The sequence below is a fragment of the Mytilus trossulus genome, chromosome 7 (assembly GCF_036588685.1).
Source record: "Mytilus trossulus isolate FHL-02 chromosome 7, PNRI_Mtr1.1.1.hap1, whole genome shotgun sequence".
Taxonomy (NCBI): domain Eukaryota; kingdom Metazoa; phylum Mollusca; class Bivalvia; order Mytilida; family Mytilidae; genus Mytilus; species Mytilus trossulus.
Window position 1 is genome coordinate 23,062,224 of NC_086379.1, and position 72,089 is coordinate 23,134,312.

A 72,089-nucleotide genomic window follows, 5' to 3' on the forward strand; every position below is an offset into this window, starting at 1 on the left:
CAGGATTACAACGAAAACGTGTTGTTGGAAGACTGGAGGCAACATCCTTAGCTCCAAGTAAGAATCATAAAAAAAGTAAATACAATTAGATTTAATGTTTTAATGTCTGCATCTTCAAACTCCGAAATAAAAAACAAAAACACATTTGGAAATAGAAAGTAAATAGAAAAGTGGCGCAACAGATAACAATTCTAACTATTCTTCACAAATAAGTGCAATATAATGTAGCAAATGTCTGGATGAAAAATCTGTTGTTAGTCCAATTTGTGTTGTTATGTAAACTATATTGTCCAATTGAATCTTTCGTTTTTATTTGTCCACGGAAAGTAAAATATAAAGATGAAAACGTTATAACAGTCCATTATCACATCATTACGACGTCAACTGCAAACTTACAACAACTTAGGATTCAAATATCAAGATTAAATTATTTGATTAAAATAATAAGAATGAAATTCTGCGATTAAAATTTAGTTTATGATATTTCAATTTCTAATTCGATTTTCGTTTTGCCTACATGTGTTAAACTAATTTCATCAAAATGGCCCATTATTTTGTCACATAGAGATGACTTTCATCAAGAAAATTTAACGTAAAAACAAATTAGCTTTCTCATATTTTATTCGAGTTTTGTATTTGCATATTTTTGTATTTTGGATCCTCAATGCTCTTCAATTTTGTACTTGTTTGGCTTTATAAATATTTTTATATGAGCGTCACTGGTGAGTCTTATGTAGACGAAACGCGCGTCTGGTGTACTAAATTATAATCCTGGTACCTTTGGTAACTATTGCAATTCAGCCATCATTATCGTTAGTTCGTAATAATAAAATTGAGAAAGGAAATGGGGAATGTGTCAAAGCGACAACAACCCGACCATAGAGCAGACAACAAGCCGAAGGCCACCAATGAGTCTTCAATGTAGCGAGAAACTCCCGCACCCGGAGGCGTCCTTCAGCTGGTCCCTTAAAAATATGTATACTAGTTCAGTGATAATGGACGTCATACTAAACTCCGAATTATACACAAGAAACTAAAATTAAAAATCACAAGACTAACAAAGGCCGGAGGCTCCTGACTTGGGACAGGCGCTAAATTACGGCGGGGTTAAACATGTTTATTAGATCTCAACCCTCCCCCTATACCTCTAGCCAATGCAGAAAAGTAAACGCATAACAATACGCAATAGTTCGTAATAAGAATCTTAAAAACTGTACCACAGTAAAATTCAATGTGTTAACGTGTCTGCATCCATACCCTCCAAAATAAAAATAAAAATAAAGTACATTGCAAACAATACTATATATAGGAAAGTGTTGTAAAAGATTATAAATCTTATGTAGACGAAATAGGCATCTGTCGTTATAAATCATAATCTTTGATGCTATTGTACCCACGATGATTGTAAATTTAGCAGTTAGAATTCTGAAACAGGTATAGCTTTCTTAAAACGGGCGAAAAAGTGTAAACAGAAAAGGAAAATACTAGAACTTTTTTTGGAGGAGGGTCGGGTAAAGTCGAATATTTTGGCTACATATGTAATTTTGGAAACACATGTACTAATTTGTTTTTACTTTAAAGAATAATTAAATGAAAAGGATGAATGTGATGCTAAGTAATATTGTGATGGATTTTTGTTTCAGCCATTCAGCCAGGACAAGAACAAATGACTTTTGCTGAAAGACTGGAGGCATTATCTTTAGCTGGAAGTAAGAATCGTGAAAATCGACTATAGTGAAATTTGAGGGTTCTGCATACCATTTAAAAATGAAAATAACAAACGACATTTAAAAAAATATACTAGTTTATAAAAAGTGGTGCAAAAGATTTTGGAATTTATCACAGTTAATTCACTGAAATTGTAACACAAAAAACTTAATTTTCTCTGTGTTATTATATAATATATGTTCATTTGTTCGAATTATTAAGTCCTTGATGCTCCAACATAAACAAATTCAATCAAAAGCATCAACAGAAATTTGTAGCCAGTTTGTTATTTATAAATTCAAAGTAAAGCAGAAGTTGATCACCACATACTTCGAGCTGATTTGTTAAACTGCATTCGCTACAGTTGTAAATTTACCAATTGAAAAAAAGAGGCTTACTTAAAGGTCATTAGTAAGCAAAATCTAAAAAAAGGAGTAAGAAAAGTCATGAGTTGAATAGAAACACCAGGAGAAAAAATGACGAAAAGACAAACAACAGAGAAAAAAACCCACATAACTAAACAAATCAATATGAGAGAGAAACATAGCAACAGATATCACAGACACATAACAACTTGTTGTATATATGGTTGAAATAATCTGTTGGTCCATGGTCCTAAATTTCCTTTGTGTTATAACATAGAGAAAAGATTACAATATATTTACCAAATCATTTACACGAAAAGGTCTTTTTGTTTTGAAACCGGAAATAAAATGTAAAACCAATACAAATCATATATGTTTCCAACAGAGTGAAAACTAAAAATATTTTAGTTTCAAATTATTGATGGTTTCGCTGATTAAAAAAACACAACGCTTACACAAGGCTTAATAGAGAATATACTAGAGAAACATACTTTTATAAGACTAAATGATTAAAAATAATTGTACTTACAGTCTCACAGCCGGTACCTGGACCAAAAAAAGAAAGCAAAAAGTTAGAATCAGTATCGGTAGCTCCAAGTAAGAATCAACTAAAAATTGTTTGCGTGAATTAACATGTTTCAAGTGGCTGACATATCAAAATCAGATATACAAAAGAAGTCAATGTACAAACAAATCTAGCACGAGGCTTAGAAATAAAGACGAGCAAAGTTTACAGTGCGCCATTTTACAGTTTCCTGTCGAATAAAAAAATCTTGATATTTTTCTGAATATGACCTAATATTTTTATACTGCAGCTAAAAAGGGCTAATACCACAAAAAAAAACCTTGACATCGCACGAACTATAATTTTGTTAAACAAAGCCAACCGGAAGTTTTTGAGCTGCGGTACAAATTAAAGGAGTATAGATGTCGATAAATAAATGTTGTAGCGCACAACACCATGACAACTGATTCAGCATTAAACAAATCGTGTGTTCAGATGTTTAAATAGTTATTAAAGGTACCAGGCTTAACGTCATATCGAAGGACCGGTATTTTACGAGAAAGGTCACGCTGAGGTAACTGCATACTGAAAACATGTCGGCTAATTAATGGCTGGAAGCTAACAATTTAAAAAAAAAGTTAATTTCTTCTAAATTTGGACAATTTAAAGAATGTTCTCCAGAAAAACGTTTATGTATATAAGTTTTGAAAATAAAAACTAGTCATTTAGTAATAAAAACATTTGCATCATGTTGTTTAAATTTGAAGTTTCATATTACTTTAATCAAATTGTGGGAGTTGTTCTTTTCTAAAATAAAATTCTTAAAATCCGGATTATTACCTTTAAGTTATATTATAAGAAACCTTTTTGATATGTTTTGGATTCTCAAACATTACTGAAGAGCTATAAATAATCGAAATGCGCTTAGGGTGCAGCGAAATTGGTACTAATACTATGTATACATTCTAGAAGTATACGTATCTAAGGTTGTCTATGAGGGATATACACTCTGATCTATTTTGAATATAAAGTATAATCTTATATAATCTCTTCGGAAGTAAATCTCTCCGATATAGTATAAGTATTTTGTTTAATTTCACTTGCTTACTGGCAACAGGTTAAAACAATAACCATAATATATATAATACATATATGTCGTGTACAAGTTGTAATGTTGTACAAATTATAATTTGTACAGATTTTTTGTACAAGTTATCAGTGTTTTAGAAACTGCTTAACACTAATGGATGATACACACACAGTCTTTTATTTCGCAGATTTCTGTCACATTTTCACAACTTCATCATACCTTCTTATACTGAGCATAAATACGGAAAAATATAAGACCTCAACAAAACTTTCTATGGGTACGAATATGGTATCAGGAGAAAAATAAAATTAGAATTTAAACCATTCAGGTATCCTCATTTCCAGTTTCAGGACAAAGAGACTAGCACCAAATGTTAGGTTGAAGTATATAAATTTGAATTCAAAACATTAAACTAGTACATTCTAGAAGATAAACCTGCATCAATTGGTGCAAGAAGGTATGTGTCAAAAAACTTATAACTAGTACAAAAACCCTGTACAAATTATAATTTATACAAAATTACATCTTCTTCACAACATATATTTGATATAAAATAATCATAATAAGAGAGAAAAATAAGCAGAGGAGTGGATATCACAAATGTGTGTTTTATTTCCATTTCCCTAGCATGTTTTTTTTAATGTTCAAATTGTCATTCCTTTGGTAGATGCGCTCTATATGCTTTTCATTGTGTATTTTGATTTTATGTTAGATAGAAAATGGAAGATTTTTTTTGCTTGTAATTTAATTGATTACAACATCATTAAATATTGTACCTGTATCAAACAAGGTTATCTATGAGAACTATTGAGTATTTGTTATTGTTTGTCTATGTTTATGTGCTAGTTTTTTCTTTTGAGAGAATCAGGTATTAAGGATTGCCATAGTCTGTTTAACCTTAATCCTTTTTGTGATATAAAGTTTATCAAATCACTAACACCAGAAGGTAAAGCGGTTATTTTTCTTAGAAACAGGAAAGGATATCAGAAAATACTACAAAATTTATGTGATTTTTAACCGAGTAAAGAAGAATTCTTTTAGTTTCGAGTTGCTACTGACTTCGATGTTTCTAAATTATTTCTTGCATGCAAAGATTAAAAAAGTTTAATACATATATATCATTTTTGTTGTTGTATTTATAGTCTCACAGCTGGTACAGGTGCCAAGAGAAGTTAGCATCACCAAACTGAAATCAGTAACATTAGCTCCAAGTAAGAATCATTAAAACATTGTTTGAGTCAATGCGAACTAACATGTTTTGTTGGCTAACAAATATAAATTCAATTTAACAAAAAATTATCAGATATTGGTCTATGTTTTTTAAACTGTTGCTTATTAAAATGACTATATTTCCATTTATCCAAATGTAAATACGAAAAGAAAACGTATTTTGTGTCTCTAAACGAGGAATAGAGTATAGTTATAGTGACCTGCTATGAAATATTACTTTGTTTAGCAAATGCAGTCATCAGGACATTTTCTAGATTGAGTATAAACAAATCACCATAGATACCAGGTTTATAATTTTGTATACCAGACGTGCGAATCGTCTAAATCTACAATTCTGAGTTTGAAACATAAATCTTTGCTGTTTCAAAGCAATTTCTATTTTTAATTTGGTGTTTTTTATCGAATATTTTGAAAATAGGGAAAAAAGGGTGAGAAGTTCGATTGGTTAAAATTCCAGTGATGGTTATAACCTTATATCAATTGTTTTTGTGAAATTTTGTCTGTAATAGTGGACCGGATAAAACTTTACTCATGACAAGTATTTGTCTATTATTTGAATCAAAGATAAATCTGCACAACATAAAAAAGACTTATAGGGGAAACAATGGTGATATAACACCTGCAACAAAGTTCTTAAATATATGTACGTGCACGTAAGAGTAACCTCACCGAAATGAGGAATTCTGGTATTTTTTTGGACGAAGAAGAATCCTTACCTACCTGTTAGTGATAATTTATATAAGCATTCTAATATTACTAATAGATGTAAATAAGGCTGTGCTGTATATTATCAGTTTGAAGTATGACAACACTGATGTATCTTGAATATAGTAACAGTTTTTGTCTAATATACTTCTAAAGTAAATGCCACTGCTATAGTATTAACACTTTGAGCTATAGCTTGCTAGTATGTTTCTTCTTATTATTGCATACCATAGCTAGTTAAGTTACCTGTTCACTGATGGTAGGCGGATGGTCGTAACGTAAAGTTACAGGATAGCCGAAAATGGGAGACAACTGTAGAGATGAGTTTTTCTTTTCTAACTTTTCTTGCAGTAAAAGGTTCATTTGAGCCAAACCGCTTCTCTCCTACACACTTGTCGTGAGTGCATTGATATTGCAATACAATTTGATGCATAAAATCTTTCGAATAGACATTTAAAAATTCAAATTTGATGGTCGTAACGTCAACTGTAGTATTTTGGATGATGGGCATAAAAGGCACAAGATGTGGTAACCTTTGGTAACTTGAGTATTTAGACTTAGTTTCAATACCTCGATATCTCTGCTGGTGGACTATCAGTCCTCGAGGGTATCACCAGCTCAGTAGTCAGTACTTTGGTACTGACATGATTTAACAAACTTTACTAAAATTGTCCGTTTATAAATTTTGAAATTATAAAGAAACTAAGGTTTCAACACCCTCAGGCAAAGTTGGCTTTAGACGAATTTGTCTATTTATTTTAGGTATTTTGACATTAAGATATTCAACGGTTTTGTTACTTATACATCTTCGGCTTTCAAATGTTTGGCTTTGAGCGTTCCTGATGAAGGTAAATTCAGAAAAGCGTTTCGGATGCAAGAAACGTGTTGTTTTAAATTTTTTTCAAGGTATTCTAAAAATACTTTGCAGATAACCATGTTAATAAACTCAGATGTCATATATGGTTTACTGCAAACAATATTATTTGTTACTCTGATTATGGTATGCAGAAATTAGTTGAAAGAATTATAAAACATATGCAGTTCTTATAAATCATTGGTCTTCAAATACTCGGCTTTTGGTCGTTCCTGATGAAGGTAAATCTTGAAATGTGATTCGGAGTCATGCAATTTTTAACGTAGGGTCGTGGGTATGATCTAGTCTCGATAACGACCTCAATTATCTATCACAATTTTAAGCTTTTATTCCTAAAAAATGCTCTTCCTACTTATAGTATCAATTTTAAATTGTAGATTTTCTTTTAAATTTCACTTAGAACATCCTCAAATAGTTTTAAAAAGGGTGCGTCTTTATTCAATAGTTACAAAATCAAAACATAATCAGGATACTGTTATTCATGTGATGACCAATTTGGCTTTATAAATATTTTGATATGAGCGTCACTGATGAGTCTTATGTAGACGAAACGCCGGTCTGGCGTACTAAATTATAAATCCTGGTACCTTTGATAACTAGTGTTTACAGACAAAAACGCTTTTTTAAAAATCATTTATTTTGTACTAAAAAAGAATGATCATAACCAGAGTTTCTTGTTTTAAAATGAATTCTCCACTTTTGAGAAATATTTATTTGTTATGAATTTAACAGCTTACAACTAATTGCCTCTTGGTTTATTTTATTCATTATCTTTTAAGTAACAGTGACTGTTCATTTCAATTTGTTTTGTTTCGGTTGATTCGTTCCACTAATCTTCCATTTCGAACTGTACATTTACCCTTCTTTTTACCCCTTTTAGTTTTTGTTATTTGGTGAAATTTTTTAAATTTCAAAAATTTCAAAATTTTGGAGTTTTGATATTTCTAAAAAAATTTGATCAAAATTCCCCAAAAATAAGTTTTGAATTTTTTTTGAATTTTTTATTGATAAATGTTACACGGACCGAAATAATTTTATTATACGTTGTATGTAAGAAAAAACTTCACACAAATATATCATAAAATATAGTAATATAATAAAAGACACGTTAAAAACTCTTGACTTGTCTTATTCGGACCTATGTAATAAAGAGTTACGACCATCTTTAATATGTTTGTTATTTTAGTTAGTCATGCTCTTATTTTTTAATGACCATTTTACGAAAATTCGAATGATTTTATGTATCAAATTTTGTTCAATATCAATGCACTTACGTTTAGTATGTATGAAACAAGCGGTTTGGCTCAAATAAACCTTTTACTGCACGAAAATCGGAAACTGACCTCCGGAGTTGTCTACCATTTTCGGCTAACCGTACATTTACGTAACGACCATCCGTTTACCACCAGTGTTGTTACAGTTTAACAACCATTCGTATTTTGCACTAAATGAAAAATATGTTTATCACAAGGTAAAAAAGAGCACGACCCTGATTATTTACTAGTAGCAGCATTGGACTTTGGGACAGCTTATTCAGGTTATGCCTTTTCAATGCGAAGCAATTTCAAAACCAACCCTTTGAAGATCCATGCAAATCAAGCTTGGAATGCAGGCGGCAGACAGTTGCTTTCACTGAAAACACCTACAACATTGTTATTAAATGCTGATAAGCAATATAAAGCGTTTGGTTACGAAGCAGAAAATACATACTCAGACCTTGCAATTGAAGATGAGCACACTGACCATTTTCTTTTCCGAAGATTTAAAATGAATTTACATGACAAGAAGGTATTTATTATTCTTGCTTGATCATTTTAGATACTTTGACGTTCAAATTAACATACGTCATCAATGTACATCTTTTCATCTGCAAAATGATTACAAAATTGATGTAATTAAAAAAAATGATATCAGTAAAAAGCCACTTCTGATATCTGACAACAGACGAGTAATGTGAATGTCTAATGCATCATGAGTCTACACAAGTTTTCAACCCTATAAACAAAGTACTATACATGTCTGTGATCAATAAAATATAGCTGCAAGAACAAACAAAAAACTACCTCCTGTTTTCCGATACATTGAAATACGAGTAGAAGTATGCTCAACAAAATAGATATATTTTAAAAACACGTTGCTGTATCTATAGCACGATAGTGGTATGCATAGCATCGCAATTTTACGTAATATTCAATCACGCCTATAAATACATTTCTAAAGGAATAATTACATATTTCCCTTTTATAATATACCTCATCGCTTTGAAAGATATCGATCCAATACAGGCCGATAGTCTATGAAATAATTGATTATGATTTTTTTTTAAATACTTAGAAAATAGGAAACGATCTGATCATAGAAGACATAACAGGAAAACCAATGGCAGCTTTATATGTTTTTACGCTATCAATTGAAGCACTTGTCAAACATTTGATGGCTCTTCTAGTAAAGGAAGGCACTGGTGTACAAATGAAAGAAATACGCTGGGTTCTGACTGTACCTGCAATCTGGACTGATAGTGCTAAGCAGTTTATGAGAAAAGGTGCAGTTCAGGTAATTAAATGCAGCTTATTTTCAATTAGACAGATGATAATAGATAAGGAATCTTATAGGTAGGTAAATATTTGTTTGTTTCTGTTTTCGTTTTTTCGTTTGATGCGTAACTCGGCAATAAATGTCTCTTCATTGATGCTCGGGTCAAAGTATTCTAAAGTCCAAATCTAATACAAACGTTGAAGACTGATAAAACCAAAGTAAATATATGAAATTATATATGCTTCCACAGCATAACGATGTTATCAACATGGGATAGACACGGGACATTGTCCATATTACAAATTTAATTAAGTCATAAAGAAGAATGTGTCCATAATACAAGGCTGCCCAACTCGCAGTATCATTTTGTATGTTCACAGGACCGTGAAATTGGGGTTTTAAACTCTTATTTAGAAAGATCATATCATAGGGAACATGTATACTAAGTGTCAAGTTGAGTGGATTTCAACCTAATAAAAAAATACCTTGACCAAAAACTTTACCTGCAGCTGGACACTCAACTCGCACTATCATTTTCACTGTTCATTGGACCCTGAAATTGGGATCAAAACGAAAATACATACTAAATTATTTATCTCTTTTTATGGTTTGTTACAGGCTGGAATACCAGAAAATAAACTTTACATAGCTTTAGAACCGGAAGCAGCATCTATATTCTGTCAATACTTACCAACAGAACATCTTAATGGAGCTGATTTCAAGATGGCCGAACCTGGAACAAAATACATGGTCGTTGATCTTGGAGGTATGTTAACATTCGCATTTAAAAATGTGCAAGATCACACTGTAAATGCTTTCTTGGTTCAAATTTACAAACTTTCAAGTGGATTACTACTTTCATGTTCTTGTCCTCCCTAAAATATGCAGTTACAATAAAGTATAAATGTGTCCTCGATATATTTAAGGCGTAATTGTTGAATCTGGAGATTTGGATTACCAAATCAGAAAAACTGTATAGATTTGAACAGGATATTTATGTCTCATAGTTAAATTAAAGCTATGAAAGACACATTTTATTCACAGTAACTGTTCTTGGGCTTCAACTTTCGATATGTATCGCAATTAAACAGCCTTTAAAAAACAGATTGTCAGAGGTTTCTTTCATGTAAATGCATAGGCGGGTACAGTACTTTTAAATGTAAAAATGTGAAAGTCAGAAGATATTGTGCTGCATTCCCGATGCCATGTCAAACAAAAGATACAGAATTCATTTAGTATTTGATAAATATGGTGAATTGTGTGGTCATTAATTAGAAATTCTGTTGTGTGTATCAATGCCTTTTTCACCAAAATATATACATTATAAAATACTGTACACGTTATAAGTGAATTTTCATAAAATTTTGTACAAATTGTTATTTTGTTATTCGTACAGGCACTTTTTGTACAATTTGTACAAAGTCTAAATACAAATTATAATTTGTACAAAATAATAACATGTACACAACATAAACAAATCTAATTTTTGAAATTTTTTTCAAAAAAAGGTAGTTTAAATAAAATACGTAGCTGGTTTCCAAAAACATCTATGCGATAAAATTGTTCAATATGAACAAATACATTTACTTTGATATGGACAAACTAGAAGTATTGAAACGTAGATCAATAATTTTTTTAATAAATAGAAATATATATATATAAATGCAAACTGAAGTAAAGTGTATAGCATCATTGTTTTACATACAGGTGGCACAGCTGATATAACTGTTCATGAAAAAGTTTCAAATGAACATCTAAAAGAGTTATCTAGTGCGACAGGAAACAATTGTGGAGGTACGTTTGTTGATGAAAAATTTTTGCAGATGTTTGTCGATATATTTGGACGTCCAGTGATGAACGCAATGAAAGAAGAAGATCCCTCTGCGTATTTGGATCTGTTTCACGAATTTGAAACAGTCAAACGAATAATAGGACCGGATATAGGTAAAAAAATTAACATAGGCATACCTTATGTATCAATAAATAAATGTTGTTTGACACTTCTTGGTAAAGACATTGATTCTGCCCTTAGTGCGTCCAAGTATGCCAACGAAATATATATTAAAGGTGCCAAAATGCGAATTGACTCTCAAATCATCAAAGATATTTTCAATCCAACAATTCAAAGTATTGTGACTCTCATGAAAGACATTTTTGACAGGGAGCAATCATCTAAGGTCAATCAGATTTTACTGGTTGGTGGCTTTTCTGAATGTTCTCTTGTTCAAGATGCAATTAAACGGGCGTTTCCAGATAAAAGAATTATAAACCCAGATGAAGCTGGTTTGGCTGTTCTAAAAGGAGCTTGTCTTTTCGGTCACAAACCGGATTATATAATATCTCGCGTGATGCAGTATACCTACGGCACAGGAATTAGTTTACCCTTTGATGCAAACATTCACGACAAGGAACATCTCGTCAAAGAGGACGATGGAGAATTCTGTGATGGACTGTTTGAAGTTATAGTCCATAAAAAGGACACAGTTGATATTGCTACCGCAATCGAACACAACTTCACCGTGGATTGCAATGAATCTGAGCCGTGGGAACTGTCCCTTTATGCATCGACAAATGAGAAACCGCTGTACGTGGACGAACAAGGTTGTACTCTCCTCGGTTCTATGAAAATTTCGTTCTCAAAAGCAAGTGATACAGAACGAGAATTGAGAGTAGCGTTTATGTTCGGTAATACTGAGTTGGGTGTTACAGCAACCGATATATCAACTGGAGAAACAGTTTCGTCTACATTTAACCTGAACTGATATATTTCAATTATTACTTTTTCCCATTATGAATTGAAAAATAAAAAAATAACTTGAATATATTTTATTAAATTGTTTGATGTCTTTTATTCACAAAAATACCGACCCCGGGGGAAAATTAAAACGGAAAGTCCCTAATCAAATGTCAGAATCAAAAGCTCAAACACATCAAACGAATGGATAACAACAGCCATGTTCCTGACTTGGAACATGCATTTTTATGTCGAAAATGGTGGATTGTTGAAGCTGGTTTTACAGCTAGCTAAACCTCCCATTTGTATAACAGTCGAATGAAATTATATTATATTGACAACGATGTCTGAACAACAACAAAAAAGACACATAACGTAAAAATATTAACAATTGGGGTGCAGCTGTTTGGATTTATAACTATTTTGAACTGAGCGTCACTGGTGAGTCTTATGTAGACGAAACGCGCGTCTGGCTTATTAAATTATAACCCTGGCACCTTTGATAACTACTGTTAACATTGTGTTATAATCTTAATTACTGAAAAAAAAACAATCAAATAAATAACAAAGAAACACAAAAAGGCATAGAGGCAAATCGCATTTAATTTAGCAAAAATGAAATACAAGACTACAATCATTTGCCATAACACAATGACGGGATGTATAACTACATAACCTGGTATTATAGATAACAAAGAAACACAAAAAGGCATAGAGACAAAGCACAGTAGCAAAAAATAAAGATAGTGTGCTGTAGATATTTACAAGTATGTAGTATGATGTCTATTGGTTTTCAATGATGGTAATTTTGATTTTAATGACTAATAAGCACAAAGTATTTCACAATTTGGTTTTAAAAAGAAACATCAAATTCAATGCTCACGTGGGTTTAATACCAGGTATGGTTAATACGAAGTATTGCTTATTGGTACTTGCTGCTTCACCGCTACATACGCAGCATTTATGAGTAAGGACAAAGGCTTAAATATATCCTTAATTAGATATTGAGTTTAGATTTGAAAATTGCATCTGGCGTTTACTAGGTCCAGTGCACTATTTTATACGGGTATGCATAATTTAGCATAAATACTCAATATGGGGGTCATTGACCAATCCAAATAATTAGTTGCAATACGTTATTGACTACTACGTGCTTACAATTAACCAGAAATACGTATTTTTACTGACATACAACGTATTTTTTCGTTTTATTTCTTTTACACATAGTGATTTTGTGTCGTGAAATAATAAACAATCCCTTTTTTTGCCCTTACTTTAGTTGAATACACGTGTACGAGTAAATGATGTGTTTTAACAGGTTTTAAACTACAGCTTAAGACAAAATGAGATGTGGCAATATTTCTTTTAGGCAGCAACCAAACAACATAAATAACCAAAAACACAACCATGGGTCAACATATTAAGGTCTTCACCAATAAACAGATGTTCCAGTCTATGTAACATATAGACTTTGGGTATAATTTATGTGCATGTCTTTGAAGCCAATGTGCATGTAGTGCTTGATAACAGGTAGGACTTCTGTGCCGTATTCTATATTATTTATGAAATTCTTTATGAAATAGCATTGTTTATAGACATAATTAAAAATATGCGATTCGAAAATATCAAGAGCATTCATATTATGTTACCCTTTCCTTTAAAAAAAAATAGTTTAAAATCTTCAAAAAGAATTCATCTAGACAGTGGACACTTTGATATTTATTCCAATTGAAATGAATGCACAAAACCTGTGCTTTGCTACTTGATAAGACGAAATACTAAATTGATGTTGCCGCTGAACAATAGTTTAAAAATCTGAACATCCAAATTAAAGATTAATATGTAAAATGTATTACATATATAGCATAAGATGAGCAAAAATCATTTACCAGGGATTCCGGGATACACTGTTAAAAGAAACTTTTCAGAAATTCCACATGTTCGTATGTGACAGTAAACTCGTAGTAGACCACACTGCATTATAGTACACTGTGTCGGTTGGTCAATGTCTCACGGACATGTTTACAAGTGTATTTGAGAACGTGCTATGCGAATGTTTTCTGACATAAGAATTCAAATGGTCACGACCAGTTTATGTTAATCGTCGAATCAAAACCAAACAGAGGTCAATTTGTAGAAAATGTTCGATATATCATGTTTGCCAAAGGTTTTTTCTATAGACTATGTAGTTTAAAAAAAAAACCGAGAAGTCTGGTTAAAACTTTGCTTTAGGTTTCAGAGACAAAATGATAAACTTCTAAAGTTAACGAATGACGAACCACAGACAATGGACTACAGACGACCGAAGTTAAATGATTTAAATATTTCAAATGACCTTTCTGAACTGAGTTCTGCCTAGTAAACAGTAAAACTTTAAATATACAAAAAAATTAAATGACCTACTTCACGCTTCTACTTAATATATACAGATATTTGAAAATACCTAGTTCTGGGAACTGTTTATTTAAATCGCATACATTTAATATGCTATGATCGTGTTTGTGATAGCGGGTATAGTTATTCAGAAGTAAAAAGATATATACACACACCTTAATGGTTATTTGGGTCAAAATAGTGTAACGAAATAAAATAGCGTGACCAACATTCATTGAAATTGTTTTATCAAGAGGGCAAAATCGGAAAGTTTAAAATGATTAAAACATTTAACTTAAATTCATAGTAGAGAAAACAACACAAGCGACATAAGTATCTACTTTATACGTTAAATGTTACTTAACAATGGTATTTGTACGTAGGAAGCGTAAACCTCATGTTATTTATTATACCTTCCAAGCGTCATTTCAAATACATTATACATATGTAAGTGAACATTATTAATTTGGATTGTCTTTCTTTTCCCCAAATAATTTTTAGACCGTTAAACAGGTGAAAACGTACATGTATCAATCACTGACTTTGCATACGTAAGATGGTAAGCCCGTGATTGTTTTTACAGATTCATATTTTTTTTGACAGTAAGCTAACAAATAGGATTTTTATAGATAAAATGAAATATATCAGTATCTTTTAATTTAAGTTGTCATATTTGATACCTTTTTTTCCAAATTGATTTATTAAAGTTTTCGGTGAAGACGACATTTGTATCTTTACAGTTGTTATGTTAATGCGCAATGTTATTTATCAACATATGCACACTTATTTAGATTAGTAGAAGATCTTTGTAGAGTCCTCAGTCATCAATTCCATTTTTTTTTAATGCGTTGCAGCGCATACTACAAAAATCGAACAAACTTTGGAGTTTATGCAAGGAAATAAATCAAGATTTTAAAATTATAAGGAGTCAAAACAGATAAAAGGAATTGTAGCTGATGGCTGCAAATTTATTTTTTTTGCTTTCTGAAAGTTTATTCTCTTTCATGTAGAAATAGCAAGAGCCATTACAACATATGTAAAGTAAATTTCAGGAAATTTTAGTCATACACTGGTACACACGATTTCATATTACATTCATTTTTTTATAGTCTGTGTAAAGCCTTTTTCAATTAATATTTTATAGTGCGTCTTTTCTGTTTGAAGTGTTAATATACTGCTGTATCAGGTTTAGGGGAAGGTTGGCGCCTGTTAAAACGTTCAAATCCGCTGCATATATTCCTAAGTCAGGAATTTAATTCAGGAACAGTGCTTGTCGTTTGTTTGATATGTTTGATAAATGTTTCTCGTTTCGGTTAATAGATTAGACCGTTGATTTTCCTGTTTGAATTGTGATACAATTGTCATTTTGGGGCCCTTTATAGCTAGCTCTTATGCTCATTGTATGTTGCTGTTGCTTGGGATAGTTATGATGTTGCTGTTAATTTGCTGCTTTTTAGAATCAAATAAAGGAAATCACATTCAAACTCATTGAATGATTTCTTTTATTTATTTATATGTTTATGAATTTAAAGAAAAATCCCCTCTGTTCGTTCTTCCCTCAAGCAACAGCAGCATAACCACTTAGGAAGTGAAATGAGAACGACAAAAGTTGCAGGAGCATTGAAAACAGTTTATTAAAAAAATCTTAATATGAGCATTTTAAGCAGCAGCAACAACAACAACACTCTTTCCTCAAGTAGCGGCAGCAACGACACTCACAAGAAGGAAGTGAGCACAAGAGCTGTAAAGGAAGTAAAAGCATTACATGGAAACACCTTGTATTTGAATCAACATGAAGCAACAGCAGCAGCGGCAATACTTTAAAGTGTGAAATGAGCACTACTACACTAGGCAGATATTTAATAACACAACTTGAAAACGTCACAGAAAGCACCCAAATTAGAATTTTAACCTATCAATATAAATAAAAAGATGTGGTGTGAGTGCCAATGAGCAATTTTACATCCTAGTCAAGTCCATATATGAATTTGAGAACGTGGACTTTATAGAATAGAAAGCACCCAACCCGTAAAGCCCTGTCTCGTATTCGCAATGTTATAACTCCCAACATTGATCGATTCTGTTCCGGAACTACTTTAATTTACTCCATCTTCTAGTGAAGAGTTGGCCTGAGCTGGAACTGACAGTGATATTGCATTGTAACCCAAGATAAAAAAAAGCAAAAAAACACCTAGAACTATTTCTAAACAAATCTACCCACCCGAGAAGTTCAGAACCAAAAAGGCAGAAAGATGTTGGGACTCCCAATTGGCACTCCGGGGACGATAAAGAAACTAACCTCGGCTGTATAACGTAATCCAACATTGAAGTTTAAATATATCTTCTCACAGATAAGATGAAGTATTTTTTTCTTACAGATTCAATTTAGTTTCGCGAAATGTTGCACAATTCTGAAGCGCAAATTCAATGCATGATTTCTCGAAAAACTTTTTGAAATTAAATGATGCGGTTAGTATTTCTAACATGGTAGACCAGTTGCCGCATCACAATGTAAGGGGCATATTCACATCACTAAATGTCATACATCTGATATTTCAGGAAGCTATCATTTGATTTTAGAGGGGTGGTTACTATAAAAAAAATTGTGTCATGCATTTTTTTTAAAGTTGTATTTCAGTCCTGCATTTTTATTTTATTTGGTCCTAGTTTTTTTTTGCCCAGTTGCTCATCCTGCCTTTTTTCAATCGAAACTCATGTCCTGTATTTTTTAAATCAAAATTTCTGTCCTGCCTTTTTTTTTTAATTTCATCTCACCGGAACTTGTACAACCTTATCTAAAAAAATCTAATGATGAAACAAATGCTTTAAGCTCTTTAATGAAACAAATGTTTTAATCTCATTGATCAAATCCGTTTACATTGTGTCAACAAAGGGGTATAAAAGCGTCAAAAGGGGGATATAAATAAAACAGAAAGTCATATAGAAAACTATTTCTTATAGGAAATTGTAGTTTAAAAACAAATTACATTCTTGCTACGTATCACTAGTTTCCAATAAATTCTTATCTGTCAAGTTCGTAATCCAGTCGTAGCTATATAAGTTAAGACGATAATTACATGAACCGTCAATGAATTGTAGTCTACGCCTTTTATCTGCAATATAGTATTATGCATTTTCTACACAAAATGTAAAGCTCTGGATCGACTCAGTTGTGAAGAGACCAATAATTGTGATTGACTCATTTTTTAAAGATTAACAATAAAATATTAAAATCCTAATTAATGTACAAAAAAATTAACGAACAACAAATATGCAACACGGCACCAAACGAAAACCACTGAATTACAGGCTCTAGACTTTGGTACTGTCTGTCTGTCTGTCTGTCTGTCTGTCTGTCTGATTGGTGGTCTAGTCTAGTTGTCTTGTCTGTCTGGTGGTCTTGTATGTCTGTATGTTTGGTGATCTTGTCTATCAGTTTATCTGGTGTTCTTGTCCGTCTGTCTGTTTATCTGGTCTGTCTGTCTGTCTGTCTGTCCATCTATCTGTCTGTTTGTCTGTCTGTCTGTCTGTCTGTCTGTTTGTCTGTCTGTTTAGTGGTCTTCTCTGTCTATCTGTTGGTATGATCTGGCTGGCTGGCAGAAACTTGTCTGGCTGTCTGTGTCTCTTTGGTGGTCTTGTTTGTGTGTCTGTCTGGTGGTGGTTTCTTTATGTCGGTCTGTCTTTCTGATGTTCTTGTCGGTCTGATGGTCTTATCTGTCTGTCTTTCTGGTGGTATTGTCTGGCTGGCAAATGTCCATGATTAAATCCAGATCAATTTCGAATATGTTTGGGTCTTATGAGTTTGACCGTGGTATTCTTTATATGCTGGATACAATCCACGCTAGCCTGTGTCCACACTTGTTTCATTCGATATTTCATAAACGTGTTTGCAAGAAGTTCTTCCCCCCAAAAAACTTCGTTATTTATGTGTTCAACCTTACTGTAGATACTTGTTTAAAGAGATGTTTGGTACACTATAACCAGGAGATTGCCACTCAGATCTTCCGTTAATTTTCTTTCTAATGTTGACATCATAGAAGGGACGCACAATCTTTTTATTTGTTCAAAAATTTGGTGCGGAGGGGCATTGTATTTAGTACAGACAATTTGATGAAGTATATATGAAGCAATAAGGAATAAAACTTTTAAAAAATCCTTTGTTTAACCACAAAAGATGAATGGTCGATATCTAACAGTATAAACAATCAGATAGCTAACTACGAGGGGGAGTAATGTTGTTTTTAAGCAAATATTGGTTACCGTATGACCTTCATTATTGAGCTTTAGTCCAGACCCAGGGCTCAATTTCAGATTGCCTTAATTATGTACTGACGACAATAAACAAACAAGAACTATCTTGATATAAGATATACGACACATGTATATGTTGGCGTGAAGTTTTGTATCAACCTTAAATATTCATCTTTAGATTTTTTTATGATTTCACACATGGTGATTCTGACTTCACTATAAGGTCTATCTGACCAAAATACTAGTTATGATATCTATACGCCAAACAAAACTTTACGTCAAACACAACTTTAAATTAAAGATACAACTTGTTCTGGTGTGAATATCGTGGATATCGTCAACAAAGTGAGATGATATTTGTATTTTGAGATTTTTTTATATCATTTATAATATTATAATAATAATATACTTTGACTTAATCATTAACCCTTGACATTTTAAACAAAGTATAACAGATGTATATCAGTGTCTCCAGTTATTGAATCCTAAACTGGATATCAGCTCTTTATACCTTCCTTTGCTTCCATTAATTACGATTATTTTTCTTGCGATTTAATGGTCAATAATTTGAAGTTACCAGAATCAATCTCTTTTTTGGAAAGGGAATTAAAACGAGAAAGCAAACATGTGCAAACCAAACACAAATATTATAAGCAGCAACTTAGTCAAGCACTGAGTAGTATATGACCGAGCATAAATTATGGCGATGGACAAACATGTTGACCGACTCAAAATTCTCTCCTAAGTTTACAAAGCGATGCAACAGCAGTCGGTAAAATCAGTTTGAAAAGACAGTTGCAACAATTCACAACAAATAACTCTTTAACGATCTGAGATATTAAAGCCCGGGATTTTTGATCGCTTTGTTTCTAACAAACACAAAAGACTTACACGTGCAGTATCAACCAACAAAAGATTGTTTAATTGTCCAATGTATTCATGATTCCCTAACTGAAAATAAACGTTGTCCACTAAAGTTGTCTCAATTCAAATATCCTAATTAGATTAAGGGAAAATATGGAGATAAAGGCGAAATTATGGCTGAATGCATTTCGGAAAAAGGGAGATAATTCAATCTCAAATATAGTCTTTATTTTGATTTCTTACGTATACTTTTTGTATGACGTTAGTAAAGTGAGATATCGAGAATTCTCTACTAACCCGTAAATGCTACTTATAGACAAACTGTTTACTGTTCAAGCACACGTACTTGTGTATTTCAGATCATTTTTAGTATGCATGTATTAAGAGAAGAGAATTATTTGATCTAGATGATACCATACAACGTTACTTTAACTTGAGAAAAATCCGTCCGTTAGTCCGATTTTGTTTGCGCTTTCACAGGTACAATTCTTGCTAGATTCGTACTTAACTTAAACTATAGGCTAATATCAGCAATATATATCTCGAACAAGTTCTACAATGGTGGCCGAACTACTTTTTTAAAAGAGTTATGCCCCTTGGGAATAATAAATTTCGGAAAATGGCCTCGTTAGCGCTCTCGCGGGTAATGTTCTTGCTGACTATGAGGTATGGGTTTTGCCTAATGTTGAAGACCATATGGTGACATATACGTGTAGATTCTTTTTTGCTCTCTGGAGGAAAGTTGTATCATTGGAAAGTATATATCTTCTTTTTTTTTTTTTAAATTACAACAATCTTCATACATTTCACAACAGAAAATTGGACTTTCTTTTATGTCAGTTATAAAACTGATGCTTTATATTTATAATCCTGGTACCTTTGATAACTATTTACACCACTGGGTCGATGCCACTGCTGGTGGACGTTTCGTCCCCGAGGGTATCACCAGCCCAGTAGTCAACATTTCGGTGCTGACATGAATATCAATAATGTGGTCTTTTTTTTTATAAATTTTCTGCTTACAAAACATTGAAATTTTTTCGAAAAACTAAGGATTTTCTTATCCCAGGCATAGATTTCCTTAGCCGTATTTGGCAAAACTTTTTGGAATTTTGGATCCTCAATGCTCTTCAACCTTTGTACTTGTATGGCTTTATAAATATTTTGATAAGAGCGTCACTGATGAGTCTTATGTAGACGAAACGCGCGTCTGGCGTACTAAATTATAATCCTGGTACCTTTGATAACTAATTATATCTGTTGCAAACATATATATATATATTATTTCGTCACTTGTCGTCGAGCTCACGTTACTGTACATGTAATATGAATGAAGTGAACTAACTATTTTTTTTATTTTTGAAAAACTTGATTATGTTAATCAGCTTTCGAGGAGAAACAGGACAATTTTGTTAATAATATCTGAGCAAATCAGGGGATTATTACATAAACCAGAAGTGGATTTAAATCGACTTTCAATATTTGAAAAAAAGGATTAGCTGGTCGAATTGAATTCAACTTGTGCATTTTAAATTTTAAGATCAATAATATAAAGTAAACCTGAAACATTATTATCTTTTATCGACACAATCATTGGGTAGGGTCACATTTTCAAGGTAAAAAATGTACCAAGGGTTGTTAAGCTTTTGAGGTGAATGACGACGACATGTATCAACAGGTGCAACACACACAAAATGTCATGATTGAATGAAACATTTTGGTTAAATATAGTTTCTAATAAAAATTGCAATTTCATTATAATTTATTGCATCCAAACTGCTAAACAGTACTTGTTACATACATGTATTTTTTACAGTCGTGAGGATGAAGCGTATTCGTGTATTTCTTTTAATTATATAAACATGCACTTTTCAGGCAGAAATGAACAAAAGAGTGCCATTTTATTTGATAGAAAAACAATGTACACACGAGGAACCCCTGAAGGATGGCAGAAGGGTAGGACTTATTTAATTAAATGAAATTTAAACAAAGTTAGTGATATTGAATTTTAGGGTTTCTCTTTACAAATTCGCAGTGATACAACATAATGTATATTCATTAGAAATATTATTTAATAGTAGCTTTGACTTTTCACAATTTAATTAATCTTTAAGAATACACGAAATGAACCAATGAACGATAAAGATTGTATACGATTCAGAAAATTTTAGTCTCAAATTCTGTTAAATTTGTGGATGCCCATTATTTTGAAAAAAGCTTTTAATGTCGTCAAATTCGATGTAATAATGATTTCTGAAAAATTAAAAAATATGAGCAACAACACAATCTTTCATTGCATTAACGTTATGCTTAATTATACTAGTATGTATAATTTAGCCCACTATCAGTGAATTTCTGTTAATTAGTGATTCCTTCAAATAATATTCAAAGTAATGCAAAGTGTAAATTAAACAGAAGGCATTATTTTATATTTGTTGCTTTTTTAAATTAGCCAAACGGACCACATTTGAACCACAGACTGTTACTGAAAAACTGGAATCTGTATCCCTATCTCCAAGTAAGAATCTTAAATAATAGTCTTTAAGTTAAGCTTAAGCTGGCGTTTCTACAATTAATTCGACTGAAATGTAAAGAATGACAAACGATTTTTCTTATTTAAGATAAACATTTGAACAACTGGTATATCAGACAATAAAAGTTAAGATAAGGAATCCAACATATCAATCATGATACATTTGAAAATGAATTGTGTTTGCCTGTAACACGGTTTTTATTGTCAACACTAAACAACAATCTTTTTAAGCGAATGACATTTTCTTTTTGAGAGAATGATGACACACTTACCCTTACAATAAGCAGTATGTAACTGTCGGTTTCCCTCCGTCTTTACGAACTCAGTTCCTGTGTATGATTAGCAATCATTATTAACATTATTGAATTTGGACCGTTTTTGTTAACAATTTCTTTGGGCTGATAAAAATCTTGTTATCCGAAATCGAAAGGACTAAATTAAAGCTTGTCACGAATTACATATTATGTATTTCTTACAGCAGCAGCAGCTAATAACCGCCTCTATCACTACAAGAGAGGCACTAGAACCGTCCCTGCCCACCATACATAATGAAAACAACACGTTTTAAATTTCATGATTCATCAACAATGCTGAAAGCCGAATGTTTAAAAGCTAAGAATGTATAAGAACAGAAATGATTAACCTAAAGAGTCAAATGACCAAAAAGGACCTGAAATAATAGTGAAATCCACCTCAAGACGTCATCTTTACTTGTTCATAAGAAATCAAATTATACACTAAGTATATTTAGAAACAGCGTATGTTGAGTGTTTACTAATTCTGTGAAAAATAAAAAGGACAATTTTATTTATAGAAAAACAGGAAATACATAGAAGAAATACACAATAATGTGTTTTCGCAGAAAAAAAAAGAAACATTTCAGTTGTTAAAGGATGCTGGCTTCGCCTAATTTTTAAAGTCTAAAGCACACAGTTACATAAGCTGATGACAGATTCAGATAAAACAAAATAAATAATTAGATGCGAATATGTAATAAAAGAGGGACGAAAGACACCAAAGGGACAGTCAAACTCGTAAATCTAAAACAAACTGACAACGCCATGGCTAAAAATGAAAAAGACAAACAGAAAAACAATAGTACACATGACACAACATAGAAAACTAAAGAATAAACAACACGAACCCCACCAAAAACTAGGGATGATCTCAGGTGCTCCGGAAGGGTAAGCAGATCCTGCTCCACATGCGGCACCCGTCGTGTTGCTTATGTGATTACAAATCCGGTAAATAGTCTAATTCGGTAGGTCAAATTCATGAAAGGGAAGGGGATATAATAATATATGTTTTGTTTTTGCCTTTTGTAGTCTCGCAGCCAGCACATGGACCAAAAAACGTAAGCAAAAGACTGGAATCAGTATCGTTATATCCAAGTAAGAATAAAAAAAAAGACGTAATACTCCGAGTGAGATAATATTTTTCAGATATCTTTATTTTACGATAAAACAATGTAGATTGCTAAACAAACAGTTTCAACAATGATGCACTAACACCATGACAAGTGCAACATATAGAAATACACAAACTGTAGATGCTCAACGATACACTGGAAAGTTTTAATATGTAAATTTGTGTTCGTAGTTTTAAACGTCTCTGAAGGCATGTGTGTATTTGTTTTGTTTTGAAAAAAGACACTTCTGGGTTGTCTTAAATTGTAGTTAAACATTACTAAAGTAATATGTATTCTAATGCCACTTCTCAATTATAAAGTTTCTGTTATAGTATCAAGTTTTACTTTGCTTGTGCTTGTGTGTCTTTTTACTCTCTGTATAACACAAGTTAATTACTTAATCACAGCCACAGCAGTAACTTTTCTTTTTCTATAGTGCGCAATGTTTAATGACATTATAAATCAACATATTATAACAATACAAGTACAAACACAATCGTCCAATACATTTAAATGGATTAAAATAAAGCTTAGCATTAGACATGTTACGAAAAGGTATATTCTCGACGCTGAGGTTGACAAATTAGACTTTCAAGTAAGGGACGGTGTGAAAACATTGATTATAATTTAAACAGGTAAAATTTAAATCTTGTGCGTATTGGTAAATTCAAATCACATTTATCTAGAACATCATAATGTAACATCATATGATGATAATTACGGAAGCGTATTAGCGCCACACATTTTTTTTTTTTTTTTTCTTCCTATGTTTGCGTTATAACGCAAACCTTTGCGTTATAACGCAAACCTTTGCGTTATAACGCAAACCTTTGCGATATAACGCAAACCTTTGCGTTATAACGCAAACCTTTGCGTTGCAACGCAAACCTTTGCGTTGTAACGCAAACCTTTTGCGTTATAACTCAAACCTTTGCGATATAACGCAAACGTTATAACGCAAACCTTTGCGATATAACGCAAACCTTTGCGTTATAACGCAAACCTTTGCGTTATAACGCAAACCTTTGCGATATAACGCAAACCTTTGCGATATAACGCAAACCTTTTGCGTTGTAACGCAAACCTTTGCGTTATAACGCAAACCTTTGCGTTATAACGCAAACCTTTGCGTTGTAACGCAAACCTTTGCGATATAACGCAAACCTTTGCGTTATAACGCAAACATCTTTATTTCAATTATTCATTAAGTTTTGTATATATGTCCGTCTGTCATTCATTTCGGATGTGATTTACTAGTAGATAAAAAAAAAAACATACATACAAGGCCAAATCATTATAATAAATAGGAATAATGGAATAATTGAAGTGCAATTATACATAAATTAAGACTGATTTGTGCATCAGAAAAGTATATAATTTAACAAGAAAATAGATATAGTATATAGTCATATTAAAATTGAAAGATCAAAAATAATGTCATACAATTGTGAAACCTCCAAGTCAAATAGACAAAATGATCTTTCTGCTTTAAAATGAATTATTAGTAAGGAAACATTTTTTTTAAATCTCAGACTATGATCAAGATTCTTTGATAGAAAGTCATTGAATTTTCATTTCAATATAATGAAGTATTTTTAAGATGCTTGGGTAGCAATTTGAATAGAGAGAACATAATTTTATTAATGAAACATCTTCATTCTATACATTTATTGCCAAAGGGTAGCTTGTTTGAATGTAACCTACTTTACACAGTTCTCAAACGAGAGCTTACTTTCAATTCAATTCAATTCAAAGCTTTATTTATAGTCGGCATGTCATATAACAAATAAACGAGAGCTTACTTTGGAAGTATATTTATATTCGGTTATAGCTATATTAGCAGGGTTGATTTTTTTTTAGGTATAACCTCAATTTACTCAATTTTTTTGGTAATATATATACTTGTAGTAACTTGGATATCGTTTTTGGGGACCTTATAGTTTGTTGTTTAGTGTGAGCCAATGCTCCGTGTTGAAGACCGTAATTCGGCCTATGATGGTTTACTTTTACGAATAGTGACTTAGATGGAGAGTTTTCTTATTGGCACTCATACCACATCTTCTTATATTATTATGCTCATTATTAGTCATTGATATGATCTAATTATTCAAGTAGTTTACTTTGCAATTACTACAAAGGTGATAAATTTTATTATATCCAGCCTCCTCCATTAATAACTACTGTTTCCTTTGAATCTTAAATAAGAAATAAGATAAAACAAATGTTTGCGTTATATCGCAAAGGTTTGCGTTATAACGCAAAGGTTTGCGTTATATCGCAAAGGTTTGCGTTATAACGCAAAGGTTTGCGTTATAACGCAAACATAGGAAGAAAAATAAAAAAAAAAAATGTGTGGCGCTAATACGCTTCCGTAGATAATTGCTTTTGTTATTTCATTTCTGGCTATCATAAGACATGAAAAGTGTATTCGTGCAGGAGTGGGTGGGCTAGAAAAAGGGGGGGGGGCTGAGAGTTATACAAGTTCATTCGATTATAGATTGATAATATATACATATTAAGCTAAATAGATATTAGTTTTATTGTTGTATTACAGTTCCTGAAAATGTTCATTCTGTCGCTCCACTAATCATACACAGAGTTCTATAGTCTGGTTGATTTTTCTCTCTCGGGTGTCTTCATAAGCTTCCAATGACTGAAAGTTTTTAAGTGCTTAATAGCGTGTTCGACATATATCCGACACTCTGATATAGAACATTCATTTGTTTACATTTTCTACTCGTGGTTAAGCTTCCAAGTTGGTGGCGTCTGTATAGTGGTAAACATTTTCGAAGAACACATATGACAGACAGTAGCTAACGACCACCACTGAACTACAGGCCCCTGACTTAGGACAGGCTAATGAAAAGTATTGCGGGCTTTAACATTTTTGTTATATATTTCCTGCCTTTTTATCGCACTATTCTATCCAGACTTTTTATTAGTTTATTCAGCCTTGTTTGACATGAATTGTCATCCTGCCTATTTTGTGTGAAGTTGCTCATTCTGCCATTTTTTTAATCTCGAAACTCCTGTCCTGCCTTTAACAAATTGAATCCTTGCCCCCTCCCCCTCCCTGAAAAAAGGTACCTCCGTAGAGTAGTAATAGGTACACATCCAACAGATTTGATATAAAAACGCCATAAATATTTTAAGTGAACCCCTATCATTGTTGTCTTAAATAGAGAAAAGACCCATCGATCATCGGTATTAATTTTACTATCGTCATTTTTTAATGAATTTCCACAAAACGTTTCAGGAATTTATAAAATACAAAATATCTGCATAAATTGGTATTAAGGTGTAAATGCAAAGTCATTATGCTATCATGCATTTGAAACGCTGCAGGGATGTTCAACCGGTGAGTAGTAGGGCATGTATTACACAAACCTCTTACCGTTCTGAACGCGCATGAAATATTTGCCATTGGATGTAAAGCAACAAACAATCAATCAATAAATCACAAACCCCTTATAAAGAAAATACAAATTGAGCTGTAACTGTTCAGATTAAGACAAAGTTGTAAGGAAATTAATGGAAAAACTACATGTATTCGAAGCTACAAAATGTATATGATCGCGAGTAAATTTCCTAAAACTATAATGCAACATGTTTCTATTTTTGTCCATCTGATGAGTTTAGCCTTTTTCAACTGATTGTTATAGTTCGTTCTAATGTTTTACTGTTATACCACTGTCCCAATTAATCATTTATATTCTTATGTGACCGTAAATAAACTGCAAACTGTCGTAGTTACTGTGAACACTTTCGATGAAATTACACCCATTATTTTTCTTTAAACGGTATAATATAACGGAACCCCACCTTTTAGACCGCTAAAGTATTTCACGTGCATATATTACCCATATATATTTATAACCAAAACAAGAACTCGTTATACAACTACTCTCACTAACCAGTTTTGAACACTTATAAATAATATAACTATAACACAGGGGAAATCCGTGGTCTCGACGAAAGAAATTTAATGATATATGTAAAGCGTTGACAATTATTTGTTCAAGGAAAAATGGAGCAAGACCCTGATTATATACTAGTAGCAGCATTGGACTTTGGAACAGCATATTCAGGTGAAGGTACGTTAAGGTTCATCATAACAAATTTTGAAAAAACAAAAAAAAAATATTTAAAAATATTTCTGCCCAACAATTTATGACTTATTACATATCAATGTGTTCGTCATGGTCATTTCTATCATAATGTCACATTTATTTAAATATAAAATGTCAAATAAAAGTAATATAATACCAAATGTAAGTCCTTTTGTAGAAAAAATGCCCTGTATATCTTCTGTCTTCTAAAACTATAAAAAATAAACAAAAACATTCTTTGTAACTATATCTATGTGCTACAAAGGTTGTTTAATACATTAATTGCTTGATTTCAATTAAATTCTAATGTTAGTGTTTGGTTTTTATTTGAAAAAAGATATGAAATCTTCCATCTTGGAACTACTTTTGGGAAAAGTATGGAAAGCATGTTTTCAAAATCATTGAATAATAAAATTTTATATAATATAAATGAAGTGAAAAAGTTAACTTGGTCAGTGATTTAAATTGTACGTTTTTTTTATCAAAGCAATAAACTACATCATTGGATAAAGATTTTTTTTTTTTTTTTGTTGGTAAAATCAGACAATATAATTTTTAATGCTTATTACCTCCCATTTTACATATTAAATTTAAGTATGTATACCAACAGTCAGCAAAACATTATGAATTATGGGCATTTATTCCATGCAAAAGACCATACATTGAACATAATTTGTTTGAATCCATAGAGTTTTTTTTCTTGATTCTATTGTTCTCTCTGCCAATCATACCAACAATGTCATATACATTTTATATTTGAAATTGTTTGGATTATTTGATTTGATTATCTAGATCAAGCTCAGACATTGATTTTTTTGTAGTGTTGTTGTAGAATTCAATTATTTGTGAGGAAAACATCCTCATGAAGCTATTGGTGCATATTAAATTATCATATAGTACTTACATCTATAAATCAATCAATTTCAAAGAGGAATTTGTAAAATCCTCTAGCAAATGATCAATCTCATAAGGTTCATCACAGTCTTCATATAGAACTTCATATACAGCATCTTTGTCTCCATCTTTATTCTTGATAACAGAAATAACCCTGCCTTTATACCACTTTCTGTTGCTGTTTTCCTCCACCCATTCATGTACTATTTCTCTCCCTACAAATTGTGGTCCAGAACATTTGCGTCTTGATCTGAAAATAAAAGAAAAACAAATTATTTTTAAACTTCAATAACAATTTTAAAAACAATTTTATCATATAAGAACATGGGATGATGGCATTTTTTCTTTATATAATAAATCAACATTTATATGTGTAAACTCTGAATAGGGGAACTTTAATTTGTGTATACCAAGGCCATAACTATTCTTTTAATCACCTGGTTATATGAATTGTCATTAAATTTATTGAAACTTTTTTGTAGAATTATAAGTAAGATATTTTCATCAAAAACACTGTTTTTCTACTTGATGCTAATCCTTTTTTTCTCAAAAGTAACCTACTAAATTACACATAGCACCATGATGGGTGCCACATGTGGAACAGGATCTGCTTACACTGCAAGACGATCACAGTTCAAACCCAGTTTTTGGTGGGGTTGGTAATGATTGTCTTTAGTTTTCTATGTTGTGTTTTGTGAGAAGTTGTCTTTACAACCTAGAGTCTTTGCAATGCTGTTATCCGTTTATTTTGAAATTATGATTTGAAAACTCTTTGGCATTTTTCTAATGTCTTTTGCAACCATACAAAATGAACTGCTACTTTTGATTTTTAGTACACATTTAAATAATGTTATATTTTATAATAATTTTACCTTTTAGCAATTTTACTGGTTGTTGTTACCACTGGTTCATCTATCTCTGTGTCACTTTCAACTGTCAAGGATTTTCTCTGTTTTTTCTTTACTTTACCAGATGTCTGTTGACTTGAAGTGCTTCCTAAATATGGTACCTCAGTGTACTGAAATAATAAATGAAAATGTAATAAAAGCTACTAATTACCTGATTGGTTGTTGATTTTTTTTTTCTCATGTATAATTTCTACAGTACACAATAGGAAATTTTATATTTTTAGTGTGTTGTGCAAAATATCAGAACAAAATGTATGTTACCATCATAATTTCAATAAATTAAGTGGACAAAGCCACAATTATTTCAATCCCAATAATTCAATTCTATTCACATTATACAATAAAACAATTTGCACTGTTGTTGTAGTATTAATTGCTCAATGCTTTATACTATTTTCTGCATTGTGTGAAAACTCTGAATGCCTATATTGCATGCATCAATAAATATATAAAAAAACAGCCTTATTTTAATACTATTCAGTCTATTGTTGTTCCCCCGTCTACATATACATCAGTTCCAAATACATAATAGTATTTGACTAAATGGGTTTTAACAGTTTAATAGTCAATGCTTTGGTAATGCTATATTTATACTAACCAACTTATTTTTTACTATAAATTTGTATATACTTTTACTCAAAATCAATATATAGATATAGGAACATGTGGTATGAGTGCCAATAAGACAACTCCCCATCCAAATCTACATATATATTTAAAAACAAACTAAGAACAAAACTCTCTCAGGTAAACTTCAGCTAAAAAAGATTTAGCTATTATATATGCCACTTTTGATTGTATCAATATTCACATATAAGTACAATATAGGAATTTTTGGGGGGACATGACTGTACATGTGGAAGATTATTCCTACACATTAAAAAGAAAGCAAAATAAACGCGTAAAACACTTCCTTACCCATATGCCAGGTTCTCTTATTCCTGGATATTTATCATAGCGTGGTGAAACTAACTCTGGAAGTAAAGCATTATGGTAAAATGCTGTTAATTTAGGTATCATCTTGGTTTGCCATAGTACTCTGTCCTTGTATATTCTTTCTATATGTATATCATATGGATTTAATGTTCGCACCACAAAATCTATCCATGGTAAATTGCATACATTCAACAAACCCTGGCATTGAAAGTAATAGTTATGGTTTGTTTTCAGTTTTAAGTTGTTTGATATATTTTCTAGGCAAAAGTTTTTTACTGACATTGAAGCTTGTGTCAAATTTATGTTCTTGTCATGAACTAGATTTTTAATTTCAATAAGTCCTTTAGCATTGTTTTCAGTGACTACACCATCTGGACTTCCTCCTAAAAATTTATGATGTTTGTCAATGACAAGTCCTGATTGTTCAACCTTGGTGTGTATATTTTGTTTCTGTTTGATATTGACATACTCAGTGATGGTAACTTTTTCCTCTTTTAACCCAATTCTTGTAGCTTTGTTGCCTTTGAATGTACTGTATAGAAGTTGTTTAATCAATGGTGCTATTTTTATTTTTGAATTTATTTTTACAACTGAGCCAAAATTTGATGCTGTAATGCGTTTTTTTCTTTCATCTTTCCAAATTTCGGAACATATTTGAGACGTACTGTTTTTTTCAATTTTTATGATTTCAGCCTCAGGAATATCTATGTTTTTATTCAAAAAGTTAACTTTTAATTTTTCTAATTCTTCAGATGCAATATCGGTTTCAACCTGTAAAGATTCTTTTCCATAATGCTGTTTTGCTTTCTTTGTATTCGATTCTTTTAATGATGACATTTTTCTTTTCCAACGATTTTCTTTAATAGTGTTCTTGTCTTTTGTGGTATTGTTGTTGATAATGCATTGATTGCGCTGTTCATATAATTTTTCAAAATAGGCACCAGGTGTTGATTCAGTTGCTTGCTCCCACACATTTGGAGACCAAGTGGGCCCTTTGTTAAACCTTAAAGCTGTGGCATAGCATCGTGTATGCCATGATCCTCTATTGCAGTGGTTTAGTATCTTTCCCCCATCAAATTTTGTTCTCATATGCATCCAGCACTCCGCCAAATTTGTTGTAAAGTTTCCTAATAAAGATTTAGCCTTACGTGCAACATTGTTCAGGAGGAGAGCAAGATCCTGTCTCATTCCAGATTGTAAATCATTATTGGAAAGCATATATGAGCCTCTGGACTGCTCTTGAGCCTGTAAGGATGTTCCTTCAGTCCACATTTCCGATTGTTGGCGTAAAATGTCCTCGTCACCATTATCATCATCATTATCATCATCAACTGCGACTGATTGTGCTCCATTACTGTTTTTTTTATCTGAAGTTTGTTTTGCCTTGCAAAAATCTTCATTGCATCTAGTGTGATCACCATATATGTGTGATGTTGTATTTCTTATATCGTGTTCTAAGTTTTTGATGGCTAGTGTTTTATTTTTTTCAGAGGACCTTCGTCTTATGGAACACTTGACAGCACTAACAATTCTAATTCTTGTTCTTTTGCACAACTTGCCTTTCCCTTTATAACTTGGATTTTCGTTTACTAAATTTTCTAAATTACCCCTCAGACACTTGGTTATGTGATTAGCACATTCCAGCTTTTTAACCAATTTTCCCCATACAGGTACTCGTTCCATAATTTGTGCATGAATGGAGGAGTCGCCATCTGCAATAAAATGCATATAACGTACTCCAAAATCGTTAGCCTTCAAAAAACCTTCCACAATTATGTCAGACTCCATAGATTGACTGGATTGAGTCCAGTTTTTGAAGCATTCATGGTCTTTTGGTGTTAAACCTAGGGAGTCACATCTGTTGCAAATGTAGCAGTACTTATTTCTAATCCCTATGTGCAAGATGTTTTTAGTTTCTGCACCAATTACAACGGCAACACCTCCAAGAGCATTATATGAGTGTTTGTGTGATCTTTTACTCCATCCACCATCACAAATAACTGTTATCGATGGAATATCTAGAAGGAAATTTTTATTTATTAAAGTTATGATAGTATGATACTAAACCCCAAACAGGGGGACTGTGCCTGATATTCATATGATGAAGACATAAACTTTCAATTAGTTAAATTGAGGTCTGGAGCTGGCATGTCAGTTAACTGCTAGTAGTCTGTTGTTTTTTATGTATTATTGTCATTTTATTTGTGTATATTTTTTACATCTTCTGACCTTTTTTAATCATGTTTGATTTTTATTTCAGTTTCTTGTGTGTAATTCTGAGTTTACATGTGTATTATCAGCTCTTAATAAAGCAGGATGAATGACCATGAGTGTTATTTTATATCTATGAAATCGGATTAATCCACTATAAAATCAGAATGGACGTTACAAAATTTAATGTGAATCTTATGCCTTGTGTTGATACTACAGTCCTATGGTCTCTACACACTGAATAAGCAATGTAACAAGTTTTCAGGGGCCATATAAATTGTGGAGCCTTATTCCAGTTAAAGAGAAGAATCACAATCTTTGTGCTAAACCACTGGCCAATCAGGGTTTCTTAAATTTCTGTTTGTAAAAATCATCTGTACAGGCCAACATAATAATAAATGTTACTTAATATTTCATGAAATTGACATTCAGTTCTGTAGATTGCAAAGTTTATTGTGAAGACTTTTAAATCATTAAAAAATATTATGTGGAGCCCAATACATTGCAATAACAAATACTGGTCAATATATACATTTGGGCCCCTATAATACAGGTGCTAATGGGTCTTTTGCTTTTGGTGATTTTTTACATTCTGGAAGGTTAGTTCTCTAGTATGAAAAAACATTTTCTTTATAAAAATTTATAATTCATTATATTGTGATTGTCCAACAACATTATTAAGTTGCAGAAAGATGAAGTTTAATAAATAGGGGCCCTTTAACTGCCTTAGAGGGTCCCAACTCTGGTCATATTTCATTGATTCCCTAAATAATCAACTATTTTTTTTCAGCAAAAGTGCGCCTATCTATCTCTTACAACATACAACTAGAGGCTCTCAAGAGCCTGTATCGCTCACCTGTTACTGTATTTACTGATGTCGGTCATCTTGGTTGGTAGGTGGGGTCATTAGACACTTTTTTTTTAAACAGATACCCCAGTAATGATTGTGGCCAAGTTTGTTTAAATTTGGCCCATAGTTTCAGAAAAACAGATTTTTGTACAAGTTACAAAAATGACGAAAGGTGTTCAATATTGACTATAAAGGGCAATAACTCCTAAAGGGGTCCTCAAACAATTTTGATCATGTTGACTTATTTGTAGATCTTACTTTGCTGAACAGTATTGCTGTTTACAGTTTATCCCTATCTATAATAGTATTCAAGATAATAACCAAAAACTGCAAAATTTCCTTAAAATTAAAAATTTTAGGGCAGCAACCCAACAACGAGTTGTCGAATTCATCTGAATATTTGTGAGTGGAAAGATCTTATTCTGATGGACATTTAAATCTTGAAAGATTTGCCCTAAATGTCTTAGTTTCAAATATATAATTCAAAAACTGCATTTTACCGCTATGTTCTAATTTTAGCCATGTCGGCCATTTTGTTTGGTAGGCGGGGTCATGGGACACATTTTTTTTAACTATATACCACAATGATAATTGTGGCCAAGTTTGGTTAACTTTGGCCATGTAGTTTCAGAGAAGAAGATTTTTGTACAAGTTACAAAAAATAACGAAAAGTTGTTAAAAATTGACTATAAAGGGCAATAACTCCTTAAGGGGTTGACTGAAAATTTTGGTCATGTTGACTTATTTGTAGGTCTTACTTTGTTGAACATTATTGCTGTTTACAGTTTATTTCTATCTGTAATAGTATTCAAGATAATAGCCAAAAACTGCAAAATTTCCTTAAAATAACCAATTCAGGGGCAGCAACCCAAGAACAAGTTATCCCATTCGTCTGAAAATTTCAGGACAAATAGATCTTGACCTGATCAACAATTTTACCCCATGTCAGACGACAGACACAGACGGACGCCAAGTGATGAGAAAAGCTCACTTGACCTTTCAGGTCAGGTGAGCTAAAAATGTACATTTTATAGTTGCTATTGAACATTATTCAAACAATAGCCTCTGGCCTTTGCTAGTATTGTATTATTTTAATTTTAGTTTCTTGTGTACAATTTGGAAATTAGTATGGCGTTCATTAACACTGAACTAGTATATATTTGTTTAGGGGCCAGCTGATGGACGCCTCTGAGTGCTGGAATTTCTCGGTACATTAAAGACCTGTTGGTGACCTTCTGCTACTTGTTTTTTCTGTTGTCGGGTTGTTGTCTCTTTGACACATTCCCAATTTCCATTTAAATTTTTATTAATAATAAATCGATCAATCTTTTTACATATTTTACAAATGTTACTGTCATGACTGTTACACTTTTTGGGTTTTGGAGGGTTTTTTTTAATTTTATTTTATAATGATTGTCATTTTTCAATGATTATAGTTTTGTAAGGTATATATGAATAACTGTATTTAAATTATGCACACCTTCATGATATCTATTCTTTTCTATTGCTATCTTTTTTTCCAAGTCTATGGCCGATGACATTTCTTCTTCTACCATCACTTTCCACCACTGATTAATTTCTTTTTCAATAACACTGAATGTGTTCTGTCCCATAGTTGGGGAATCCATGCTTGCCAATTGTTCATTTAGATGAGCTAAACCATTCCCGCTTACTATTGAACCCCACACAGCTCTGACATTGATGTCGTAGTGACGTGTTCCAACATTTAACAATTTTGGGCTAGTCTCAAAATGAAATTTGTTTCCACATCCCGTACATTTGGCAGCGAGAATTACAGCAAGTCAAAAATGAGCTACCTGAGATTCCAAAATTATTGGAACTGCACCTGATATAGCCTTTTCTCTAGCTTTATCACAAAGAATAGCATGACACGTTATCTCGGAAACATGTTTTTGCAAACACTGTAAGTTTATTATTCTGTATCCTGTTGCTGCTATATTGTTAATTTCAACACTTCTAAGTACTCCATCGACAGACCTGTACACCTGGAATTTCTTCTTTATACTTGGCTTTAACAGTTTAATAATCATTCTGTTGTTAGCAATTGCTCTACGCTTCTTTATTATTCTAACTCCAGTCCCTTCTTTCAAAGTACACTTGAACACATGTTTTACATTGCCTGAACCTACTCGTATTCTTTGTCGTTTTGCTCGGTGTTTACCAGGAGCCAAACCAAATATTCGGGACTCTTTCTTTATTCTCGCCATTGTGTAAACCACAATAAATAAATTGAAAATAACTATCTACAATGTAACCTATTGTAATGGCAACCAGTTGCTCTCCATAGGAAGTACAACTATAAATTCATATTAAACAACAGACACTTTTTTTGAAATAATATTTTTATTAATCTTTCATGTCAAACAGATAACTGTATATGCTGTAATATAAAACAAAATTCATTTAGAAGAATAAAAATTGTATGACCTCGTCATACATGATCAATAGATCAACGGACATAAAATGGGCTTCATGGGAGATCGAATGAATGATTTTGTAATCAGTTCATGCATTTCAACCTAAAACATAGTATCTTACCACAAGTCAATCTGTTTTTCAAATATTAATAACTGTTTTACTAAATTTCATTTGGTTTCGCTTTGTGAAGATCAGTGATCAGCCTGTCAACAACTTCCGCTAAAATCAGGATATCACTACGCCTAAATATTCCCTACAAAAATACCGATAATTTATAGAATTTATGATCGTTTCCAATCAAAAATTATATTAATGTGAATTTTTGTATGATTTATTAAATAATATTTTATTCATCATAAAAAATCAATCATTGTAATTGTGCGTAGGAATATGGAACTTTAAACAGAAAGTAGAGACGAAGACAAACCAAAACAAACTGCTACACATGATTTTAATTTAGGTTTTACATGGTAATTGAAATTGCGATTGTGCATTGAACACGACTAACATGATCCTTTAGTTAGAAAAAAATCAATATTAACTAAAAAAAATCCTATTTATGAAAGGTTAATAATATTGATAAAGTTACTTTTGCACTATGCTGAAAAAAATGGCCACCTCCATGATTTCTCACATGTTGGTACGCAAATTGACGTTTTAATTCATTTATCCCAATTTAAGGACATTATCAAGTCTTGTATCCCATAGATGTAAACCCAAGGTATTGTAAATTTATTTAATATATATTTGAAACCCTCCTATATATGCGTCCCATTTTTTTTCCAGAGCTGTGTATGAAAAAATCTACCGTTGATTTCTTTGTTTTATAACTTTTAATCAATAACTTCTCATGCTTTTGCCATTGGCTCATTATACAAAATGGGACAAATATTTGTAGGAAACAACTGGAAATCAATGTTTGGATATGATATAATATAATTTTTAGGGCATTGAAAAGTCGGCCATTTTTTTATTCTTCAACAATTCTGTTTGTTATGATGAACCTTAAATATTTAAATCTTCAATATTAACCACAAGTTTTGTAATCATGCACCTTCAGATTAGCATTTTCCAATGAAATGCAGAAAAAAGGATATACTTTTTGTTACCTATTTCACGAATAATTTTTGGCAAACGATCGTCTAATTCTGGTTATATTTTTATATATTTTCCTACAGTTTACGAATAATTGTCTTAAAAAAATGGAAAGATATCCGAAAATTTAATTATTTAAAATTCTTGCATCTCAAAGAGAAGTGTGCATTCATATCTATATTTTCCCAAAGGAGTAGGTCCGGTAAGGGCCGATTTTGGCCTCAAATTTCAGGTTCATCGAACGAAAGATTTTTGACACTTTTTTAAAACTTAAGTGTCTATTTAAATTGATTCAACTACTTCATGTAAAAGATTTTTTTAACTGATTTAGTCATTAAAAACGCTTCGATTCAAGCTTAAATATGAAAAATCTATCAAATATGCCAAAAACGTCACTTTTCAGATGGTTTTTGTCAAAAACGAAAGTGGCCGCATCCGTGTTCATCCTCATCTTTTATATATGTTATGTATTATCATCAAATATAACTTGCATTTCAAAATTATGAACGAACATGGATGCAGCCACTTTCATTTTAGACGGAAACCGTCTAAAATTTAACTAAAATGCTCAAATTGTGAAGATTTGAAATGATGCATTGTATTGTCAAAAACAGCCCATATTTATGTAGCAGAAGCATTCTACTTTCCATTAAATAGCTAAAAGATTACATTTTCATACTTTTGTAAAACTGCTATATTTTGGGGCCAAAAAGGGATCTTACTGAACCTACTCCTTTGATGTAGTATGCCTTCGCTTTTTTAACAGAATCCATGTGTCATTAATGTGGTTGTGCAACAGTTCACCCATTAGGAACAACCAACTATATAACGATAAAAAATATATTTTTTAGAAAGTAAATAATGATCTAATCATAGAAGACATAACAGGAAAACCAATGGCAGCTTTAGATGTGTTCACTCTGTCAATTAAAGCACTTGTTAACCATTTGCTGGAACTTCTAGAAAAACAAGGGACTGGTGTAAAACCCGAAGAAATACGCTGGGTTCTGACTGTTCCTGCTATCTGGACTGATAGTGCCAAACAGTTTATGAGGAAAGGCGCAGTTCAGGTATATTAATTTATTTTTAATTTCTAGTTGATAACTGATGAAAGATGTAAAGTCCAGAAATATCCTACATTTCCATTATCATGATACCACAATAAAGCTAGACATTCATAGGTCCGAAATGTTTATTACTTGTTTTATATGAATGCGTGATAAATGTTTCAGTCTGCAATCTAATTGTTTCTTGAGTAACTGCGTACGTGTCAAATTCTTGACATTTCATGTGATCATTTAGAAATTGAAAACACAGTCACTGTACAATTCTGTGTTGATATGCACATTCGTTGTAAAGAAACTATCATGTATAAATAAGGAGTTCAAAGTTCGTCCTTTTCTTTTTAATATTAAGAAACAACCCAGCCAATTGTAACTACGTGTAATGATGGCGATTTTTTCTTTTTTTTTCTTTTCCTAATAACATTAAGTGGAGTTGTGACGATTAACGTTAAATGCAGTGGTGAAGATTAATATTTAAAATTTCGTGTATATTACCCATCATATTTACATTTTGGTTCATTTATAGGCTGGAATACCGGAAAATAAACTGTACATAGCTCTAGAACCGGAAGCAGCATCTATATTCTGTCAATACCTACCAACGGAAAAACTCAACGGAGCTGATTTTAAAATGGCCAAACCAGGAACAAAATACATGGTCGTTGATCTTGGAGGTATGCTGAAAGTGATATTTTTATGAAATAAAACAGGTTTCCAGCTTATTATGTATTCAATAGAATTGCTGTTATGCAATTGTTATCATCTCTAAAATAGATTTATTTAAGCATGTAACGTGAAATACAACACCATGCAATTCTTATGCATATTTTGAAGAATTGATAATGACCACTATATATTGTTGCACTGTATCAAATAAATGGATAAGGACATCGTTTTAATTGTGTGCAAAATCATAAACTGGAACAATAAAAAAGAGAATGAAAAGAAAATAGTAAATTTAAAAGGGGCACTACGAGATTTATATATATATATAAATATAGATTATATTAAAAAAAATCACTTGCTCTGTTTTATTACTCATGAACTCGAAACTTCAGCAGCCAGTTTAGTTCAATTTTGTCAAAATAAGATAAGAAACATCGATGATGAATAATTCACTTATCTATATTTATGTTTATAACGGATGATATGGCCGTCGGCGGTAATCTCTAATCGTCGATAGTTGGTAAGATGGCGTCTAGACTAAAACATACACGAAACGGTGATACATATTATAACCATACAACAACAACGTATATATGTTCCGGACCATATGAGTATTTGGACCATACGCGTATGGTCATGACCATATGCGTATACTCATATGGTCGGACCATATGAGTATAATACTCGTTTGGTTATTAACGGGCCGGACCATATGAGTATTTGGACCATATAGGTATATATATTTTTTTCAAATTACATTATAAACGTTTCAATAATACAAAAACTTTATCTAAAAAAACAGTGATGGTTTAAAACATGACAATTTCGGTAATTGTATAATAAAAAAAAATACGTAAAATTTAATATTGATGCCATAGTTAGTTTTCATCGCTAGTTACATTCCTGCATTTAGGTTTGGATGACATTCACTTCCACACCGTATCATAGCTTTTTTGCATTTGCAAGAAATTTGTGCACGATCTTTTTCATTTACACATTTTGTTTGCGAGTGAAAAACAAGCCTTTTTTGCAGCTGCGTTCAGTGATACCGAGGTCTTTGGCAATTCTGATGTCTACGGTGTTTTTAAGAAGCTCTAGATCTCAAATATCGTAAAATGACTGCAATACACCATCTTCACAACACAACTTAAATAAATTAATAGTATGCCACTTTCCAGTGACTTCTTATGTAACAGTTCATTACGAAATTTTTGGAATTTAATTTTTATGTCGACATATTGCCATTACTCGTAATAACAAATCGGTAATGACCATCGGTATAAAATGTGTTTACTTTAAATTTGACAATTAAGTAAAATTAAGTAACTATGTGAAACTTTTTATTATTATTTAGCTTTATCTTTTTATTATAATATAATGATAAAATTACCTTTATGATAGCGTATTTTGAATGATCGGTCATACCATATGAAGAGTTTAGAAGTATGAAAAGTAAACTGTAACAGAGTGTTAATTACCCCGACCATACGCGTATGGTCGGACCATATGAGTATATACCCATATGGTCATGACCATACGCGTATGGTCCAAATACTCATATGGTCCGGAACATATACATACAACGTTTTTTGAAATATGATATCAATCAAATATGAGAATTTAATCGGTGAACATGAATTTGACAGTTTAAATACGTAGAAAAAATCAATGTAATAAAAAAATGTTTTAATTCAAGCAGTTTCAATAATTTTCCTATAAAAAACAGCAGCAGTTTCGGGACGTTACAATCATTCAATATCAATATCTATAAAATAAAATTAATTTTAAATCATACATTTTGCATGCAGGTGGCACAGCTGACTTAACCGTCCATGAAAATGTTTCAAATGAAAATCTGAAAGAGCTATGCAGTGCTACAGGAAACAATTGTGGAGGTACTTCTGTCGATGAAAGATTTTTGCAGATGTTTGTGGATATATTTGGACGTCCAGTGATGAACTTATTAAAGGAAGAGGGCCCGTCTTCATATTTGGATCTGTTTCGCGATTTCGAAACAGTCAAACGAATTATTGAACCAGACAGAAATACAAAAGTAACTATCAGCATACCTTATCCGTCAATAAATAAGTGTTGTTTAAAACTTCTCAATAAAGACATTGATTCCGCTGTAGATGCGTCCATGTATGCAGAAAAAGTTACACTTAAAGGTGGAAAACTCCGAATTGCCCCAGAATTGGTTAAAAATATTTTCAAACCAACAATTGAAAGTATTGTATCTCTCATGAAAGACATTTTTGAGAGAGCGCAATCATCTGATGTATCTCAGATTTTACCGGTTGGTGGCTTTTCTGAATGTTCTCTTCAAGATGCAATTAAGCGAGCTTTTTCGGATAAAAGAATTATAAATCCAGATGAAGCTGGTTTGGCTGTTCTAAAAGGAGCTTGTCTGTTCGGCCACAAACCGGATTATATTACATCTCGTGTTATGCGGTTCACCTACGGCACAGGAATAAGTTTACCTTTTGATGCGAACATTCACGACAAGGAACATCTCGTCAGAGAGGAAGATGGAGAAGAATTTTGTGATGGCCTATTTGATGTTATAGTCCGCAAAAATGACACAGTTGATATTGGTACCGCAATAGAACACAATTTCACCGTAGATTGCAATGATGAAGAACCGTGGGAACTCTCACTTTATGCATCGACTAATGAGAAACCTATGTACGTGGACGAAAAAGGTTGTACTCTTCTGGGTTCTATGAAGATTTCGTTCTCAAAAGCAGGTGATCCAGAACGAGAATTTAGAGTAGCGTTTCTGTTCGGTAATACTGAGTTGGGTGTTACAGCAACCGATATACTTAAGAACAGCACGGATCGTCGTTTAAGAAAACAACGTCGGTATGCCTGAAGAGACATGTCGGTCCATTCGGCCTTAACATTGAGAAAAATCTCTATGCTTCGGCTTTATGACAAGTGAACCAATTTAAACGACAAAGTCATAGAACTAATTTACGCTAAAACAAACATCCATAATAAAATATAACAAGCCGCATATAAACAACAATATTAAAGTATAGTCTCCTGGCTTTGGACAACACGTAACGCAGTACTCCTTCACAAAGTACATATTATATTATGCCTCGGACTATTTTGTAATCTTCTTAGCTGTTTCAATAGACAGACGCAAATTTGAACCTCTAAAATATGTAATCCAAAGCCTGCACTATTCAGGAAGTTTTAGAAGGTATGTTTCTAAATTCACATATTTTAACGTATCGAGTAAAATTGTCCTAAAACATTGCACAAAAATCAATGAAAATGCAGACTGTAAATCATGGAGTGATTTGAGCACCAGTGAAGGTTGAAGAAAATAAAATTATAAACTAATTCCATTCCTGAACATATATCGGTAAATAAGCCAAAATAAAATAATCAAATAAAACAACAAAGGTGGATAATGATTATAATGATGTCCATATTTTCACGGTCATCACAAGATGTCGGATGGAAAATTAGGTCAGTATTTGTATTGTCTGTTTAAGTGTTTCTAAAGCATTTTCTTTACAAAGCATACATTGGTACGATGTAAATGTATAAAAGAATCACACGGAAATCACATATTACTACCGAGAAATGTGTACGAAACAGGAAATTGGATTTGAAAAAATCGCTAAGATGATCGTAAATCGTAAGTAAAATATTTTCAAGATGACCGTAACACAAAACAAGGATGACCGTGATTGGTAAAAAGATGACCGTAATTTATAAAGGATGACCGTAATTTATAAAGGATGACCATCGATTCTAACAGATATCCGTATTTGTATTACCTTTTTTTGTATCAAATAATTGATTGTGTTGGTATAAAACGTATTTATAAGACTGCATTATCCTATAGGTAGAAGAAAATAAGACTTGCTTCAAATACATAGTTCACCAACTGTATTAAATCGTATCCGAATGAAAGAGGAATCTTGCTAGCTTTGAACATGAGCTATCTTGTAGACAATGTGCTTACTATGTAAACATTTTAACCTGCCTGTAACTTGTAACCCAAGGAAACAGGTGTATATATGTTGCACCTGCTTTGCACGATAGTGTTGCATATATATTATTGGAGGGCACCAGTAAAAAATCAAATTATACAAGTGAAAACCAAATTATAAATTTAGAAGAACTTACTATAGCATTCAAAAGATGTTCCTCCAATTTTAAAGTCAGTGGCGATTATTTCCAAGAAGGGTGTCCAACGGAATTAAAAATGAACTTTATTAGGTCGTTAGTTTTCTCGTTTGAATTTCTTATACAAATTGTTATTTAGGGGGCCTTTTATACTGACTATGCGGTATGTACATTGATGAAGACCGTCCGGTGACCTATAGTTGTTGATTTTTGTGTTATTTTGGTCTCCAGTGGAGAATTGTCTTTTGGAGAGTTGTCTAATTAGCAATTATACCACATCTTTTCTATATTTATGAACTATTCCAAAATATTGAAGCAAAACTAAAAGAGATAGGGCGATACGAAGACTTCATTTCCGTATTGAAACCCTTATCTAATGGAATATTTACTGAACGTATTGCTTTTCATTTGTTACGGAAGGTTTAATCTCAGTCAAACCAACTGAATGCCGAATAAATTTTGCAGTTCCATCGGATCCGGTGTGGTCAATGGACTGTTTGTATATTTCAAGGCAGATGTTAAGATTTTAATCGGATTCCGCTGGATAATCTCATTCTTCATCAATGTTTTTTTTTTCTTCAACTTTTCTTCGCATCACTGTCGATTTGTATTATATTCTTCCCTACACAGTTTGGAGTTATACAAGGAGATAACATAAGTCCTAACCTGTTTAAGATTTTCATCAATGACCTTCCCAACTATTTGGAAAAATCTCTAGACCATGTAAATATTAATAGGCATATTATCTCTAAATCCTTAAAAACTAGTTCTGTATGCATGTTTTTGAGCATGCTATTAATCTTATTCCTCTATATGGAAGTGAAATTTGGAGCTCACTCAATCCCTTGATAGCAAAATTTAGATATGGAAACCAACTAATTTGCATGGATAAAATGTATTCAAATTTAACTTGTGAAAAGCTACACAGTAAATTTTGTAAATTCATTCTGGTCGGCACAAATAAAAACACAAATTGTGCAGCCTTATTTTTAACTTGGTCGGTTTCCACTGTACTTTTAATTAGTGAGGTCTGTTTTGAATTATTGGCTTAGACTAAAAAATAAGAATAATTTCCTTTATTACAAGATGCATACCAGCATTCAAATCTCTATATTCTCAGTATAAATCGTCATGGTATAGCTTTCTCCAACACATTTTAAATACTTCCTGGTTTTGCAAATCTCAATGAAAGGGAAAATATTTCAAATAATACCATCAGGAAAATATTGAAAGAGACGTGCATACAAATTTTGGAAGGAACAACTGACCAAGAAATCAAAAGGAGAGCTCCGCACTAATGTGACAGTTAAGGATACTTATGGTTTCGAAAAGTATCTATATATATAAATATCATAACAAATTTTAGCGTAGGAGATCATTAACAAAATTGAGGGTGTCATCTCACCATTTGCAGATTAAAATAGAACGATACCAGGGTACTCCTCCAAACCTTAGACCGTATGTCAGCAATGTAATTCTGGTAATATTGAAAATGAAGTTCATTTTCTCTTTTATTGCACAAAATATAACGAAGACAGACACTATTTATATCACATCTGAATCATGTTCCAATTTCATTAACTTAAATTCCCAAGAAAAATTGCTACGGCTGCTGTCTTGTGAGAACTCAACTGTATGAAAAACTTGTGTATATTCTTGGTTAAACACTGCAAATAGCAGATTTATATTCCATGTTTCGCAAAATAAGTTATTGTTGTTATTTAAAAAAATATATTTTTAAAGTGACAGGATTCAGTTTCTCTATTAATTTTTGTTCATCTGCTTCTGACACGAGGAGGATTGCTCTGATTGCCTATCGAAATCAACAGTATATCATACAGCACCGTCCCTTGGTGTCTCCTTTACAGATGAACAAATTTATTGTCATTTGTCTATTATAATATCTGTCACGTTATATAATTTTCAATGTTTGTTGCATATACTTTCATTATTGGTAATTGTATAAATGCCCGCTTTGGGACCCTAATTGGAAAAATAAAATATTTGATTTGTATTCAAATTTTAACGTTGTTATCAATAAATAATTTAATTTTGGATGTAACGCGTCTTCTGATTGGCTGACGTTATTTTGATATGAGCCCAAAGACATAATTTAGTCATGTGACCGTGACGTCATCATCGTTTTTTCATGTTTTTTTATGGTTTAAAATGGAATTTAAAATTGAATTATAAGAAATGACTGTAATATTTTGTTCTGTCTATGAAGAAATAACATAAAAAATGTGATGCACACTGTTAAATAACCCGCTACGCGCGTTATTCAGTGTGCACCAATTTTTTTATGTTATTTCTTCATAGACAGAAAAAAATATTACAGTCATTCCTTGAATATTTAATTATTTACGAGAAATATGCAATTTACTATCATTGTCATAAACTCTAAATACGGCAAATATATGAAAAGAAATTGATAAAACATATTTATAACCGCTAAACGAACCCCTATTGAGACAAACTCGACTAACAGTTATGAATACAAATATGAATATTTATTAGAATTGACGGTCATCCTTAACAATTTACGGTCATCTTTTAACCAATTACGGTCAGTCTTGTTATGAATAGCTAATCCTGGTACGGTCATCTCGATTATGATTTACGGTCATCCTAGCGAACTTTTCAAATCCAAATTCCCGTTTTATACACGTTCCTCGGTAGAGATTTGTGACTTCCGTGTGAATCTTTTATAAATTTTCATCGTATCAAAGTATGCTTTGTAAAAAAAATGATGTAGAAACACCTTAAAGACAATAAAAAAACTGACCTAATTTTTCATCCGACATCTTGGGATGACCGTGAATGCAGTTACGGTCATCAGCTTTACCCCAGTGGATTCTGGGGAAGAAACCTTGGTACAGTAAATTAATCAAACACAGTTACCACAGTGTGGGAACGGAACTGTACGGTTTTCTAATAATTTGGTCATTCGGGAGACTGTCAAGCGGTGCTCCGACATTCGCAAAATAACAAGTTGCTTGATGGAAACTTTGACGAACTCTTATGTTACTATATAACGTTTCTGCTTTAAAATTTAATAGCTCAAACATTCTTTATGTAAATATGAACCAATAAAATAATAAGAAAGATATATGCAAACGTTTTCCTTAGAATGGTGGAGCTCCGTGTAAAACGATCAAAATTTTCACACAACAGCGATCAAAAATGTCAAATAAACATCGAAAAATCAATGTTTGCTACCTGAATTTTCACATGTACCTTTTTTGATATATATATATATAGTCTTACCTGTCTGAAAGTTTCAAAGCCATTGTCCCAGTAGAAATCAAAATTTATTCATTTTCCCCATGTCGGATATTTTTATTGACTGTACAATCGCTCGCAAGTTTACTGTAATATCACTCGGAGCCTTCCTGTACACTCGCTTGGAGCTATTCTTTTCATCGTTTGGCCAATTAGGCTACTCCGAAAGGAGGGTAACATACTTCACCTTGTTATGACTTCACGGTCCAGCTAGCAAGCAAGCTAGTCTATGGGATAAGGGGGGGGGGGGGGGGGGGGGGGGGGGCTATTGATTTTTTTTTCTGGCAAACTGCGTCGAAAAACAATCTATTATTTTCGCGACAAGTCGAAAATAATTTCTTCTTTCAATTTTAGTATTACATAGAGTGGCAGCTCAGAATCAAAAACAAATTATTTTTTCTCCAAAAACTGGAAACAAACTTCTTTTCTCCCAAAAAATCCATATGTTTATGATCATAAGTTAGTATCATGAAGTAAATTTTGTAAAAATAAAGTTCTATATTTTCCGTAACTTACTTATGAATGGACTTTTTCTGCCGGGAAACATTACATTCACTCTGTGGTTAAAGTTTTTCAAATTTTAATAACTTTCTTAAACTATCCTGGGTTTGTACCAAACTTGGACAGAAGCTTGTTTTTGATCATAAGATAGTATCCAGAAGTAAATCTTGAAAAAAAAAAAAATCCATTTTTTTCGTATTTTACTTTTGAATGGACTTAGATTTTCTGCCAGGAAACAACCCATTCACTCTGTGGTTAAAGTTTTTAAAATTTTAATAACTTTCTTATTCTTTTTTTGATTTGTACCAAACTTAGACAGAAGCTTGTTTATGATCAAAAGCTAGTATCTAGAAGAACATTTTGTTAAAGCTTTGTACCTGTGTATCTACATTTTACTTATAAATGGACTTAGTGTTTCTTCCAGTTAACATTACATACAATCTGCAGTTAAAGTTTTTTTTACCTTTATTAGATTCATAAACTATCCTGGACGGAAGCTTCTTATTTACAATCAAAAGATAGTATCAAGAAGAATATTTTCATTGATTTGTTTCCTCTTTTTCGTTGAGCCTGCAATTAGCAACCAAAGTAGGCGAGACAATGGGTTCCGCGGAACCCTTACAATTTTTTTAAAACCTAAATTACACACTCAAAAGTGTTAATGATGTTTGACGCTCAGTTTTATTTGAATGGATGCAGCCTGCATTAGCGGATCCGGTATGAGGGTAGAGGGAGTTTTTGGTGGTTGAAACACCATTTTTTTCCGATTTTTTTTATGTTGTGGACGTTTCATGGTGTTCCGTGGTTTGGGTCCCCTTTTTGCAGAAAGGCGGGATCCACACTTGGTCTGATATCGTCAATGATAGTATGATGATCCGATCATTCATCTGATTTTTTATAGTTTGGTCTTATGCTGTGCTAGTTTTGAAGAGAAATGAGCGCACACAGACATTTTTAACCCTGCCAATTTCTCTATGTACCTGTTTCAAGTCAAGAGTCGTTGGTTCATGTCTGTCCTATATGTTTTTGGTTAATTGTTTTATTATGAATTAGGCCGTCAGTTAAATTCGAAATGTATTGATTCTTATGTTTCATGTTTGGACCTTTTTATAGGTGTCAGACCACCAATTAAAAATCCCTATCTGTTCAACAAAATTTTGCAATTTTCATAGCTTTCTAAATATTTTACCTTAAGTTTAACTTCAAGGAAACCAGGTATATCCTGAATTGTACATGTATCACCTTTCTACATGCCCATTTTCAACTAATGTTTAAAGTCTTGTAACAAATTTCTGAACTTAAAAAGACAGGTACTACCAAAATAACTCCCGGTTTTCTTGAAATCTTAAATTAGTGTACTATGTAGAGCATTAATCCTGAATTGTTAATGCAAACTCATAGGCAAGTGAATTTTGGCTCAAAATGGTCTAAATATATTTCCCTTTCACCAAAAGTTTCATTTCTACAAATTTGTTGGTTAGTTAAAGAAAACAATGACATCAAAAGCACTATTTTGTGACTAAATTGGAAGGAGTAATTGGTGGTCTGACACCTATAGCCGACTATAATTGCTTAAATCCATTTATGTTTTGAACTTTGACAATCATATCGCATCTCCTTATTTTAATATTGAAGATATAAATGTGGTTTGATAAACCAACTGTTTCGTTCATTTGTCGGATGCTATAGTTGGGAATATTGAAAAGTTCCTTAATCGTGACATTGATATAAAAAAAATATGTTGAAGGATTTTGTGTTTACTATGTCTTTCAGATATCAAGTCCTCTCTCATCCTTGATAAAATTTAATTTTACTGGAGCTTTTTCTACCAGTAGCTATAACTTGTAATAAACAGACATCTCATTTGAAATTATACCACATCTTCTTATTTTAATATCATGTTTATTGACATATACGTGTCTTTTCTAGGATCAGTGGTTAGCTACCACCCTTCTACATTCGAATTCCTTGTTATGATATCCCGATCCTGTGATGAAAAATTCTTTGTTGTATCATTCAAACATGTATTTATAACTTTTTTTAAATTGCTGGTAAATAATATATTAAGTAAAATTCAAAATATGATAATTACCCTTCCAGAGAATCTAGTCACCTTTTCGGAATACATAAATATTTATTTTGTACGAGGATTATTTTCATTTTTATTTTAAATTAGATTCTTAATATATTTTGTACTGTCCTTTTATTTTTGTCTTGTATACTTATTCAGTGGTTATTTGTTTATGTGTAAGTGTTACATATTTGTTTTTCGTTCATGATTTGTTGTACATTAAAAAGCCGTTAGTTTTCTAGTTTTACATTGTTATTTTGGGACATTTTATAGCTAAATATGCGGTATGGGCATTGATCATTGTTAACGACCGTACGGTGACCTATAGTTGGTAATTTTGTGTCATTTTGGTCTCTTGTAGATAGTTGTCTCTTTGGCAATCATATCACACCTTCTTTTTTTATATCTATTGTACACATTTTGTTTTTGTCTCTGGTATAGTCACCATAAAAGGGTTCTTTGATAGAATCTTAATTGTCAAAATAACTGGTTATATGCTTATTTTCACTTCAAATACCATATATGAATATAATAGGACAGCAAGAAACAACCAATGCAATGCATATACAATGAATTTAATAAATTTGGCCAAGCAATTCTACAGGAAAGCTCCAAGTGAGTGTACAGGAAGGCTCCGAGTGATATTACAGTAAACTTGCGAGCGATTGTACAGTCAATAAAAGCATCCGACATGGAGAAAATGAATAAATTAAGATTTCTACTGAGACAATGGCTTTGAAAATTTCAGACATGTAAGACTATATATCAGAAAAGGTACATGTGAAAATTCAGGTAGCAAACATTGATTTTTCGATGTTTATTTGACATTTTTGATCGCTGTTGTGTGACAATTTTGATCGTTTTACACGGAGCTCCACCATTCTAAGGAAAACGTTTTGATGCAAATATCTTTCTTATTATTTTATTGGTTCATATTTACATAAAGAATGTTTGAGCTATTAAATTTTTAAAGCAGAAACGTTATATAGATACATAAGAGTTCGTCAAAGTTTCCATCAAGCAACTTGTTATTTTGCGAATGTCGGAGCACCGCTTGACAGTCTCCCGAATGACCAAATTATTAGAAAACCGTACAGTTCCGTTCCCACACTGTGGTTACTATTGAACGTTAACTTTGATTAAACTACCTATTTAAAGTTTGTGTATGTTTAAAACCACACATAAATTTTAATCGATTTATAATATGTAATATCTATATTCAATACAATACAATACAAATATGTTTATTATAGTGACATTGTGTATAACAAATTATGTACAATATTGAAATATTTCAATTAAATTACACCCGGCCCAATGGACCTATAACACAGTGTAGATACTATTCTGTACGCTATCCGGAAGTCGCGATTTTCGAAGCGAGAACTTTTTGGATCACATTTTAAATTTGTTGGATATACTATATTAAACGGTAAGATGTCCATCTGTACATTGCTTAATGATTAATTCAGCTGGCATCGATATTCACAAATGGTTTATAATTAAATTAAGCACATTCTTTATTCGTATCTTTGCCTTAATCAAGAGATTTTCAAGTGCATCACTACGGAAATTCAGTCGGTGAACCCGAAAGACAATCTTTTTGTACCCTTACTGTACAAATTAACGTAAAAACCAGACTTAATTTACTAAATAAAGTACATTTTAAGTGGTGGTAAAAGTTTCAGCCAGATCTTTGAAGCCAGAAAGAAGAAAATTACACTTGTTTGAATTTCTCACTGTACGATCAGTCTCGCTTGTATATTTTGAAACTGTATGATCAGTCTTTATTTCACTGTATTCTAGTGGTGATTTCAAAGTTATTTACGATACATTAGAAGATGGCATTTTTATAAATAACACAAATATATTTTAATAAACTCACATCCTGAAAACTTATCAAACATGTTTAAGCTTGATAGGGTGTACTCGACTTACTACATTAAGTATAAGGATGTTTGAATGTTGTTGAAATAAGAGGAAGGTTTGTTTGTTTATATAAGTTTCAGAAATGTCCTCCGTTATACTTAAAATTGTACAAACACACAGATGTAATTGTATTATAAAAATGCATGTATTTACAAAACATTCGAGGCAGTACTGTAGCCTATAATTGATCACAGTTCCTTCACTTTGTTTTGGATGTAGATCTGTCTCTTTCACACTCAATTGTACACCACTTGGTAAAGCGGTGGTTTATAGTGATAATGAAGTCCGTCTTTCAGTTCGTCCGTTTGGCCGGTACAAAATGTTTTGCCGCTTTTGTAAGCGCATCTCCTCATAAACCACTTAATATATACATTGGGGTTTCCAGACATTTTTAAATGGAGAGGGGGTCCAATCCAGGAGAAAAGAGGATTCCAAATATATGTTCCCATACAAATGCATTGAAAGTTAAAAAAGAGTTTCAAATCTCCGGATCCCAATTTTCTTGAATCCGTCATTGGTGTAACTATTAATTATTTTTTTCTCGGATTCTGATAGTATAAAAAAGAAGATGCGGTATGATTGCCTATGAGACAAACCTCTACAAGAGATCAAAATGACACAGACATTAACAAATATATCTCACCGTAAGGCCCTCAACAATGAGCAAAGCAAATACCACAAAGTCAGCTATAAAAGGCCCCGAAATGACAATGTAAAACAATTCAAACGAGAAAATTAACAGCCTTATTTATATATAAAAAAAAGGAATGTATTTCGAATTTTATTAAAAATCTTTATATAAGATACGGACTTGAACATTGCATTATATGGGGGCACCCATCAGGTATTTCCAACCGTGACCTCCAAAACCAATTGTTAAACTTTTCTAAAATTGCTCCATATTTAATCAATTAATGTATTATGGACCTTCTATTTCGAATTTTTGGTAAAAATATTTTTGATGTTTCTATATCTAAAATACGGACTTTGTCATAACCTTATATTGGGCGTACCTATTTTATATCCACAACTTCCTTCAGGTGGCACGGTAGTATTTCCTGGCCATAAGGGATAATGATAGCCTTTTTAGAATTTTCACCACTTTCTAACACTGCAAAAAATTCTACATTCACAGTTAACTGAAGTACTTTCATTTTACCATTCAGAAATGAATTTGGATATGTACCATGACCGTTTACTTTTTTTGCTATTTTAAAAATCCTAAGGCCACTAGTACTTTTAGGTCTTTTATGGTGCAGTGAATGCAAAATTTAAAAAAAATCTCAAAAATTCATTTTCATCTGTATATAAAATTATTTCATATTTTTCTACCCCTGATTCATCACTCAGTTTGGGAAAGTATGTTCAGTTGATACTGTATTTTTTGTCCAATCACACTGTTTAGATACATTTACCTAAGTAGGGTTCACAAAAGAGCAACCTAAATTCTTGAAAGCAAATACTACCGTGCCACCTTCAGACACTTGTCATAACTTAATGAATCTTTTTCAGATTCCTTATCATTTAATTTGATGTATGCTATCACCAATTTGTCAACGGCAGCCGGTGTAAATAGTCTTTAAAAATGTAATAGTTGAAAAGATAACTGCAACGACACACTAATACAAAGTCCACAAGCAAATCATGTACGTATTGCCTTTTAGGCATTTGATTTTAAGTAATACTGACGGAACAAAAATATAATTATTTTGGCGTCTACAAAAATCATCAGAAATATATATTTATATTGTCTGATGAAAGAAATTACACGTTATAGTTCCATGGACACAATCATAATATCACAAAGACACGTATATACCTTCAAATTGCCGTTGTTTTTCAGTCAAGGTCGTTAAAAACTTTCATTTGTTGTTAGTTTTTTTCTTCAAAATCACGACTGGTCATACAGACAAAAAATCTGAAATCGCTACTAGAATACAGTCAGTTTTAGACTGATCGTACAGTAATTTTTTTTGGGATCCTCAAGGAAAGCATATTTTTTATTTGAAATACGAACATTCTACTTAAATACGGTAGGAATATTGAAACAGTATGTATTTAACTGTAAACTGATGCAAATATTTGCAATAAAAGATTATTTGCTTTGTACTACGAGAGCAAAATTGTCAATCGAATTCACTTTTTGCTATGAAGTTGGTGTGATGCACGCGTATATTTTATATTCTACTACATGTTTTTGTTACAGTTACTCATATTTATGATGCAATACATAAATTTTAGATGTGCAACGCACTTTATAGATATAGGAGTAAACAAATGATGAGAAAAGGCCCCAAAACAAAACCGTTCTGTTAGCCAGTTTGAAATCCTCGCTTCGAAAATCGCGACTTCCGGATAGAGTACAGAATAGTATCTACACTGTGTATAAGTCACTTCAAATCGATACTATATTATTAATTCAGATTGTCATCAGGAATTTTATATACATGTTAATTATTTAAATATAAGTGCTGTCTGCGTTTTGTAAATGAATGTTCTAAGAATCGAGCTGTTTTTCGAGGATATTCTGACAATAATAAATTTAACTTTTCACTGTTATTCAAATTTAATACGGTTTCACCAGAGAATAATTGATTACGTAGTCCATTGTAAAATTGGCATTCAATCAGAAAGTATAGTTTTCAATATGTCCGGAGTCGCACATTCTACATATCCGTTGGTATTCTGGCTCACCAACAAAACGTCCTGTTTCTAATCTTAGAGGAAGAATGCCACATCTAAACTGGGCCAGTACCTATGTTTAAATGCACTAAATTTAGATAATGGTATTCCAAAATAGAATCGAAACTGAAAGGTGAGGAAGCCTTTTTTTATTTTTATGTTATTTCTAGTATTTTTTACTAAAATATATTTCCTCTGAACTCTTAAACAAAGTGCAGCGTAATTTGAAACACTCGAAACTTTAAAATTATGCTTTTCATACCCAAAACATAAATGTGCCTTTGCAAAACATCGAGGAAGTGGCCAAATATTTGTTTTTTTTAGTATTGACAACCAATTAAAGCAATGTTCCAGATTTCTTTTCTCTTATACTGAAATATATTATCTTGTTTAAAACATATCTCTAAAGCAGTGAACATTTAAAAATTAATGAGACTTTTCCCTTCCGGATGTTAAACTCTTTGAAGTATTTAAGAGGGACGACATTTCGCCTGTGTGGGATGACTTTTTGTATTAATACACGACCACGTTCAGCAGAATCTCTGTATCTATCCAACATATCATTAATTTCTAATGACAACCGAAATACATATTCATTTCGACTTTTCGAAGCTACTTAGAATCATATTCAAAACAGTGTGGTCCTGGCCATTGATTGACGACCTAAATTATCCCATTGACTGGGACAGATTAGGTGAACGTTTGTCTGTAACGACCATTGCTCACTTCTTACTTATTATAGAATTTAAACTGTGGGGTCACCAAAGGTTCTTAACCCCTTTAATAATAAAATAATTCGAAAAATTATTCAGGAATAACCTTTATGTTTTGATTTATGTTATTGATATAAATCAACACATCGTATTATTCCGGATTCGTTTTTCGAATTGCTTTACTTAGGTGTTGAGAACCTTTGGTGACCCCACAAATTCAGTTTCTTTAACAAGTACATAGTGAGCAGTAATTGTTACCGATAATATTCACCTAATCTGTCCCAGTTTCTATTATATGTATTGTTTACTTTAACTCTTCTTCAATATTGATGAAATATTTCCGCTCACCGGGACATTTGCCACCAATTATTAAATTTCCTTCTATTTGTGTATTCAAAGTCTAATTTTACAATTATCTTTGACAAATTTATTATGCCTGTCATTAAAAAACATAAATAAGAATTTAAGAATAACACAGAACTAGCATTGGCAATCATACCATATCTTCTTTTTTATATAGACTGCAAATATTGATCTTACATGCTCGATAGGGACTAAGGAAGTGCACGAAAACAAGACGCGTACTAATCCAAGTACTGTTTTTAGAGGTAACTCAACAAACGCAATACAGAGGCCAAACACAAAATAAAGACATTTAGTATTCAACCAATAAATTAAAAGACGTATAAGACATACAATATTAAATATATAATTTGGTATTAAATGAAGTTGATTAGACAACTAAATATTGCACAATACAATTTTTTTTACAATATATGAATCAAATAAGGTTCCAAGCTGTATATTATTTCTTTTCAAACGTCGTCCATTAAATTTACGATTAGCGCGTTTAGAACTATATTAACTTGCACAAACTTTACATTGAGCATTTTTATAAACTATGTAGTTTAAAACCGAGTAATTTTAACAAAAGTTTTCAAGTGTATGTTTTCTAAAGCCAGTCACTCTGAGGTTTGATTTTATAGAAAGATGGGGAACAGCAGTAGTAGTGAAGATGAATCAGGTATTTTTTAATATTCAATAATCTTAATTCTATTTGACCATAGAATGAATTGAGCTTTAGTTATTTTTGTTTTTAAGCAATGATCATACATTTGGTAACTTAAAGAATTAAACATATCTCTAGCTGTATCGACACCATGTATGGTAGTACATGTACGTTTGTAAAATAGTGCAAGATACCAAAGTTAGTTTGAGGTTATATCAGAGTAAAGTTTACTCATATATATAAAACCGTGCTCGAAACAATATTTGTTTATTCAAAAGTCAAAGTTAAATTTTCGAAAATGATGTTATTTATTTTAGGTCCTTATTTTCCGAGTAATGAATATCAAAATTTTTATGAAACTAATGTCCCTCAGGCAAGATGACTTTTGATTAATTTCGCTAATACTTTTTGGGTCTTCTGATCTTATATAATGTACAATGTAGTTCATGAAATAATCGTAAATTTAGTATCTTATTTTACAATATAATTCGTATGTTATTAAATTAAGTAGTCAATCTTATTTGTTCAATTAACAGCAAAAGAAAATAAGAAAACAGCAGAAACACCACAGAAGAAACATACTAGGATTAGACGGACTCAACGAAGAAAAAGATTTTTACAGATTGGAAAATTTTCCATAAGCGTGGTAAAAGGTTCCATTATTGATCAAATTGTAAGTAAACTCATCTTATTTCATTTTTAAATGATAAATTAATATTTGACCTATTTATTCTAGGAGGTTTGTTGTAGTTTATTATTTTAAGACCACAAATTAAAACAAGAAAATATGCTTTCATTATTGTCCACCATCTTCGCAGCTGCTGTGAGGTCTTCAGCAAAACCATTAAAAACTGTGTCAAAAAGTTACGCTCTTAAGATTTTCGTTATGTGTTGCTTATACCACGCAATATTTTAGAGGAACAAGTCCTATCTTTTCGTGAATCTGAAACGTGTTTATGCACTGGTTTACAATTATTTAAGAATTATCATGAATAAGTCTTTTTTTCGTACCTTAAGTTAATTTTGATATGCACAATCGGCAAATGATTAACCGGAAACAATGTTTTTAATTTGTTTATTTTTTTAACGTTATTCCTTAACTCTGTATTCCACGTCTTTAACAACTGTTGTTGATATTAAAACAATTGAAATTTCTTTGTTATCGCTATTTTGCCTTTGATCTTTTTTGATCATCTCGCTTAAAAGATGGAAAATTATCGCTAGAAACTAAGGAGGCAATTGGCGTTGCTAATGAAGTTGACATGAAATTGACAAGGTCGTCATAGGTAAAATATAGCGATAAACAGATTATCATTGGTCATCTCAACTCGATTTATGCATTTCTCACTTTCGCCGTCCAGGCTCAAGCGAGAAAATCAATCTTGTTGAGATGATCAACGATAATCTATAATTATCTATAAATTTATGGTTTATGATGATATATTGCATGTAGACTGATGTAATTGTGACTGGATCTGTACCAAGTCTGGAACTGAATAAAGCCAGGACATCAAAACTATTACTAGACAAAGCAGGTGATTCTATACAAGACGAATGCAAAGAAAAATACCCATCAGTTATCACATTCTCTGATGTAGCCATTACCGGACCCGGCCGTCTAGATTGCCAACATATATTCCATGTGACAATCCAGAAATTTTCTAGTAAAGGGGATGAAAGGGTATGTCTATAAAAAAAACTGTGTCCCGCTTCCTGTTATATTGTGCCTCTCCCAAGTCATCGGGTTGTTGTCTCTTTGACTCATTCCCCATTTCCATTCAATTATATGTATTTATTTATGCAATGAATATAGTTATCAAAAGTGCCAGGATTATAATTTAAAAAGTACGCAAGACGCGCGTTTCGTCTACATAAGACTCATCAGTGACGCTCATATCAAAATAGTTATAAAGCCAAACAAGTACAAAGTTGAAGAGCATTGAGGATCCAAAATTACAAAAAGTTGTGCCAAATACGGCTAAGGTAATCTTAAACTGGACCCCTGTTGTGTTCACTTATCGCTACACTGCCTTCGGTGCGAAGCTATAGATAGAACGGCGGACCAGTTTAAGGTAATCTATTCCAGGGACAAGAAAATCCTTAGTTTTTCGAAAAATTCAAAGTTTTGTAAACAGGAAATTTATAAAAATGACCACATAATTGATATTCATGTCAACACCGAAGTGCTGACAACTGGCTGGTGATACCCTCGGGAACGAAACGTCCACCAGCAGTGGCATCGACCCAGCGGTGTAAATAGTTATCAAAAGTACCAGGATTATAATTAGTACGCCAGACACGCGTTTCGTCTACAGAACAGATACGCCGGTTTTTTTAATTAACATATTACATAGAAACGTCGCACGCTACTGGTGTTACTTTGGTGAAATCACGGACAAGACACATTCATCTTGTTAACTTTTAAACATAAACAATGATATTATAAAGTGTTGTATATTATTTTAAAGCTTTTAAACTCTTCTTTCAGATTATTGCAATTTTGTATATGTAACAGACCATTTTCATTAATTAAAACTCAATGAAACCTTTATTTTTCAATATGATTTCCTTGTCCCGCGTTACACTTTTAGTTTTGTGAAATTCTTAATACCGTAAAAAACATATAATCTTTTTTACCAAACGATATAAAAGTTTGTCTAGAACAAGCAATTTATAATATAAGATCATATTCGGACAACGACTCCGGAAATTAGAGAAAATCACTCACATCTTCCTTATAAAATGTTATAAAAGATTATTTTATATAATATGTCTCTGGTATAAACAATTATTTGCTTAACTTATAAAAAAAATAATTGAAAGTTATTTTATAATCTTACAACACAAAAAGGGAAACTCAGTTGGGGAAGTTCTCATTTTAAAATAAAGAAGCTCCGCATACGTGGGAGTGAAGTTTGAAAATAATGATAATTTCAAGACAGCTAAGATATCATAGTTTCACAGAATATGTTTGAATATGTAGAAACATCGGATAAAAAGGTGAAAACATTACTGAAATATTAAAAGTGTTTAGGTGTTTAGGAAAGTGTTTCAGAAGTGTTTAGATGCCATTTAATGTTTAGCTTAATGATAACATTCACTGATAATAACCCTGAAACACGTTTAAATTCTAAACACGTTTAGGTTTTTATGTGTTTAGATAAATATACGTTTAGACCCTAAACGCTTTCCTAAACACGTTTAGACCTAAACATGTTTTAAATCTGTTTCAAATCTAAACGCTGTTTTTACAGTGTAGTTCCGATACGTAATTGTAATAAAAGTGTATCATCATGCCGTGAAATGTATGGCCTTGCAGAATGAATTATAAAAAAAAACTCTCGGCTTATTTTATACCCTCTGATAAAATTTAGGATGAAATGGTTTCTGTTTCTCTTTTTTTTACATCAATAAACGATGACCGATGTCTTTGGTCACCGCTTGTGTGGTCTAGACTTAGAAAACTTGTATATTTTGGGGTGCGTCTAAACACTGCTAAGGAGTCCTTAGTGCACTAAAGACTTATAACATGCCACTAAGGACTAGATGGGGTGGTGTTACATGCAATTTCTTTTCATATTATGGTAGAGAATGATATTTAATGCATAAATTTCAATTTTTGTAGAAAAATAATGATAGATGAATAAGATATTCAACATTATTTAGACAAGTGCCCGTATTTCTTTGATGTGCCGAAAATCAATGAACCGTTTGACACGTGTCATATTGCATAACTGATTACACGGGAATCATGGTATTTGTTGTGTTTAATGGACAAGATTGGTAAAAAAATGAATTGTTGTTGAAATACTATTAATGTGGATTTTTCAGAATGAAGAAGTATTTTTTCTCAAGTGTATTGAAGGTTTTTTAATTTGATGTTCATATTAATAAATGACAGAATACGGGCGACGACGGACATGCGTTTGAACAGGTATGGAGCCGAAACACATAATTTTGTTTCTTGTGGTGCACGTTTCAAAATTTATTTTCTTATATGGAGACGTTAAGCAATGTATTACTGGACAAAACGTCATGCAACCACCCTTTTGCGTTTGCTATGGTACTTTTTCAAAATTTTATCCTTTTTTTTTAATTTACATATGAGCAATGGATTTGGGGACAAAAAAAAATCCATCTGATAAAAAAATATTTACTTCATGTAACCAAACTTATTTAATGCAAGCTACAAGTAAACAGATGGTACGTCTAAACACCGCTTAGGACCTCCTGAGTGCACTCAGGACATACAAAGTGCACTCAGGACATGAAATCTATGTTTTAGTGGGTGGTGAAGGTATGCATTCGATAGATAATTTAATTTTTCATCTTATAGTTTTGGTTTCGATAAAATAAATTTTATATTTAAGGAGTTATTTGAGTTTTTATCGGCACGCGCCGTTTTTATGAAATATTTCAGGCATGACCGATGATTATATTGAATACCAATTATCATGTTGATTAGGTCGTTTGATCTTTAATAATTAGAAGTGATTAGTGATGGATCTAACCACATACATGTAAGCTTGGCAAACAAACAAAACCAAGATGTCTTTTGAAAAATATAGAACAAAGAAGATATATTGTTTTGGAAAAAAATGTTAAATAAACTTTTCGTTTTGTTTGTAATAATTGAAGCCAGTTGAGAAATATGACAAATCTACATAAAGTTGGGAAATTTTCATTCAATTCATCTCATTTGAAAACGTTCAAAAATATAGATAAAATTTATTGCAAAAAGTGGCGTCCTTGGGTATCAAAACCCCGTTTCAACTACGAGGAGTGTTTCCAGAGATTGAGCAATTAACTTAATAGTTAAAAATATATCGTAAACATTTCTTGTAAAAATTTTCGAATTTTATAAAAATAAAATCAATACTGAAAAGTTTTAGTTATATTCTTATTTCAATAATCAAGATGAATAATTCTTTCGTATTTTCATATATCTAGATATACTACAATAGACTTTAAATGGTATTGATCCATAGTGAAAGAAAAGAATATATTATTTACTTTTAAGCTTACAGTTAATCACAAAAAGTGGCGTTTATTTTTTTTATCAAATTTCGTTCAATATACGGAAAAGTTTTAGTTTATTCATGTTAATAGTTCAAAAAATTACATTCTTTCGTATTTTCATATCTCTAGATATACTACAATATATTTTAAATGCACTGTTCCATAGTAAAAAAAGAATAAAAGAATATGTGATACACCTTTTTATATATAATTTATTTCCAAGCTAACAGTTACAATTACGAATAGTAGCGTTGATTCTTTTTTTAAATTGGTATCATGATAGTGTTTTTTAATACTTTAATATTTATATATATATGTATGTGTGTGTGTGTTTTTTCTTTATTTTCTTGTCGTTAAGATTCAATCAAAAATTCAATTTGTAAGAGTGATTCCCCTATTGAAACTCGTTCTTGTCCAGAAATAAATTCCTTGAACGAGGTTAAAAAGGGAAATAAATTTACTTTTCACGAAGTTAATTAGTTTTGTATATAGAGTCCGTTTTTAGGTATAGAAAGCGTACTGACCAAAATAAATTTTTCCAACAATAAAAATCTCATAAAGTTAGATTCTATTTCTCATTTTTATCGGACTTGTCCAGTAATTTAATTTCCGAGTAATACGAATGTTTGAACAAATCCGCATTTAGTAAGATTTTATTTCTCATTAAAGTCGTTCTTGTCCAGTAATTACGTTGTGCACGATGTTCCTACAACACGACGTTACACCACCACGACGTCAAAGAGAGTTTTCTGAAACTTTTGACGTACCTTTATTCAATTTGCAATTAAGTTTCCGTTGCTTTTTTTTATGTAGTTGGTGGATTCTAAATCTGTCTCTATTAACTATGTGATGTCTATTTACCATGAATTTATTTCCTCAAGATGTGGAAGTCGATTAAAAAATGTTTACCCTTAATTCACCTTAAAATGTTGTATTGTCGTAAGTTATGAACTAGAAGGAAGGAAAAATGGGACAGAAGTATACGGTTTTCAATAAATGAATTATAACAAAACTTTAATGCGGCAGGCTGCTAAAATTGCATGATGCATTCCATCTGTCATTGTAAATTTTTCATATCCTGATTCAACCCTAATACAAATATATCCGACACTCTGCAAGCATAGATGCAAGTAAATAAAAACATATTTACCCTTGATTAATTTTAATTGAATTGTATTAAAAATTTGCTTGACACATAACATTACGTTTGCCGCAGCTTTCAATTACATTTGCGCGCATTCATTTTACAGATAAACTCAGGTAAAAAAATAAATAAAGATTAAATCAAATTGTAATTGACTATATATATGATTTTAATTTTCATAATAAATATGACTATCAATTATGAATTTTGAAAACATTTCTAAGTTAAGTCTTTCCACTTTTCTGTGGAAAGACTTATTGTTTTTATTCTGATTATTATTAAGTCTTTCCACTGTTCTGCGGAAAGGCTTATTGTTTTTTTCTGGACAAAAACGAGTTCAATACGATAATAAATGTTTGCAACCAATATAAAAAAATTATGTGGTAGGGTTGGTGATGAGACAACTATTCACAAGAGACAAAATGACACAGAAATTAATAACTTTAAGTTACCCATACGGCCTTCAACAGTGAGTATTTTTTACAAAGCACTCTCAACATTATATCTTTAACTTTAAATTAACAAATGCAGGAAATTATTCGTAAATAATGTACTAAACACTGTGGAACATTTTGAAAAACATTTCTCTTTCATATATTAGAAATAAAACCTAATCTGACTAAAATTCGTTAAATGATTATTTTAAACTTCTTTTACTTTTAGAAGAAAAAAAAAACAAATGTCAAACAATTTTAAATTAATAAGTACCGACTTTGTAAACTGATATCAAACTGGTTGAAAACTAGTGGTTTTGATAAATCACAAGGACGCCACATGATTTTTTTATCAATTCAATCGTTTCTCGTACTAGTACGTAAAAAGCAGTACTAGAAAGTGGACAAATAAAAATCATGATTTATAGGTTTTTTTTCGGAATTTACTCATGTTTTAGTGAAGCCACTCGTAACGCATCTTTGTCGGAATTAAAATAAAAACAAAAAAGTTATAAATATATATATGCATTTTGTCTTCATGTCTCTTACATAAACATTTTACCAAGCTGACCACACTCTTACTTATTAGTTGGCGCACTTCAACATTAAAACCTATGGCAAATAACTATGTCGGGAAATAAATGAAACAAAAGAAAATTATTTGTCCTTTTAATCATTTTAACTTTTAAATAAGAACAACACATTTTATTATGATAATCAAGTATTAAGATTTTCGATACAAATGTCAATTTCTTAAATTAAAGAATATATGATTGTTTAATCAGTTGTTATATTATTTGGCACGTGTCAATCGGTTCATTGATTTTCGGTATATCAAAGAAAAATGGGCACGTGCCTAGAAAATGTTGAATATCTTTTTTAATTATGATTATTTTTCTATAAAATTTGAAATTTATGCATTAAATATCAATCTTTAACAGAATATGCAAAAATAACACGTATAACAGTAGTCCTTCTAGTCCTTAGTGGCATTGTATAGTCCTTAGTGCACTAAGGAGTCCTTAGCAGTGTTTAGACGTACCGTATTTTGCCTACATTTCTTTATTCTACATTGGCTAGAGGTATAGGGAAGGGTTGATATCAGATCTCACAATACATTCAGGTATCGCATCTCAAATTTATTTGTTCATAGTGTGTTAAATTAATCTACGTATTTTGATTGAGTTAAGCCTCCCAATTTAACATGTGTTTTTCTATGTTGTGATGTTATACTATTATCTCAGTAAAAGGGAGAAGGTTTGGTACCATTAAAACATGTAATCCCGCTGCAAATGTTTGCACCTGTCCTAAGTCAGGAATCTGATGTACAGTAGCTGCCGTTTGTTTATGTAATTTATACATGTTTCTCGTCTCTCGTTTTTTTAAATATAGATTAGACCGTTGGTTTTCCCGTTTGAATAGTTTTACTAATTGTGGGGCCCTTTATAATGCTTTATAGTTTGTTGTTTGGTGTGAGCCAAGGCTCTGTGTTGAAGGTCGTACCTTGACCTATAATTCTTTACTTTTATAAATTGTTATTTGGATGGAGAGGTGTCTCATTTGAACCCATACCATATCTTCCTATACCTATTAACCCCATGGCATTTGTGTGCCTGTCCTAAATAAGGGACCTCTGGCATTTGTTACTGAGTCGTGTATGGTTTTTTAGCTCACCTGGCCCGAAGGGCCAAGTGAGCTTTTCTCATCACTTGGCGTCCGTCGTCCGTCGTCGTCCGTCGTCGTCCGTCGTCCGTCGTCGTCCGTCGTCGTTAACTTTTACAAAAATCTTCTCCTCTGAAACTACTGGGCCAAATCAAACCAAACTTGGCCACAATCATCATTGGGGTATCTAGTTTAAAAAATGTGTGGCGTGACCCGGTCGACCAACCAAGATGGCCGCCACGGCTAAAAATAGAACATAGGGGTAAAATGCAGTTTTTGGCTTATAACTCAAAAACCAAAGCATTTAGAGCAAATCTGACATGGGGTAAAAATGTTTATAAGGTCAAGATCTATCTGCTCTAAAATTTTCAGATGAATCGGTCAATCGGTTGTTGGGTTGCTGCCCCTGAATTGGTAATTTTGAAGAAATTTTGCTGTTTTTGGTTATTATCTTGAATATTATTATAGTTAGAGATAAACTGTAAACAGCAATAATGTTCAGCAAAGTAAGATCTACAAATAAGTCAACATGACCAAAATGGTCAGTTGACCCGTTTAGGAGTTATTGCCCTTTAAAGTCAATTTTTAACCATTTTTCGTTAATTAAAGTAATCTTTTACAAAAATCTTCTCCTCTGAAACTACTTGGCCAAATTAATCCAAACTTGGCCACAATCATCTTTGGGGTCTCTAGTTTAAAAAATGTGTGGCGTGACCTGGTCAACCAACCAAGATGGCCGCCACCGCTAAAAATAGAACATAGGGGTAAAATGCAGTTTTTGGCTTATAACTCAAAAACCAAAGCATTTTGAGGAAATCTGACATGGGATAAAAATGTTTATCAGGTCAAGATCTATCTGCCCTGAAATTTTTAGATGAATCGGTCAATCGGTTGTTGGGTTGCTGCCCCTGAATTGGTAATTTTGAGGAAATTTTGCTGTTTTTGGTTTTTTATCTTGAATATTATTATAGATAGAGATAAATTGTAAACAGCAATAATGTTCAGCAAAGTAAGATCTACAAGTAAGTCAACATGACCAAAATGGTCAGTTGACCCCTTTAGGAGTTATTGCCCTTTATAGTCAATCTTTAACCATTTTTCATAAATCTAAGTAATCTTTTACAAAATCTCCACTGAAACTACTAGGCCACAATCATCTTTGGGGTATCTAGTTTGAAAAATGTGTCCGATGACCTGGCCATTCAACCAAGATGGCCGCCACGGCTAAAAATAGAACATAGGGGTAAAATGCAGTTTTTTGCTTATAACTATGAAACCAAAGCATCTAGAGCAAATCTGACAAGAAGTTAAATTGTTAATCAAGTCAATATCTATCTGCCCTGAATTTTTCAGATGAATTGGACAACTGGTTGTTGGGTTGCTGCCCTCCAATTGGTAATTTTTAAAGAAATTTTCCCGTTTTTGGTTATCTTGAATACTATTATAGATAGCGATAAACTGTAAACAGCAATAATGTTCAGCAAAGTAAGATCTACAAATAAGTCAACATGACCTAAATGGTCAATTGACCCCTTAAGGAGTTATTGCCCTTTATAGTCAATTTTTAACAATTTTCATTTATTTGGTAAATTTATGTAAATTTTTACCAAATATAGTTCTCTGTTACTAATGGGCAAAGTTCATGATAGATATAATTGTAAGAAGCAAAATCGTTCAGTAAAGTAAGAACTTCAAACACATCACCATCACCAAAATACAATTTTGTCATGAATCCATTTGTGTCCTTTGTTTAATATGCACATAGACCAAGGTGAGCGACACAGGCTCTTTAGAGCCTCTAGTTTTTAATTCTATTTCATTTATATGTTTTGGAGTTTAGTATGAAGTCCATGTTCACTGAACTTTCTTTTCTAAGTGTTCTTCGACTATTTTGAAGAGCTATTAATTATTGTAGAAAGATTATTTCCTATGACCTGGTAAACGGACAGAAAGTCACTGGACAAAAAAGTCACAGGACATAAAGTCACAAATAATTTGTTGACAATTGTTTGAATATATAAGAGAAATATCTTGAAATATTTACTTTTTAATACATATATTTAAATTAAAGTTTAGGAAATGTGTCATTATACTTGAAAAATCAAGATTTATTTAATTTTAATAATGCAAAAGATATATCTCTTGGCACCATGAAGCCATTTAAGTTCCAAGCCACTTTGACATTTTGTTTTTTTTAACAATCATTTGATTATCTTTGATATATATTTTTGATAATTTTTGTTTACAAATAGATATAGGAAGATGTGGTGTGAGTGCCAATGAGTTGGTATATATACAAAAGCTCAAGAAAAATTGCAAAAATATTTTTGTAGAAATAAGCTGTTTTTCTTTAAAGAAAATAATCAGAAAAAATGAACTGTGACTTTTTGTCCTGTGACTTTTTGTCGACTTTTTGTCCGTGACTTTTTGTCTGTGACTTTTTGTCCTGTCACTTTCTGTCCTACATTCTTTTATTGTTTACCATTTATGTCTATTAAATGGGCAGCTTTTATTGATATGTTCATGTTTAGTAATATTTTTAACAGTAATTTCATTAAATATAATAAACAAAATGTTTTATAGATTTCCGTATAAAAAAATGAGTGTCTAAAAAGAGATAAACGGAAAAAGTCACAGGAAAAAAAGTCACAGGATAAAAAGTCACAATATCCCTAGGAAAAAAAGTCACAGGAAAAAAAGTCACAAGAAAAAAAGTCACAGGAAAAAAAGTCACAATTTGTCAGAAATATGTTGGAATGCATGTGAAAAAAGTCACTATGACATGTATGCAATAGATAATTAAACTGGAGTTTTTGAATGCATTGAAAAAAAGTCATAATATATTTGTATCGGATAACATATTTAAGTTATGTTAGTGGTTAATTTTAAAAACTATAAAGGACTTATATATATACTAATAAAAGTGTATTGAAAGAAATACTGTTCTTTTTTTTCAAAATTGACTTTTTAACAAACAGGGAAAACTGATTGTGTCCTTCTATTTAATATTGAACAGAAGTTGTATTTCATTTATATGGCTTCCTACGAAGACCGGAAATGAAAGGTCTACAAAGGGGGGATGTGCCACAAGAAGCCACACATCAATATCAAACGATATCTTTTTGCGCCAAAAAGTAACTCATTTGCGCCACAACTTAATTGCGCCAATACTTCTTTTGCGCCACCTATTTTTCAAAACTATAGGTATCAATTGCGCCAATAAAATAATCCTCTAATTGCGCCAATTTTATTTATTTTTATATAACAACTAAAATTTGACTAGGTACCATCAGCAAAAAATTCCTCTGACATTGTACACAGAAATAGCCTAATAAAATTATCCCGCTTTGTGGATCGTTACAAAATACAAAGTCATCATCTTTGTTTGTAACAACACCCATATCATTCAATATTCTGAAATTCTGCTTCATTTTTAAGGTAAGCCGTACGCGGTTTACTTCTCTCTCTATACATAAACTGACGCACATATTTTAAATCATTCTTTTCTAAAAAAAAATCTTCAATTTTGAAGATCTCTGAATTTATTATTTTTGAAAGTCGCTCTGAAAACATATTGGTTGCTTTTCTTATGCTCGCAGATCTCAAAATTTGACGTTCTAATTTCTGGAGACTGATAATGAAATATTTATATTTCTTTTTACAAATGAAGATGTGGTATTGTATACTGCCACAATCTGCTGTGAAATTTTCATAAAGCGAAAATGTATTTTATACTCGTGATAGTTGACTTGTACTTGTATTATAATTTTAAGAAAAATTGTTTTATAGTCTCTCAAAACTCTTTGTAGAGTGACTCGTGTTGTTATCTTGTGTTTTAAAAAGCTGTATATTTTATAACAAGTGGTGAGACTTTCATAAAGTATTTGTCTTGTCTTGATATATGTAAAACATGTACAGGTATAATATGGGTAAAAAAAATATTAACAGATAAATGTGGCGCAATTTCATTTCATTTATTGGCGCAATTAATACCATCAAAATAAAAGAGAGTGGCGCAAATAATACCTTTTCAAAACTGCAATTGGCGCAAATTGATTCTGCCCCCTAGATACATATGTATAAAAATACTAAGCTATTATTAATGGCAATGAGTTGTTTGTTTAACACTTAATTACAGAATACTTATATTTATAGAAATCAAAAAAATTTGTGGTCAAGTTATATACTGAACTTCTAACTTGTATTCAAATTGAAGGAAATTGTTGCTGTTAAACTCACATCTCTAAGGGATATAAAACAAAAATAATTACAACAAATCCTTTAAAACATGTATCAATCTAGTACACCAGCATATACATGTTCCATTTAAATGATTTGCGATTTATATCTAAATTTCCAAAGCTAGTCGTATAAAATGAATTCAAAAATGTCTATTTCCAAACAAATATCTATTGGGAATTTTTCCCAATATATTCATATACATGTGCGGTCTTATGACCATTTCCATAAAAAAAAACAAATTGGGAATGTTTCTCCTGTTAATACATGAATGTGCAGACCCTATGACTATTTCACGCAAAAAATATATATTGTGACTTTTTTTCCTGTGACCTTTTTTCCTGTGACTTTTTTTCCGTGACTTTTTTTCCTGTGACTTTTTTTCCTACATTCTAAAAAGATATGTACCTTCTTTAATCTAATCAAACGAAACAGTTTTCTTATCACTGGATTGTGTCTTGCAAGTTTTCAAGTAAAAAGGTTATTATCAGAATAAAAGATTAGAGAAAAAGATAAAACAACAACCGTATAAGAATGTAAATCTTTCAAAATTTCTTTTTCGTGCACGAATTAAATTATAATTGTTTTGAAGTCATGAAAATAACTTTTATTGCCTTTTTCCTGTTATTATGGTTATGTCAACATTTATTGGGGGCAGTTGTTATAGAAATTAAACGTCAGTCATATATCACAAGTAAACCTTTGATAATTTGGTCACCTGAAATTACATAATCATTTACCTGTTAAAATCACACATTTTTGTTCCGGGAAGATTTAGAAACAGAACGAATAGCTACTCTAGCCGTGGTTTTCTCTTCTTTCTCAGCGAATACACATATATTTAGTATTTCCGACAATGTACATCTATTGTTTATATTCTACAATTTAGAACTGGGGCTTTAAAGTTTATTTTTTAAATCCAAGTCTCTGATTCTTAACATTTTTCAAAGAAATCTACATAGTTTAAATTAAACGCAGACCGCGAAGTGGTCACGGCAGAAACAAAAATATTCTCATTACCGTTTGCTGATCTATGCTCAATATGGAGTTGGAGTTACAAGAGACATTATTTGTACATTTTAGAAAAAAATAAAACTTTATTTTTCAACTTGTTATTTTAACAATAATTGGCTGATTGTCGGATAAAAGCAGGTGTTTCGTAGATGTTTTTGTTATTCATATTTTCCACCGATCTAGTTCAGCTACATGCTTGCAGTAAGGTATGATCGTCGTAAATAAAAGCGCTCAAACAACTCTTATACATAGGTGGCGTATTTATCAATATTAGAAAATGATTTTTAATATCAAATATTAATTTTTTAATATTAAAAAATAAGACCATTTATTAATATTAGAAAATGATTTTTTAATATTAAAAATGATTTTTAAATATTAAAAAAATAATATTTAATATTAATAAATAGGATCTATTTTTTAATATTAAATATTATTTTTTAATATTAATAAATCGAATATTTAATATTAAAAAATGATTTTTTAATATTAGAAAATAAAACCTATTTATTAATATTAAAAAAATGACTATTTTTTAATATTAAAAAATATTCATTAATATTAAATATTCGATTTATTAATATTAAAAAATAATATTTAATATTAATAAATGATTTTTTAATATTAATAAATAGGGAATAAATTCCACAATTAAACATATATCTGCTCGTAAATTTAAAAAAAAAAGTTGACATACAAATTTCTTTATATCTAATATCTAATATTTAATATGCCAGCTATGCTGGCACTTATGGTAGAAGCATCGTTTTGGGACAAAGAACGATAACTCTTGCTAGACGACCCATCTGAAAAGTTTCGTCACTCTCGTTAAATCTCGTACGATTATTTTTTTTTAATGGCTGCCAAAATTCTCGTTTCAACGCGATCTTGAAAAAACGGGACAGATCGGAATAATTTCGATGTTAATTACGTCATGAATTTTTATTTGATTGCAAAAACAAGAATTCAGAAATTTTGGTAACTTTTGTAGTTTATTTAAAGTTTATCGTACCACGGAAATTACCGAAGTTAGGACAACAACATCTGACGCCATGTTTCGTCTGCTACAACATTCCATTATCAGTGAGGTCAAAACAAATCACCTAAATAATAACAGGTACTGCATTTAAAAGTCCCAAAATCATAGTAAACGATAACATATTTAGTGTAAAAGTTCCGTCCAGTCATGGGAACACAGTAAAAAACTCTGCAAGTAATACATTTCGGATTTTTTTTTATAATGGCCATGCGGCATGCGGGGTAGACTCCAGTGCACCGGTTGTGGTTGACCATGACTACTTATGTTCACCTGCCACATAATTCCCCATACCAAAGAACAGTGATAATGACGTTGGTTATACTGTTGATCACGGTAAGTCATGAAACCCACAGACTAATTCAAAACTAATGATTACCCCCCCCCCCCCCCCCCCCCCATAATTCACAATCTGTAATTTGGGTACTCTCATGTTAGCAACTTCACAGCTACAAATTTATTTTCATAACTTCCTTTGGCAAACTCTCAACAAATCTTTTCACTGATTATGTCACATAGATCCCTTTAATAGATACAGTCCCAGGAGATGGAAACTGTTTTGTTTTCTCTTTCTAAGTTCAATCATAAAAGGAGACTTGGAGACTTGAGTCTGAGTAGTACATTTAAGTACAAACTATATATTGTATGCTCTCATATTGTCCAAAATTGGATTTATGGGAAGATGGGAGTTAATTTCATAATAAAATTATAACCCATGATAATACCATGACTTTGATAGGTATATACATGTACAGGGCATACATTACTTTGGAGATTATCATATTTGTGGGCTACATCCTTAAACATTCAAGCTGCAACAGTCACCTGTATATTTTATGCATCAGTTTAAACCTGATCAAAAAACATTTTCACTCTACCAAGTACTTTATCACTATCTGTATCAGGTTCACATTTGAACCTATTTAGCAATACACACTTATGGTTATATAACATTACAGTACCAAAACTGTACTCTGTCTCAGTAACTAAAATTGCACCTATTCAACAAAAAAACCTGGAAATCTTACAAGTTTTCTTTCACCATGTGTTATCTAATTATCATCTTCTTATAATGAGTAAATTAAATTTGTTACCAGCATCCTTTTCTTCAAAACATAAAGTTTAAGCATGGTATTATATAATGTCAAATTTATTGAAATATTTGAAGAAATAAATTAATAAAACAAAATATTTGTTTAATTCCAGTTTTAAGGATTTGAAACTAGAGGCTCTAAAGAGCCTGTGTCGCTCACCTTGGTATATGTGAATATTCAACAAAGGACACAGATGGATTCGTGACAAAATTGTGTTTTGGTGATGGTGATGTGCTTGTAGATCTAATCATCTAACTTTACTGAACATTCTTGCTGCGTACATATATCACCATCTATAATGATTGGCCCAGTAGTTTCAGTTGAAAGTGTTAGTAAAAATTTACAAATTTTATGAAAATTGTTAAAAAATTGACTATCGATTTGTCTGAAATTTTCAGGGCAGATAGATCTACATGATAAACAATTTAACCCCATGCCAGTTTTGCTCTTAATGCTTTTGTTTTTGAGTTATAAGCCAAAAACTGCATTTTACCCCATGTTCTATTTTTAGCCATGGTCGCCATCTTGGTTGGTTTGACGGGTCAACGGACACAATTTTTAAACTAGATACCCCAATGATGATTGTGGCCAAGTTTGGTTAAATTTGGCCCAGTAGTTTCAGAGGAGAAGATTTTTATAAAAGATTAATAAGATTTACGAAAAATGGTTAAAAATTGACTATAAAGGGCAATAACTCCTAAAGGGGTCATTTGACCATTTCGGTCATGTTGACTTATTTGTAAATCTTATTTTGCTGAACATTATTGCTGTTTACAGTTTATCTCTATCTATAATATTATTCAAGATAATAACCAAAAACAGCAAAATTTCCTTAAAATTACCAATTGAGGGGTAGCAACCCAACAACAGGTTGTTCTATTCATCTGAAATTTTCAGAGCAGATAGATCTTGACCTTATAACCAATTTTACCCCATGTCAGAATTGCTCTAAATGCTTTGGTTTTTGAGTTATAAGCCAAAAACTGCATTTTACCCCTATGTTCTATTTTTAGCCATGGCGGCCATCTTGGTTGGTTGACCGGGTCACCGGATTCAATTTTTAAACTAGATACCCCAATGATGATTGTGGCCAAGTTTGGTTTAATTTGGCCCAGTAGTTTCAGAGGAGAAGATTTTTGTAAAAGTTAACGCCGGACGACGACGGACGACGACGGACGACGACGACGGACGCCGGACGCAAAGTGATGAGAAAAGCTCACTTGGCCCTTTGGGCCAGGTGAGCTAATAAAATGTAATGATGTATGAAATTTGGGTACTGACCTCATTACAGAATCATGGAATGTTTGGAGGTCAGTTGAAACCCATTTTTCTATGACTCTGGATGAACTTAAAATTAAATTGGTGACCGTGTAACTATATTGTAAAAATATAGATGCAATTTGTGTACTTTCATGTTAGCAACTTCACAACAGAACTGCAAATTTATTTTTATGACCAAAACAAACAAAAAAGTACAAACTTAAAGGCAATAAAATGCTTTGCCATGCACAGCCTGATACGACCGCAGATGTATATTGAGCATATAAGGGAGTCGACATCAAAAGATCAATGAAGGATAAAAAACTGAATTCAAATAGTTTGGGGGTGGGGGGTTAAACTTGCTGCAAGTTTTGTTTAACCTACATTGATTTTACATATATCCATATGGGTCAATCAATTTTTACCAAATTAAGTTAAGAGGGGGGATGGGGGGTCAGTAAATAAAACTATCTGAATTTAGTTTTTTATCCTACATTAAACTTTTGAT

The 72,089-nt window shown here is 31.8% G+C and overlaps 3 protein-coding genes and 1 long non-coding RNA gene across 4 annotated transcripts in view; 3 read left to right on the top strand and 1 right to left on the bottom strand.

The window, feature by feature from the left end:
* LOC134726907 (heat shock 70 kDa protein 12A-like) overlaps window positions 1-11,773 on the top strand; it is a 13,563-nt gene extending 1,790 nt beyond the window's left edge. The window contains exons 4-11 of the mRNA XM_063591308.1: window positions 1-57; window positions 1,644-1,709; window positions 2,604-2,669; window positions 4,810-4,878; window positions 7,948-8,264; window positions 8,811-9,029; window positions 9,630-9,777; window positions 10,719-11,773. The exon at window positions 1-57 is cut by the window's left edge and continues 9 nt beyond it. Coding sequence (XP_063447378.1) covers window positions 1-57; window positions 1,644-1,709; window positions 2,604-2,669; window positions 4,810-4,878; window positions 7,948-8,264; window positions 8,811-9,029; window positions 9,630-9,777; window positions 10,719-11,773 — 1,997 coding nt within the window. The remainder of the gene's footprint in view (window positions 58-1,643; window positions 1,710-2,603; window positions 2,670-4,809; window positions 4,879-7,947; window positions 8,265-8,810; window positions 9,030-9,629; window positions 9,778-10,718) is intronic.
* Window positions 11,774-27,405: 15,632 nt separating this feature from the next.
* On the bottom strand, window positions 27,406-36,478 carry LOC134726908 (uncharacterized). Its single transcript, XR_010108672.1, has 4 exons — window positions 35,642-36,478; window positions 29,050-29,195; window positions 28,188-28,427; window positions 27,406-27,495 (listed from the first exon to the last, which is right to left on the bottom strand). It is a non-coding gene; the product is annotated as an uncharacterized LOC134726908 (long non-coding RNA).
* Window positions 36,479-37,471: 993 nt separating this feature from the next.
* On the top strand, window positions 37,472-41,218 carry LOC134726267 (heat shock 70 kDa protein 12A-like). Its single transcript, XM_063590667.1, has 3 exons — window positions 37,472-37,686; window positions 38,207-38,354; window positions 40,155-41,218. The coding sequence occupies exons 1-3, from the start codon at window positions 37,513-37,515 to the stop codon at window positions 41,216-41,218; spliced, it is 1,386 nt and encodes a 461-aa protein (XP_063446737.1). The 5' UTR covers window positions 37,472-37,512.
* Window positions 41,219-54,615: 13,397 nt separating this feature from the next.
* On the top strand, window positions 54,616-56,372 carry LOC134726268 (uncharacterized). Its single transcript, XM_063590668.1, has 3 exons — window positions 54,616-54,694; window positions 55,216-55,352; window positions 56,133-56,372. Exons 1-3 carry the CDS (start codon window positions 54,661-54,663, stop codon window positions 56,370-56,372), a joined length of 411 nt encoding a protein of 136 aa, XP_063446738.1. The 5' UTR covers window positions 54,616-54,660.
* Window positions 56,373-72,089: the final 15,717 nt, after the last annotated feature.

Excerpts from the sequence above, each read along its gene's own strand:
- LOC134726267 (XM_063590667.1), top strand. The coding sequence starts at position 37,513 with ATGGCAGCTTTAGATGTGTTCACTCTGTCAATTAAAGCACTTGTTAAC. Across the intron at positions 37,687-38,206 it reads TGAGGAAAGGCGCAGTTCAG|GCTGGAATACCGGAAAATAA; the intron begins GTATATTAATTT and ends GTTCATTTATAG. Across the intron at positions 38,355-40,154 it reads CATGGTCGTTGATCTTGGAG|GTGGCACAGCTGACTTAACC; the intron begins GTATGCTGAAAG and ends TTTTGCATGCAG.
- LOC134726268 (XM_063590668.1), top strand. The coding sequence starts at position 54,661 with ATGGGGAACAGCAGTAGTAGTGAAGATGAATCAG. Across the intron at positions 54,695-55,215 it reads TAGTAGTGAAGATGAATCAG|CAAAAGAAAATAAGAAAACA; the intron begins GTATTTTTTAAT and ends TTCAATTAACAG. Across the intron at positions 55,353-56,132 it reads GTTCCATTATTGATCAAATT|ACTGATGTAATTGTGACTGG; the intron begins GTAAGTAAACTC and ends TATTGCATGTAG.